General features: G+C 43.9%; 4 protein-coding genes across 6 annotated transcripts; 1 reads left to right on the forward strand and 3 right to left on the reverse strand.

Annotated features, from left to right (window-relative positions):
• Positions 1-2513: 2513 nt before the first annotated feature.
• On the reverse strand, positions 2514-2926 carry LOC147421256 (uncharacterized). The gene has a single exon (XM_086503953.1). The coding sequence runs from the start codon at positions 2787-2789 to the stop codon at positions 2514-2516; it is 276 nt and encodes a 91-aa protein (XP_086360079.1). The 5' UTR covers positions 2790-2926.
• A 1-nt stretch (position 2927) lies between these two features.
• On the reverse strand, positions 2928-3296 carry LOC147421257 (uncharacterized). The gene is made up of 2 exons (XM_086503954.1): positions 3243-3296; positions 2928-3143 (listed from the first exon to the last, which is right to left on the reverse strand). Exons 1-2 carry the CDS (start codon positions 3294-3296, stop codon positions 2928-2930), a joined length of 270 nt encoding a protein of 89 aa, XP_086360080.1.
• A 3799-nt stretch (positions 3297-7095) lies between these two features.
• Positions 7096-13278, forward strand: LOC147421258 (uncharacterized). 2 transcript variants are annotated; one of them, XM_086504071.1, is made up of 12 exons: positions 7096-7371; positions 8726-8820; positions 9366-9423; positions 9986-10180; positions 10767-10843; positions 10928-11010; positions 11525-11576; positions 11720-11788; positions 11874-11960; positions 12039-12103; positions 12344-12460; positions 12594-13278. In XM_086504071.1, exons 1-12 carry the CDS (start codon positions 7185-7187, stop codon positions 12778-12780), a joined length of 1272 nt encoding a protein of 423 aa, XP_086360197.1. In that variant the 5' UTR covers positions 7096-7184; the 3' UTR covers positions 12781-13278. The 2 variants fall into 2 exon arrangements, with proteins under 2 accessions (XP_086360197.1, XP_086360198.1); XM_086504072.1 differs by lacking the exon at positions 12344-12460 and having other exon boundaries at positions 7099-7371.
• A 3193-nt stretch (positions 13279-16471) lies between these two features.
• On the reverse strand, positions 16472-35817 carry LOC147421259 (cytochrome C oxidase subunit). 2 transcript variants are annotated; one of them, XM_086504069.1, is made up of 6 exons: positions 34775-35814; positions 24457-24609; positions 24273-24365; positions 17199-17257; positions 16990-17083; positions 16472-16910 (listed from the first exon to the last, which is right to left on the reverse strand). In XM_086504069.1, the coding sequence occupies exons 1-6, from the start codon at positions 35555-35557 to the stop codon at positions 16692-16694; spliced, it is 1401 nt and encodes a 466-aa protein (XP_086360195.1). In that variant the 5' UTR covers positions 35558-35814; the 3' UTR covers positions 16472-16691. The 2 variants fall into 2 exon arrangements, with proteins under 2 accessions (XP_086360195.1, XP_086360196.1); XM_086504070.1 differs by lacking the exons at positions 24273-24365; positions 24457-24609 and having other exon boundaries at positions 34775-35817.
• Positions 35818-71496: the final 35679 nt, after the last annotated feature.

The following is a 71496-nucleotide window of genomic DNA, read 5'->3' on the forward strand; positions in this document are numbered from 1 at the left end:
CGATCCTGTTGATGTCACTCTTTACCAAACTGTTGTTGGCTGCCTCATTTATGTATGCAACACGAGGCCGGATATTCAGTTTGCAATCTCACAGGTCAGCAGATTTATGCATAGCCCAGGGTCTAAGCATTGGCAGGCTGTCAAGAGGATTTTCCGCTACCTTAGTGGCACTTTACATCTTGTCTTGTTTTATCCCAAGGGGGGATCATTGCCGCTAGACTTACATGCTTTTTCGGACTCAGATTAGGCTGGTTGTTTTGACACGCGAGTGTCCACAAGTGGTTTTTGTTTCATGCTTGGCAGTTCATGTATATCATGGTTGAGCAAGAAGCAACCTACTGTGGCCACTTCGAGTTGTGAGGCTGAGTACAGGGCAGTTTTCACAGCTACTGTTGAGTGTGTATGGCTCAGACGCCTTATGGCTGATTTGGGTGTTGGACAGGACACTGCCAACACTATCTACACTGACAGTCAGAGCGCATTGGTAGTTGCGAGGAACCCAGTTTTTCATGCTCGCACAAAGCACATTGAGGTGCATTACCACTATGTCAGGGAGAGGCTCTCAGCAGGAGAGATCAGCTTGGCTTATGTGCCAACACAGGACAACCTTGCAGATCTTTTCACAAAGGCATTGTCTCGAGAGAAGCTTGAAGCTTTCCGCAAAGCTTTGGGCTTACTCCCCTTTGTGGACTAATCCTGTCCTCAGGGCATGGAACTTCCTTTTACTCATGTGCCAGCTCTCGTTCATCGCATCACTCCAGGGGGGATTTGTTACCATATACATGTGGTAGTGATGTGTGTGAACACATTAGGACCACTGGGGCATTTTTTCCCTCTTTAGGAGGTTTTTTCCCCCGTGCATTGTATATACGCCTATCACTCTAGGGCTATCTATCATTCCATTGCACACTAAGTAACACACTCTCTATTGTGTGCCTTGAGCTTCCTTCGTCTTCTCGAAGCTGTGTGTGTTTCTCTGCAACCCTAATTCCAACAGGCTAAGCAAGAGAAAGTACTGATCTACCGTGTATTCATCATCAACATCCAACTACATTCCCAAAAACAGTAGTACGACTACAAGAAGACTGCAAACTGCGTTACATCCAAAAAGTGCTACACGCCATGTGACCATTTGGGTATTTCCAACTACCTAGGCATAAAGGCCTTGTGTAAACATGCTCCTAAGGTTTAAAGTTAAGACCTTAGTTAAAAGTCCAAAAAGATAAATGTCCTGACACATCAGGCACTAACACCTGGCACACCTGGTGGGCAATGTTTCTCAAACATCGCGAGGACCCACAATTCTTTGATTAGAAACTTCAACATCAAGATGATCTTTATCTCAGGCTGCTTTGAACTTTCCCCTTCTGTTGGAGTTTCCTTACCATCTTTACCAAATCCTGCATCCACTTTAGCTTCAGGTTCTTTCATTGCAACCTCAACATCTTTTCTAGTGAGTATCTCATCCACAATAAACAATACTGGATCTTTAAACTACTGATGTCCATCTGCAACACCTACTTCTTCGTCTACAACTGCAATTGGAATTGTGATTGCACCTTCAGTTAATTGTTCATGAACTTCAGTTTCAGTTTTATCCAACATTACAGTATCACTCTGAGTATACAGTTGTTCAAGTTGATGGTGTTTTTGCTGCTCCAACTGCTTCTGCAATTCCTTATACTACCGGTTCAGTTCATCATACTGCTTCTGCAATAACAAATTCTCCTCCTTTGCTTCTTCCTATGCGTCAATACTTACTTCCATCTCAGTTGCAACCTCATCCATTGTATGTTCTTCAATGTTCTTAGCCAACACTTCATCGATAGTGTTTTGTAATTCCTTCCCAACATGCAGATGCTCTGCCTCATTCTCCTATCATGTGAGACTGGAACTATATCTTCAATTAAGTACTGCTCTTGAACTTCTTGATCTCCATTATCCATGAGTAGCACTTCACATTCAACACCCTCTGGTTCAGGTTGGTCATGAACCTGTTGTTTCCCCTTATACTTCAACTATATAAAATGATCTTTTTATTCAGTGAACTTCTTTTGCAACAACAAATTTTCTTCCTTAGCCTCTTCTTCAGCAAAGGCCTGGTATGGCTTACTGAACACATTAGCAGGTTCATGTTCAGGGTCAGGTTCAGCTTTCTCTTCAAAAAGATTGAAGAAAGAATCAAGGTAGGATGAAAACTTTGCAACCATTAGACACTGCCTCCTAAACATATCCAATATCTTTGTATGTAGTGAAACATTGGGAGACCTGATTAGACTCCGTATGCCAAAACAACATATTATCCTGAAATTTGGGATTCAGGTTACACACTCAAGGCTTAAAAATAACAAGTTGAGCTCTCCTTCACACATAAAAAACACCACCAAGATGGCTTACTCACATCCCCTCTCAAAAACATAAAGAAATCCACTTTGTAGCTACAAATCTCTCGAATCAGAGCTATCTCCCTAAAACTGAAAACTTTTGACTTGAAGAATCCTGCATCATCAAGCTCACCGCTTGCTTATTTCCCCTGGAACTTCAACTTCTTTTGGAATTTCAATTGTCTCTGCAACCTTCATATCTTCTAAAACTTGAACAACTTCATTTGTACTTTTGACATTATCTGCAGGTGGTATATCATCTTCAATAATAAAAATCTGATTTGAAGTTGACTGATGTGTTCCTACTTCCTCAGGATCTGTCATTGCAATTGCATCCTGCACTACATCTTGAACTTGATTCTTTTGAACTTCATCTTGTATCTGCTCTTCCATAATAGTATCCATCTGCACTTGTACTTGACTTGAGCTAAGCTGCACTTGCTGATTTAGTTGATCATATTCTTGTTTTAAGTCATCATACTGCTTCGTCAGCTTCCTCTCATCTCCTTGTTCCTAAATATCCATCTTTGAATATTGTTCATCCTATATTAACTGCAATAGCTGATTTTTTTGGCCCTTCACCATCACAAATTGAGGCTTCAAGTCTTCATATAGTTCCCGATTCATGTATACAATCTCCTGTAAATATTCAGTTTCTTGCATCTGTTTGGTTCCTTGTAAGTACACTGTAGTGTTGTTTCCTTGCAAGTACAATGTAGTCCCCTGTAAATATTCATACTTCACCACACACTTAGTCTCCTGCACATAAACAATATTCTGTAATTGTTCAGTTGCCTCTTGCAAGTATTCAGTATCCTATGAAGATGAAGCTTCTTGCACTTCAAAAATCTCCTACACCTGAATCTCAATTTGAAATTTCTTGATTTCATACTCTTCCACAACATCCTTCATGCTTCTTTCATCCAAACCCTTTTTCCACTTGATCCATTTCCAAAAGAAAATAATCAACAAATTCCAAGAACACACCATTGAACACAAGTAGAAATTTGTTGCAAACACCCCATGTTGGACTTCTCTAGATAAAAAGTCGCTTCAGTCACTTGACTCTTGCATCCTTTAATTATAGAAATCAAAGATTAAACTCCATTCTTCACCTTTGAGAACCTGTAGTTTGCTTCTTCTTTGTCAAAAACTGCTTCTTGAATATCTTTGACAAGATACTGATCCTGTAAACACTTCTTGATTAATGATTGCTTCTCTTCTTGAGATCGATCGATCATAAAAATGGCTTGATTTGTCACCACCTAATTTGAATATCTCTCATTCTTCAAATCAAATGAGAGATTGTTGATGATCATTGCTTGAGCAACAATAAGACTTTGAAATTCATGAAATTTAGGAACAAAATCTCTTTGCAAATCAATAAGTTTTTGTTCAGGGACCTGGATTATGGAATTTTGTAAATCACGGACATTCGGCATTGAAACTTGCAATTCAGGGACTTGAAATTGGAGATCATTATCTTCACAACCTGAATAACTCATATCCATGTTTGGAAATTGGATTTCAGTCTTCAAGGCTCCAAAAAACGCTTCTCCATCAACACACTCCTGAATGTCACTTGCAGGATACTCCTCATCAAGATACATCAAAAACTGATTCATCACATCATCCTCCTCATCATCACACATTATGTCTTCAACTATATTCGTCTCTTCCCGTTTAGTACACTGTAATATGATCTCTTCTTGAATTTCAACCTCTTCAAAATTGATGTCCAAGGTTGGTATATGGGTTGGTATGTGGTATTGGTGGCTTCTTTGGCTCAATCCCACTTGCATTCCCTTCTTCTTGATCGCCTTCTTTCAGGTAGCTCTCTTTTTCTTCTTGCAAAGATACAAGTCTCTTTGATGTGAGGTTTGGGGATAGTTGGCAATCCTCTTGGCTCTTGAGTTGCTCTTGACTTCTTCCTTCTTCCTTCTTCCTCCAATATCTTTTGGACTCTGTCTAGCTTGCATTGAACTTCAACATCTCCATGTTTGACTAACCCATTCTCAACCTTTCTTTTAGTCTCTTGCAAATGTAAAGTCTTTACAGCATGAACAATAACCAAGTCTTTCACAAATTCAATTTCTTGCAATTTTTTAGGAACAAGCATGCCTTTAGAACCTTCCATGCCCTTAGAAATTTTCATACCTTCTACTAGAATCTGCATGTCTCGTTCAGGACCGTGCCTACTTTTAGGCCCACTTTTGTCTTCAATTTCTTGATCTGATTGCAAATACCTCTCTATTGTTGATTCAAGTTCTTCAACATCCTGCAAACCCTTGAGTCTATTTGGAGTGTGGTTTTGGGATACTAAGTGCTCCTTTTGGCTTCTTTGGCTCTTAGGATGCTCCTTTTCTTCTCCCCTTTCCAACATCACCTTCTTGACTTCTTCAGGTTGGCTTTGTGCTTGAACTTCTTTCATTGATTTGGGACTTACATCAAGTGCATTTGGAGAAGTTAAACATGATTGTACCTGTTTTTTCCCAACCAAGGGGAACATTTGTGTTGTAACTCCCCACTCATCATCACTTTCGTCTTCCTCTTGAAACTGATCTTCATACTTCTCTGTCAAGCCTTCAATTGCTTCTTGTAACATATGTATCCTGCGCATACTAGAGCATGACTTTCTTTATTTTCTTTCACGACCTTCATGCTAGCCTTCTGCTTTATCAAGAAGGTTAGAAAAATCATGCAAATCCTCTTGTGCATCACATAGTTCCTCACGATCTGATGCATCTCGAAAAGATATGACAATCCGATACAACTTCTTGCACATTTTATGCATACAATATTTGACACATACATCTTCCTTTTGACAAGGCTTGCAGATGTACGGACATTCCTTTGTGCGGTGCTCATACTTTTGACATATTGCACACTTTGTTTCTTCTTCTTTGTCATTAATCACACATCAAAAGAATAGAGAGCATTCGTACCTCTTTAAACCTTGAAACTGCTTAACTGCATTGCAAACTGAAATACCTGAAACTGCATTCTGCAAACTGGAATACCTGAAACTGTATTCTGTAAACTGAAAAACTGAAATTGTATTCTGCAAACTGAAATGCTATAATCTGCAATATGTAAACAGTTGAACTGCAAATTGCAAAATGCAAATTGCAGACTGCATATTGCCTAAACTAAACTGCAATTGACTGCACAGAAACTGCCTACACAGAAAGTGCACAGAAAATGTCAAGAACTTGCAAACACCTGCAACTTGTCAGCAATTGTAATTTTGATTTTCCTTGCGAGATTCGGGAAGAAATCCTCCAAGAATTTTGTTGCATACTCCTCAAACTCTTCCTGTTGGGTTACCCAATTCAAGAATTCCCTCAAGTGGTCGAGGTCGACTAGCATGTCAAGAACTTGTTGAATTCTTGACCATATGGTTCAGGCTGAATTCGAACCAATTGCAGGAACCGCTTCAGAGAGAAGGTGGTGGTTAGAGCACGAGAAAGAAACTTTGCATCATAACCGACTCACCATTCGCTTTGAGATTACTGGAGTTCGCACCCATGTCCATTAGGACACGCACAACAGGATCACCAAAGTGTTAGGGGCTCACAACCCTAACAGGTAATCAATACAAGAATCATGCAGTGTAGAGATAAACAAGGCAGGAGACTACACATTGCACCATGAAAATTGCAGACTGTATGAGCACAAGAGACCATGGCTAAGCAAGAGAAAGTACTAATCTACTCTGTATTCATCATCAACATCCAACTACATTCCCGGAAATAGCAGTACGACTGTAGGAAGACTGCAAACTGCCTATTGGTTACATCCAAAAATTGCTACACGCCATGTGACCATTTGGGTATTTCCAACTACCTATGCATAAAGACCTTGTGTAAACATGCTCCTAAGGTTTAAAGTTAAGACCTTAGTTAAAAGTTCAAAAAGATAAATGCCTTGACACATCAGGCACTAACAGCGTGCGCGCGCGCTTAGGCTGGTTCATATGAGTGTGGAGGAAGAAAAGCTTGCTTCAGGTTTGATGTTGCCTCGTCTAAACGATGTTGGAGGAGGAAGAGTGAAAACGAGGGAGAGGTTGAGAGGCGTGTAGCTCTTCCGGAGGGGGGGGGGGGGGGGGGGGGGGGGGGGGGTTTGAAAGAACTATGGCGGGCTTGGAGGAAGAGAAACTATAGTTGCAAAACGAACCAAGCCTAGCAATTTTGACCCCTGTGGACAAGATTTCCACTGTTTCGTTTCACCCAGCCTTAGGTTTTGATCATGTTAGAGCTTGCTTTCCCCACATTTTCAGCCATGATCTCTCCCTACATATATATCTCTCCCAACCACAATGTGGACTCGGTTGTAACGCTCCTTTCCAAAATGCTTGAGCATCAAGAGTCACTTATCAACTCCACACACATCCCCACATTATATGTTTCTTATGGTCCCATAGGTCAACTATCTACCTCCCTCTCTCTCTCACTCTCATTTTCGGACCCACAAAAACATTGGCGCCCGGCTCCAACTGCTAAAAGAAAAGCATTACTACTCCTTTTCGACGAGGTTACAGATCCTGCAGATCGAACTCCATCCAATGGCTACATGCTACGGAGCTCTTTGAATACGCTTCTGCCTCCACTTCTAGCGAACGAAGCCTTAGCCCCTCGTGTCTTTTGCAAAGGCATTACAAATTTACACACGCTGTAAGAATGTTTTCAAGTGCTATACGCTTCTCTTTTTTGAGGGAAAGGAGAGGCGGAGAGTTTGATGGCTACATGCCCATCACTGTGCTCTGGTTGACCTCCTTTTTAAGCAGCAGCAGCGGGCAACATGAGCTGGGGGAATGACCCGCGCAGCAGCAGAAGGCTCAAGAAGACGAGGGTGGAGATGATGAAGTGGAGGAGGCCTGTACAGGGCGCAGAACTCTACCGCTTGCTTGGGGCTCTCGCGCTTGGCCAGTTTGCTTCCCTGCTCATCACCTTCACGGGCCTCACTTCCAGCATTCTTGCGCGCCAAGGTACTCTCTCTCTCTCTCTCTCTCTCTCTGGCCCTCTTTCCCCCACAGTTTTATAACTTCCTCTGAAAGGGCTGAGCCCTTCTCGTAAGCATATGTGCTGTGTTTAATTCTTTTGCAATTGCAGGTTTCTAGACCGATGCATAAAGTCTCTTCCCCTCTTCAAATATGCTGAAGTGTGTTTTAGCTGTATGAAGAAATGGGGCTCCGTTTAGTGTGGAATTGCCATGCCTGGAATGTGTGTGCGGGCTCGCTTGTGTGTTCGCAAATATTATACTTTTACTTTTGTTCTTATAGGCTTTTTTTTTTCAATTTTTGGAAAGCCATGAGAACACCATCCATTGCATTGAGCTGATCAATTTGAGTCTCTTCCAAACTGTGTTGCACGAAACGTTTCTGAACTAGAAACGTCCACCTGCCAAAAGAACATGAAACGGAATTCTCCAGGACAAGGAAATGGGTAGGGGTACACCCAATTGAGAGTAGCCAAACACAGAGTTCACGCACACATGGAAGAATCGTCGCTTGCAATCATGCCAAGAAGAGAATTCTGTAAACTTATGGAGCTCTCTTTGTGTTGTGCAGAGGACTCCACTCTTTGTAAAGCTTGTCAGGGAGGCTTAATTTAGCCTGACTTTTTTTTTTAATAAATTAACGCAAGCTTGACTTTTTTCAAAGAGAAAAGTGGATGGAGCGCTGTTTCGACGCGTTTTGAGGCAGCTGGAAACGTGCAGCCCCACCAGAAACGCAGAAACGCGTTTCCAGAGGCTGGGGGGCCGTTTCCTGCAACACAGCTTCCAAAACAATTTCATCAACTTACGCATAGAGATTTTTTTTTTGGTTTTATTTTGTGATGACCAATTGCATGTCATCAAATACTCTGTCCTGCTATCTGAGGCTATGAGTCCCAAAAGAAAAACAATCAACCAACTACATCCTTTATACACTGGGCAAATTTTCAGCTGGCAAGATTATTATCGCAGATTGAAAAGCATAACTTATTTAAGGCTTTAAATGTAATTATGGCTACTGTCAAGGGCTGTGGCATCGGTATCATGTCAGGTTGGTTGAAAGAGTTCAACCATAGAAGCCATTGAAATAGCGTTGCATGAGCTGGTTTCCTTGGAATTGCACACTAGTTCTTCCTCGAGGATAGTTTCTAAAGGATCCTTGGAAGGTCCTGCCAGCACATTGTGCATTGATTATTTCTATAAAGTCATATTCACAATTACATTTTTAAGGGACATTATATTAGAACTTTGTTTTCTGCATGCAATTCTTGACGTCCAAAGAGGTCATAGATGTCCTGAACGTAAGTAGTATCATGGATGGATCTTGATATTTATGTGCTGGGCAGGAATCAACGCTCCGACCTCCCAATCACTTTGCAATTATCTTCTTGCTGCCTTTTTTTATGGGGGCATATTTATCAGCAGAAAGAAGCCACTGCAGGTAAGTTTCTGCTCTTTACAGGGTAATTTACACTTTGCATGTGGACTATGCATAGACATATTCCGAGCTTTGCCAACCTGGCCTCTCTTTCCTATAAAAGATAGAAGAATGAAGGGATGAGTGTGCTGCTATATGTAATGGGTCTTGAATGTTTTGAAAACATCTCTGCCTAAGTTCTTGTGCATGTGTTGAAAGCGCAGTTTTAATGGTTGTGCGCTTATAATAAAGTTCCTGCTGATTGTGTGGCAGCAGCTTCGTGTGTTTTTGGGTTGCTTGGTTCTTTGTATGGCAGTAATTATAATTTAGCTAATCCATCAACATCATAAGGCGATTGGTTGATTAGTCCTTCATATCGACATGTTTATGCCTGACTATGTGATACATCTTACTTGTTTATCTTTTAACTTTTTTTTATCTCTAAGGCTGTGTGCGCTTTTGCACAGAAGCTTTTGTGCATTAGAGTTAAGCTTGAAGGCAGTCTAAGCTCTAAGCACCCCATACACCTAGCGGGTTAATTTTGAGCTCAAGATTATTTTTTTCTGTAGGTGCGCTGGTATTACTATCTTGTTTTAGCTCTTATGGATGTGGAGGGCAATTATTTTGGTAAGTCCCAGGTGCTTCATTCTGTTCACTTTTCATGAAAGGGTCGCTTTAGTTTCTAAACTTGAATGCAAGTGACAGACTAGTGAAGGTTTCCGAACATGAAAACTTGGCAGGAAAAGGTTTTCCTTGATTGAAAAGGAGTATGACATTTACTTTGTTTTCCTTCTGATCTGTGTCGATGCTGTATCTCACCAAAGTAATAAGTCTTCCAGACACTCTGACTTGTGGCTCCTCTCTTTGCTCATCTCTTGTTTTTTGTTTCTCCATATGTGGAATATTTATCAAATCAGTTGTTTTTTGGATAATGCGTAGAGACTGGATCTGGCTAGACCTGAAATAGAAAAGGGTAGTAATACACTTGTACAGCTGACGAAACTGGGCGTCCTCAAAGGCATGTGACTCAGTTCACACATTGTTATTGCTAGGGTCTAAAGTTATTCTGTGCGAGATGAATGGGAGATATAGTGGGGGATTTTGGAAACCAAGGCATTAAAGATTTGAGAGCTGATAATCAATGCAGGAAGATTTCAATGCATAATGTGTAGTTGGTTTTTTATTACAGTTGTCAAAGCATATCAGTACACATCTCTTACAAGTGTGATGCTGCTAGACTGTTGGACCATTCCATGTGTTCTCCTATTGACTTGGCTATTTATAAAGACCAAATACAATGCCGGCCAGCTTATTGGGGTCTGTGCTTGTGTTTTGGGACTCGTGCTCGTCATCCTATCTGATGTACATGCCAATGATAGAGCAGGTAAGCCTACCCTTCTTCTGAAGATCCTTGTCATATATATGGATGGTTACATGCATAGTTTTTTCAAATGCCAATCAAACGTCAAATGCAGATGACTTTGAAAGTATGAAATGAGTTTGATTCAGACCCTCGGGCCATTTCAATCACGACCCTAATTTGTGAGATTTTAGAAACATTCTGTAGCACTCTAAGTCCATATAACCATTGAGTACTGAAATAGAGCATTTGCAAGCAAGTAGCATTTTCATGACAATATAACGTTATGCACTAAATGAATTGTGAATCAATCACCATAGCAAAAGAAATCCAATGTTTAAAACCCAATTGCAGTCAAGTTTGAAACTTGATTTTGAACTTCAATTTTTAAACTTTTTCAAATGTGCGATAACCATTTCAAACAGTTTTGAATGCAACTATGGTCACATGTTTCCTCTTGGAACCTCTTATGTTTTGACATGCCATAACGGTGACAACAGATACAAGCATTCAATTAACTGAACTATAGCATTTGCAAGCTGGTGGATTTTATGAAAATAAAAAATTGGTCAGACAACAAGTCCATATCTTTTTTGTCATGTTCACACAGGAGGCAGTAATGCTGTTTTGGGTGATGCTCTGGTTATCATCGGTGCCACGTTGTATGCTCTTACTAATGTTTCTGAGGTGACGTCTCTACTTCAGCAACTTTTTCTGGCAGGATGAAATTTGGAGTAAGTCTGAATGAGAAAGTTGTTGCCTTCCTTGCAGGAGTTTCTGATCAAGAAAGTTGATTTTGTGGAGCTGATGACATTTTTGGGCTTGTTTGGCTCTATAATAAGTGGATGTCAAGTGTATCCTCTGACTGCAAATTATCATAACTAATGCATAGATATATGCATACTCGTCATTCTAAGAGCTGGGTACATTAACTTGGTATGTCCAGAAACATGAATTCGACAATGATATGATTAATGCATCGCTTTGTCACATGCATCCAAACTTTTGGTATGTATGCCTCTTGGGGTGTGTATGCAAGCACGTGCATGTGCGTCCACATCAAGAGTTTGTTTGCGTATGATATGCCTGCATCACCCAGTCCCTTGCTGTTCTATTCCCAAGAGCACATACAAATTCTGTTCTGCCACTTGAGTACTATTTTCTTTTGCACTGGGTCCGTTTATATCTGAATCTGATAATGAGCTATCTCTGGATGCATTTGATGAAGGATTGCAAGTGAAGCATCAAGTCAGTAAGTTTAGTCCAATTTCTTAAATTAAACATGTGTGCATATTGGCGTTACAACCCTGTTATATGTGGCGCCGGTGTTTTGCACCTATTTGAAAACCTTAATAATTGAAACCTCAGTGCTATTCTAGAGCGGACAGAATTGGCCAATATCAACTGGACCAGACATGCTGTAAGTAAAACCAATCTGATGCTTATACCCGTGATTGCCGAATGAATTACCATGCATGGGTGCTGTATATCGACACAGAAGGTTTCATGTTTAGCCTTTTCTATTTGTTTATCATTGACATTGTTTCTTCATGTGCAGTGCAGATTCTTCCTTTTGTAGGCTATTCTGCATCTCTTTTCCTCTTCTATTCAACTGTACCTTTTATTCTAAGGGTAGGTCAACATCTTCATAGAATTATGCTCCATCACATTTTAGGTACTCCTTTGTTGCTCTCATTACTGTGCTTTGTTTGGATAGCTGAGTGGGTCGGCTTTGCTCAATCTCTCCTTGCTTACCTCGGACATGTGGGCAGTGGCTATTCGTATCTTTGCTTACCATCAAGATGTATGTGCCTAGGAGATACAGAAGTAGACATCTATTTTGGGGTGTGAGGGTCATCTTCTTAAACTTGTTTTTCGGCAGGTTGATTGGCTGTTCTACGTTGCATTTGCAACAGTTACAATTGGCATAGTGATATACAGTGCAAGGTACAAGTCTGCTCGCTCTGTGAATGCATGAGCGCGTGTGTTTTTCATTATAATACGAGAATCGGTCGGCATTTATGTTTATTCTGAATTTTGCATTTTTTGATTTTGATGTGCATTGGTCTTCTTAACGTCCATAACTCAAACCACTGACGTAAGGATTCAGTCCTCTCTAACCAACTGAGCTACCTAAACTAACTAAGAGTCACTATCTACTATTACCTTTGGTTTTCCTGTCGTCAGGACCCATAACCATCCTTGCCCCACGTATCAATTGCGGATAACAGTAATCGAACTGGCTTGGAAGGCAGATCGTTTACTGTTAATCAATATCTGCCCTAGTTCCATTCCTGATAGGAGGTTTGCTATGTTAATAGAGAGATTTATTTCTATAATACAAATCAATCGGCGGATCATTGGTGTGGGCTTGGGGTGTACTTGTGTCTGTAGGGGCATTGATAAATTTTATCCTTTTTTCTGCTCAATCGTGCAGTGGGGGCAGCAGCAGTAGTGGCTCTCCTCAGCCAGAAACAGTAGCAGCTGAAGAGATTGTATACAAGAGGGTTGAGACTATTATGGACGAGCATGGGAACAGCAAGGAAGAAGCTGAAATATCATCCTCTGTCCCAACCTCCAGAGACACCGCTGGTGCGTCTACTTCAGTTGTGTCTGAAGTATGATGTCTTCAAGCAACTACAAGAAGATGCATACATGCAGCTGAAGATGGTCATTTCGTATTTTTTTCATTCGATTCACCTGTTCATATATACAGCAGAATAAAGTGGCATCCAGGTCGCTTCTGACACAGAGAAAAAGGTTTCTAGTTGTTAGCAATGAGGTGCTTAGTGCATTCTTACGCCACGAGAGTGGCTTCAAAACCTGAAGGTACGAGTACCTCTTTTGTATATGCATATGAGTATACAGGAAAACAGTCAGCTGATAAGAAGTATTGAATCTAACTTGATGCATTCTGTAAGCCCTTGTCATGGAGAGTATACATTGAAGATTATAGAGTTTATTAATTTTTTGTCCCTTCCCAAATGAAGCTACCTTCCTTGTGGTACATTTACCTACAATATCTTATCCGATTAATTATCCATGAACACCATGGCTTTTGTAATTTGGTCTCTTTGGAGCTTGATTTGAGGCATAATGGAATAGACTTCATCAATTGGAAAGGGAATAATCCAAATTCATCCTGATACAGATACTCCAGTGGTGAGTTGCTAGACACCAGCTTCAATTGTTTTGCTCGTTGACGTTAGTAAACAAAGATCTGAGCTCTTCTGGTGTGTATTTTCTTTGAATATATTTTGTAAGTGATGAGTGTCTAGCGGTTTTTGGCTTGTAAAACAAGCCTTTTGAAGAAAGGAGTTAGGCATACAATTGACTTCTGCATGTAAAAGCATTGAAATCTTCAATGGTATTTTGATTCGAAAATGAATCCTTTCATGTAAGAGCCTCATATGGGTCCTTTTAAATGCCAACGTGACCCTCCCATCTTATCTCTTTCTGGCTTCATAGCATAAGCTCAATGTTCCTACAAGTTGCTTGAAGTCTATACATCAATGCCCCCGTCTATGTACAAACTTAAAGAGCCTTGACTGGTAATAGATGGGTTTTCATCCTGATGCCTCTCTCTTTTGATCAATGCGATCCACTAGAAGATTAAAGTGCTCTACTCTTGTTCACCTAAGCATGGTATATAGAAAGCTCTTGATAGAGTCAAGGAAATCATGAGAAGTCTATGGGTGTTGAGAGAGAGAGAGAGAGAGATAATTACTGATTGTGTGTAGGAAGGGCTAAGCTAAATTGGGTTGGAATAGATGCCATTCATGTTTTCCTCTGCATAATCGTTGGCATTTCCTGTGGTGTGATGGTTATTGAGGTAGCTTAGACTAAGAACGTTGCTTCAACCTTTAACTGACCCCTTTTTGACATTCCGCATTAATTTGTCGGCATGGTCAGCTAGCTTGTGTAGGCCGATCAACAAAACATTCACAGTTCTTCTCACAATTAATTCCTCTGCATCAAAACTCAAAAATTGTAAGAAGGATTATATCATTCAAAACACCTTGTGCATTAATAAAAAGATTTCCGAGTTTAAAAAGTACACATGCCATGCATGATTTGTACTTTTATCAGTGAAGATAGAGTAGTGTGCATAAGCAATAATATGGATGACAGGCTCAATCATGGAACAAATTCAATATGGTTTTTTCATGACTTGGTTAATAGGCTTGGTGCTCTGATGTTTCCTCCATAGCCATCTAGACACCAACATATTTTTATTCCTTTGGCAAGGCCTCTCCTCACACACATCACAGGAATGATGCAAAGCTCTTGGAAAATGATGCAAACATCACAAGGATGGTCAAGATGCTAGAAGAAATGGGCAACAAGTGAAGATATCCGTTAACACAAGCAACAACTTCTTCTGCAAAGCGACAAGCACAAATAGCTGCTATGAAGGATGAAACACAAGAATTCAGAGAGAATGGATGAGCTTGATGTGACATTGTGTCTAAAGAGAGACCTAGTGGCCCATCTCTATATGCAAAAACAAGAACAAAAATAGTCCATTGTAGAGTTGAAGCCAAGATTGTTGTCATCACAAGTGGAAGATGCACCATGAGCAACTAGAGATTAATTGACGAGGAGGCAGCTATGATCATAGCAAATCAATTCCAATGGCCACTGGATGAAAAGGACAAGCTCAAAGAAGACCTAGCAACTGCCATTGATAGGGATACATGGATTTGCAAGAGCTGATAGGTGGATGCGATGAGCTTGATGCTCATCTTTCCAACCTATCCACTATAAAAGATATGGTGAACCCTTTCACCATGGACTCTTGAGACGCCCAAAGTAAGCAAAGATGCACAATCCTTATAGATCCCTAGAGAGTGATCATATGCCAAAATCAACAATAGAAACTCTTGGAGTACCTCACCTAAGCAAAGATTAAAAGAGAGTTGGTTAATTGAAAAGCAAACAAATTAGAGCATATGCATGCGGGTTTTGAACTTACTCATACATGTCGAGGATAATGACGAGATTTTGTGGAATTGCAGCCAGATTGGAGGAAAGATTGGCTTAGGAAGCATCATAATTCCAAGTACAGCTATCATGATTTTTCTAAGCACTTGCGTATCGCTTTTACTTTTGTGGGAATATTTTCAAGTCAGACCTCAAAGCCAGTCCATAAGTTATTTACAACTATACGAGAATACACCAAGGATGATAGGGGATCAACCAACAAATGTAGCATGAATGCTTGAGCAATGCCCAAACTATTAGAGAAATTTAGTAGAGGCCCCATCTTTACAAGTGTAGCTATTGCTCAAATTCTTACAGCTGTATAAGCTCTACTCACAAACTTTGACAACACTAAATATTGCATCCTTCCATGACTTTGATTGATACAACCTAGGTTTGGGGTGAGTTCTGACCTACTCAAAGATTGTAGGATAGCGATTGTCTCTAGACATGTTTAGAATTCCTAAAACTACTTAGATGGATAGAACTGTGAAAAAATACCAATACATCTTATGGAAGCACATCCACTTGTTCTATACCATTTTCTAGTAGTAGTTTCAAGGACCCTAATTTTTGGCACAACCTAACACCTCCTACTGTTCTGGATTTATAACATCGAAACAACCAAATTGTGAGAATCACTTGTTACATTATATCATTTTGTGAGAGAATGCGATGCTTTCTTGACAGGACCTAACAATCTTTAAGGGGATCATAGTCATAATTGCAACTTTGAAGTTGGTTGCTTGTGGCCTGTCAAAAAAAAAGGCTCTTAGCAAGAACGCCACTTCATCCAATGTCTGCTTTCAAAAGGTGCTCCTTGAAACTCTTTCCTGACCATTATGCCATAAAAGGAAACCTTTTTTTTTTCTTAAAGGCACAACTGAAAAAGACGCCACTACTTATCAAACTTTCTTCTCAACAAAAGAAGACAGATGCCACCTACGTATCAAACTTTCTCAACTTGTTAGTAAGGATTTTTTTGGCATGCTAAAACATGTCTTGGAGGAGAAGGGAAAAGGGCACACAGATATGTTGGTTCCACCTTCTTCGCGTTGAATGGGTCTCTCTTCCAAGCCATACATGACTTCCTTTTCAATTTTTCTTAAAGAATGCCGGCTTCACCTTGTTTTAGCTGTTCACTGCACAAATTTTTGGATCCCTTATTTTAGCTGGTGATGAGGTCCCTCTCTTCAAGGCCTCATGTGACTTCCTTTTCAATTTTTATTTTAGAATGCCCAAAGTAAGCCTTCACCTTGATTTAGCTATTAACCGGTAACACATTACCATTGACTGCTTGCAAGAGTAAGGCAGTGATCAATAAAAAACATAGGACAGAAGATTGGCCTGCATTGTAGTCTCTTGGTTTCAATTTGGACAAACCGCGTGATCACAGATTGCGTGCGTAGGCACGCTATGTAACCAAGAGAGGTTATATTTACAGCAAGGAGATCGGTGCAAGCATTGCCAACCCACAAACATGTTAAAATGAGGAAGCGATACATTTAAGGCCCAGCCCTTTACACAGCCTTAGAACATGGAGTGAGGACAGCTACCTTCCTTTCAAAGCTATAACAAGGAATAAAAGAACCAAAGGAAACAAGAGGACCCCAATATATACGGCGGCTTGGTTTTCCAGGCGTCCCTCATCCAGCTCCTGTTCACTTGGCTTGTACATGGTGTTGTAACCGTCCGAAAACGCACCGAAATACTTACTATACATTGAAGTGTCCCAACGGGATCCAATTGAGACCTTAAGATTGTCCATGGCCTAGAAGCAAGCACACAAAACTCAGAATCCCACTCCACACTCTCTCCAGAAAGCACAATGAAATAAAATACTCTGCTACCTTAAATCCATAAAGAAGCTGTTTTGCCTTCTTCCGAACGGTAAAATTGGGATGCGAAGCTATCTTCTCATACAAAGCCCTTGCCTCTTCGAACCTTACCAACAAACCCAATTAGATGTCAGTAGTGCAAAATCTTCGCGAGCAGACACATCGAAACACAAAAATGAGGAGAAAATGACACTAATGCTGCATCTGCAGATGAGGCTAACCTGTTAGAAGAATCCAAACAAACTGCCCTTTGCAAAGCCGCTAATCCATGAAGTTCGCTCTGTGTTCACATGAAACTCTCTTCTTCTTCTCCTCTCTCTCTCTCTCTCTCTCACACACACACACACACACACACATGAATCCAGGAGTGTAGAGAGACCAGCGCCCGACTTCAGAGGGAGGTACTTCTGGGAGACATCACTCACAGGCAGTCACGGATTGCTTCGCGGCGTTTGGTGTGACGGAAGAACAGGGCTTTTCTAGCTGGATTGGAGCAAGATTTATACCAGCCATTTTTGAGCCAGGATTCAGGCTAGGCATGGCGACTCTTCCATGAGCATTCTCCCCCACCAGTCATCACTTCTACGGAGGTATGACCTGGTCAGTATGCGTCATCTCTCTACACAGTCTCGGGGCAGCCATCTCTTCTGGATCCGCCAGAGCCATGCCCACAGACATGTGCTTTCTTTACCGCTGAGATGGTAAAGAAGGCTATTGACAGGATGAGGACTACGAGAGCATATTATCACGTTGGCCTAGTAGCATAGCATTTTATACATGCTAGAGATCTGCTTGAAGAGCTTCTAGCAGTGATGTTCAGCCGTGCAATGTGTGAGGGCCTACCTGATCCTTGGATTTGTCTACTATCGTACATATCTTCAAGTCAAGGGACCCTATGGAGCCTGCGAACTACCACACACATTGGCACAGTTGTACGCATCCATCCTTGAGCAACAATTGAGTAGATGGGCACAGAGAGAGGGTGTACGGGCAGCAGGACGCGCGGGTTTCAAGAGAGGTTTCTCTACTCTTGATCATATTCTGACACTCAGAGCCATTATTGAGGAAGGAAGATCACATGGGAGATGGCTCTATTGTTGCTTTGTGGATTTCTACAAAGCCTTCGATATAGTGCCCAGAGCTAGATTTATGCGCAGACTGCAGGAGATGGGCGTACCCACACAGTTGATTTGGGGGATCATGGCTCTATACAGGTCGGTAGTGGGGCATGTACGCACTCCAAAGGGGATTTCCAATTTGGTTCACTCCACTATCAAGGTGAAACAGGGCTGCCCGCTATCTCCTACACTATTTGGCATGTATGTGGATGAGGTTGTTGACTACATTGAGAGGGATGGTGATAGAGGAGCACAGTTGTCAGGGACATGGATCCCACTATTGTTATATGCTGATGATATCGTTTTGATTTCTGACTCCTTGGAGGGGATGCAACGTCATTTAGATGCTTTGTACACATTTAAACACGACAGTGGATTGTCTGTTAACATGGGGAAAACCAAGGTTATGGTGTTATTCTGTTGATTTCTGACTCCCCGGAGGAGATGCAACGTCATTTAGATGCTTTGTACACATTTGAACCGACAGTGGATTGTCTGTTAAACTGGGGAAGACCAAGGTTATGGTTTTAACACCACACCAGAATGGGTCAGGAGGTGAGCACCATTTCGGTGGAGTATACAAATGCATACACCTATCTTGGGGTGGTCTTCAGTGGACCGGTGTTTTCTATGAGGAGAGCAACAGAGGCTAGATTGACGAGAGCTTATGCAGCCCTGGGAAGATTGGAGAAGACGTGTTCGCAGATTCAGTTTCAGGAACCTCGAATATAGCTGTGGCTTTTTGACACTCTAGTGGCTTCAGCTATGCTTTACGGGGTTCAGATTTGGGGACCCTCAGTAGACCACCATGGCAGATCTGGTAGCACTGATGGATGGAGATGTATAGAGAGGCCTCTAGTCTCTATGATCTCTCGGATGATTCGGGCTAAGGCCGCAGTACCACATGAGATTATTCAAGCTGGGCTAGTCCCCCCTCTCATGGTCGAGGCACTTACTAGATCAGTATCCTTCATGCATAATTTATGGGACATCCCCAGAGACAGATATGCTCGGCTAGCCCTTGAGTCATCCCCACAGCTATCGCTACAGGGGGACACCACATGCTGGTATGGGCAGATGACATCATGGTTTCAATCACATGGCTTCAGCATGGATAGACTGCCTCCGTTTCAGTACTCCTTGGATGCACCCTCCCTATCTCTCACACAGACAAAGATCAGTAAACGTATATGTCAGGATTTGATTCAGCTTGATACCTGGAGCACATGGATACAGCCGATACAGGAGTTGAGCATGAAAATGGCTTTCAATAAAGAGCATCTTCTCCAAATAGCAGAGGATAAATATGTGATCAGACCAGCCTATATGGACACTCATTAATCCTATGGGATACGATCTGCTATTGGTCAGATGCGCACATCATCGCATCAGCTAGAGATTGAGACTGGCAGATGTAGGAGAGTACCAGCAGAGGCCAAGACATGCCAGTTGTGTCATATAGAGCCCGAGACAGTTACATCACATTTGACATTGTCCGATATACTATGAGATACGAGGCCGCTTTTATTGTCTATTCAGAGAGGGCTTTGGATCGTTGGCTATAGTCATGAGATATCACGATAAGAGAAGCCTCGAGTTGTTTTTACTAGAGCTGCACAGACACAGGGAGAGCCTCTTGAGGAGATCAGGCAGTGGGAGACATTCACATAGGGACATCACTCACTTCTTTAGAGCAGGGACTCAACAGCCAGATGAGCATGCTTCACAACAGACTTCAAAGTCCACTTATACTAGAGGTATATTAGCAAACAGAACCATTGAGCTCAGGAGAGCTAGACGCTCACGTCTATGAGGGCGATCACGACATCAACGGAGGCTCCATCAAAGGATCAAGACTATTCTAGCACGACATGGGAAACGCCCAATACGACTATTTACATTGACAAAGCTCTTCACCAACTGATGCAATACTTACTCGGACAACATCCGATGCCGGGTATCCTCGGGCATTGATGATGATTTTAGTATCTCACTTTACTTCTTTTTTTTTTTGTACCTAGACATTGGATTAGATCCACCAAGATTGTATCAATTTGCTCTCATAGGTCATTTTGGCCTTTTGAAGACGTTTAATATAACATTTCCTTTCATTTCCCCCCCCCCCCCCCTCTCTCTCTCTCTCTCTCTCTCTCTCTCTCTCTCTCTCTCTCTCTCTCTCTCTCTGCAGCCACTGATACATATAGCCCGCAGGGACGAGCAGGCTAGGTACATGTGGGTGAGACTGAAAGCAGAGACAGGTAGATACCTCTATCTAGCTATTTGTTACTTTCCCCCGAGTACATCAGTGTATGCACCACCCAAAGGACAATCCCCTTTCTCTATTTTGGATGATGACATATGAGAGTTCTCTAGGGACGGTGACATTATCATCCTCGGGGACTTCAATGCTAGAACTGCCCATCACCAGGCAGTGTTTTATGATACTTCAGAGGAGATGCTAAGAGAGATAGATGTGGCAGAGACGGGCCTTTCCAGACTATCACACGATATGGAATATACTGAGTATGGGCGACACCTCATAGACATGGGCACTGCACATGGATTGGCCATCTTGAACGGCCTACAGAGATTTCCTGTTGCGAGAGGCTTTACATGCTTCCCACACAGACATGGAGCCAGCACGGTGGACTATGTCATGGCACAACTGAATCTCATCTCTAGTATCGAGGATCTCACAGTTGGACCCAGACCGGTCGGGGTGGCGGTGGATCATGCTCTGGTGTCAATGACCATCTCCTTCCATTTCAGTGCAGCACACAGGCCACGAGTAGCAGTCCCTACTCGCTACACATTCACAAGGGAGACGGACTCTGTAAACATGGACGGAATCTACAGACGCCTATGCACTGAGGACCCGGGGCGACCTCTGGAGGAGCTAACTACTATACTGACACAGATATTACATGAGGCAGCAGCTGAAGCATACCCACACACCCAGCCTGAGCAGAGCCACCGATTTGAGCATTCCTCAGAACAGCTGGTACGATGAGGAGTGCCGGAGACTAGAGCCAGACTTCAGAGGGAGGTGCTGTTGGGGGACGACACTCACAGACAATCACAGATGGACTTCTGACACCTGGTACGGCGGAAGAAGAGGGCTTTTTTGGCTAGACTCGAGCAGGATCTATATCAGCTATTCTTGAGTCGAGACTCGCATGAGGCGTGGCAGCTCTTTCATGAGCAGTCCCCCCCCCGCTATTTCCTCCACAGAGACCTGGGGTCAGTACGCATCATCTCTGTACACAGTACCTGGACAGCCGCCCCTCCCCAACCCCCCCGACCCATGCCCACATACATGTGTCTTTTTCACTGCTGAGATGGTGAAGAAAGCCATTGACAGGATGAAGACTGGGAGAGCATATGATCACGAGGGCCTAGTAGCTGAGCATTTCATGCATGCCAAAGACCTATTAGCAGAGCTTCTAGCAGTTATGTTTAACCGTGCCATGTGTGAGGGCCTACCAAACACTTGGATCCTATCTACAATCATACCTATCTTCAAATCAGGAGACCCCATGGAGCCTGGGAATTATCACACTATTATGATTGGGCACACACTGGCACGTCTATATGCATCCATTCTTGAGCAACAGCTGAGTAGATGGGCAGAGAGGGAAGGAATACGTGCAACTGGGCAGGCAGGATTCACGAGAGGCTTCTCTACTCTTGACCATATCCTAACACTCATGGCCATCATCGAGGAAGGCAACTCTCATGGGAGACGGATCTATTGTAGCTTTGTGGACTTCCGCAAAGCTTTCGACACGGTACCCAGAGCTAGACTGATGCGCAGATTACAGGAAATGGGAGTACCCACAGAACTCATTTGGGGGATCATGGCATTGTACAGATCAGTTGTAGGGCATGTACGCACCCCGGAGGGACTTTCTACACCGGTTCACTCCACTATTGGGGTGAAGCAGGGCTGCCCGCTCTCTCCCACTCTTTTCGATATGTATGTGGATGAGATTTCTGACTACATTGACAGCGATGGGGATAAAGGTGCTCAGTTGGCAGGGACATGGATTCCACTTTTGTTATATGCTGATGACATAGTGTTGATCTCCGAATCCCTAGAGGGAATGCAACGTCAATTGGATGCTCTGCATACGTTTGCCCACGAAAGTGGTTTGTCTGTCAACCTGGGTAAAACCAAGGTTATGGTGTTTAATACCACCCCACAGTGGATCAGGAGGTCAACACCTACACTCACATACGGCCAGGAGACTGTGGAGTACACAGACGCTTACACTTACCTTGGAGTGGTTTTTAGCGGACCTACATTCTCACTCAGAAGAGCAGCAGAAACCAGACTTACTAGAGCCCACGCAGCATTGGGTAGATTGGAGAGGATGTGTTCGCAGGTTTAGTTTTAGGAGCCCCGGACGAAGCTCTGGCTCTTTGACACCTTGGTGGCTTCAGCATTGCTCTATGGAACCGAGATATGGGGACCTTCACTGGATCACCACGGGAGGATGGGTCGCTCAGACGGATGGGGGAACATGGAGAAACCTCTCGTCTCTATGATCTCGCGGCTCATTAGAGCCAAGGCATCAGTACCACGAGCCATTATCCGAGTAGAGCTAGCGGCCCCCCCACTTGTGGTGGAGGCGCTCACCAGATCAGTCTCCTTCATAAACCGCACATGGGCACTTCCTAGAGACAGATATGCTCGCATAGCACTTGAAGCCTCTCGACAGTTAGCCATACAAGGAGATACAACATGCTGGTATGGGGAGATGACATCATGGTTTCAGGCACACGGGTTCAGCATAGACCGGCTGCCACCATTCCATTACTCATTGGATGCACCATCTCTCACCCTTACACAGTCAGAGATCACCAAGCTCATACGCCAAGACCTGACCCAGCTAGACACCAGAAGGACATGGATACAACCAGCACAGGAATTGGGCACGAAGATGGCTTTTTACAAAGACCACCATCTCCAGCTTACGGAAGATGGTTTTGTGGCGAGACCTAGATACATGGATACCCACTTGTCTCATGGGATAAGATGTGCTATTGGCCAGTTACGCACATCTTCTCACCAGTTGCGGATTGAGACGGGGAGATACAGTGGAGTACCAACAGAGGATAGGACATGCCCCTTGTGTAACATGGAACCTGAGACAGAGCTACACTATACATGTCGCTGCCCAGTCTACTACGAGATACGAGGCCGCTTCCATTGCTTGTTCAGAGAAGGTTTTGGACCACTCTCAAGAGTCATGGGATACGAAGATCAGAGATGTCTGGGTTTGTTCTTGCTCGAGCTGCGCAGACACAGAGATAGCCTGATGAATGGCGAGGCTAGCCAGTCTCAAAGACGGATCACAGACTTCTTCAGTGCAGACAAGGGACAGCCGAAAGAGCCACTCCCACAGCAGAGCTCCCCCTCGTCTCATACCAGAGGCACACTGATTGACCGAGCGATTGAACTGGGGAAATCCAGGCGCCCGCGACTGCGAAGAACTACACAGCATCGACGGAGGCTACGACAAAAAATTCGGAGCACGCTGGCCAGGCATGCATGACGCCCGATCAGACTACTAACCATGGAGGAAATTGATGAGATTCGCCAACGACCAATGCTAGATCTCTTGTGATTCAGCTATCCCAACAAGCCGCCCATTTTTTGCTTGGTCTTTTGCTTGGTTCACATCGATCAACTTAGGACCCCATAGTATATATCTTTGTTTTGTACTGTTGTTAGGTTATTTTGTTACTCTGACTTTGTATCAGATCCACCACTTTGTAACTTTCGGGTCTCATAGGTCATTATGGCCTTTTGAAGACGTTAATATAACATTTCATTTCTCTCTCTCTCTCTCTCTCCATATATAGACACACACACACACACTTATTCCGTACATACATACTTATATATAGTATACATGTATTATGTATGTACATATATATGCATCAGGTTGTGTGTGTGTGAGTGGTAATAAAAGGTAAAATGTACGTCCACAAATTCCAGTAGGATAGTTTATATGAGATGCATTCATGGGTATACTGCTTAATCGAATGTGAAAGAGATTCCTATCAGGCTTCTGAAGGACCAACCTTATGCAAGTAATAAGATGTTATAAGCAATGCAGCTTGAAAGCTTAATGGAGCATAGTGACCATAAGAAGCACCTAACAGCTTTACCTGATATGGCATTTGCTGCATTACTTTCTCAAACTGGTCAATTGCGCTTTGCAGATATCCTTTCTCAAATAATTCACTGCCTTGCTTCAGAGCCTGAATGGGCATGTCAAATGAGAACCCCTGACTTCCAAAGAGAAGTGAACGTTGTCGAATGCTATCGAGTGTAGACTAGAAATAAGCTTACCTTGGTGCACTCTGCTTTGATCGTTGGATCAACGTCAAGACCCACCTTCTTGTAGTATGCTGCAAGAATCTCCTTTGTTCGAGCATTACGAGCCCGTTTTTCCTCTTCTGTCTCAAGTTGCTCACCTGGCTTGATAGTTCGACCACCTCCATACTGCCATTATTGGGTGTGTAGAGTTAAAACTTCTGAGTCTAGGATGAGAAGTCTGAAGAAACGACAAAAAATGTGGCTATCATTGCATGAAAGAAACTTAGAGAAGCAGGAAAAACAACGCAACAATCAAGCCTCTATTGAAAGAAAAAAGCGAACCATAAGGACAGACAGAAACCAGCAATGCTATTAAAAGAATTCATGACCACAAATAAATTACTCTTCCGTTTAAAAGACATTAGTGCAAATGCAGCTTCATTTGCTTGCAATTTTTTTGTGACTGCCCCACAACCATAAAAAATGCCCAAATTCCACAGCATGCCTCATTTACTGCGTGTGAGGCGTGCGCCAGGACATGCATAAGATTGACAAGTTTGAAGCATGAAAGACTTGTAATGCAATAATGCCCAAACCTTGTTTCATGTGGACCTCGTGTGCCTTTACTTCTTTGTTTCATCTCCGTCAGGTCTATCAGGTGGTTCAGTGCCAATTTCATAAACTGCTGATTAGCACCATGACTCTTGGTTAAGACAGTTCAGCACGTCAGTGACACATCCTTCAGTAGTGCCCACTGCCTTATATTTGTGCATTTTCAATTCATGACCAATTCTATAAATTTAATTTCTACTCTCTTATTATTGTTAGGAATTGCATCAACAAATCACCAATTTACAGAATCTGGTGAGTTACATCCAGTTGCTTTCAGGTTAAAATGTGTGATAACTTGAGTAATGCCCTCCTACACCATAGGATTCTAATGATTGTCAAAAACATAGTTGCCTCTCCAATACTTATACTTTCTCTGTGACATGCGTAGCATTTCGTGCTATTGTTAAATCTCGAGTTAACCTTCAACATGTAGACTTAAATTCTTTCTCCTTTTTGTTCCTCCTCTACTTTGTCTCAATGACAGAGAATCCAGCAGATGAACCTGTTAAAATTAGAGCATCTCAAGTGAATAGCCCAATGTGATCCCAATATTTATTTTGGCTATAGGTATTTATTATTCTTATTTTGTCAAATCTTGGGTAGGGAAATTTGCTTAGGGGCACACATACTTAAGGCCCCCAAGGCTAATATATAAGCACCCCACGCCCCCATGGTATATCAATCAATTCATTGCCAAGGTTGGTTGGTTCAGAGGTCTCTCTCTCTGACATGGATGCAGCCAGCACAAGAGCTGGGCACGAAGATGGCTTTCTACAGAGAGCATCTTCTCCAGCTTTTAGAGGACGGTTTTGTGACGAGGCCCAGATACATGGACACCCACTTGTCTCATGGGATACGATGTGCTATTGGCCAATACGCACATCTTCACACCAGCTGAAGATCAAGACTGGGAGATACAGCGGAGTACCAGCAGAGGCCAAGACATGCCCCCTGTGTGACATGGAGCCTGAGACAGAGTTGCACTACACATGCCACTATCCCGTCTACTACGAGATACGAGGCCGCTTCCACCACTTGTTCAAAGAGGGCTTTGGACCACTCTCCAAAGTCATGAGGTACGAGGATCAGAGATGCCTGGGTTTGTTTCTGCTCGAGCTGCGCAGACACAAAGAGAGCCTGATGAGAGGAGAGGCTAGCCAGTCTTAGAGACACATCACACACGTCTTTAGAGCAGACACTGAACACCAGGAGGAGCTACTACCACAGCAGAGCTTGTCACCTCACACCAGAGGCACATTAATCGACCGAGTGACTGAGCTGGGGAGATCCAGACGCTCACGGCTGCGGAGGACTACAAAGCATCAACGGAGGCTACATCAGAGGATTCGGATCACTTTGGCCCAACATGCACGACGCCCGGTCAGACTAATGACCATGGAGGAGATTGATGAGATCCGCCAACGACCAACGCTGGATCTCTTGTGATTTAGCTATCCCACCTAGTTGCTTAGTTCACACCTACCAGTTTAGGATTCCATAGTATTTTTATTTTTTCATTTTGTTACTCTCACTTTGTATCCGATCCACCACATTGTAACGTTCTGGTCTCATAGATCACTTTGGCCTTTTGAAGACGTTAATATAACAATTCATTTCATCTCACACGCATGTGCACTAAGGAGCCATGGCGACCTCTAGAGGAGCTTACTACTGTACTGACACAGACTTTGCATGATGCAACAGCAACAAAGGCATACCCACACACCCAGCCTGAGTAGAGACGACGTTCTGGGAGCATGCCCAAGAACAGCTGGTATGATGAGGAGTGCCGCGAGATGAGAGACAAACTTCAGAGGGAGGTGCTTTTAGGGGACATCACTCACAGACAGTCTCGGATTGCCTTTCGACGCCTAGTGAGGCGGAAGAAGAGGGCTTTTCTGGCTTGAGAGCAGGATCTATATCAGCTATTCTTGAGTCAAGACTGAAGTGAGGCATGGCGACTCTTTCATGAGCACTCCCCCCCTCCTGTCATTACGTCTATAGAGGCCTGGCCAGTATGCATCATCTTTGTACACAATTCCTGGATAGCGGCCTCTTCCTGAACCCCCCGAGCCATGCCCACACACGTGTGCTTATTTCGCCGCTGAGATGGTGAAGAAGGCCATTGATAGGATGATGATTGGGAGAGCATGTCATCATGATGACTTAGTGGTTGAGCATTTTATACATGCCGGGATCTGCTCACAGAGCTTCTAGCAGTGATGTTCAACCGTGCCATGTGTGAGGGCCTGCCCGATACTCACAGTTTAACTACTATTGTACCCATCTTCAAGTCGAGACCCTATGGAGCTTGGGAACTATCGCATTATCATGATTGGACACACATTGGCATGGTTGTATGCATCCATCCTCAGCTGAGTAGATGGGCAGAGAGGGAGCCGGGCAAGCAAGGTTCAGGAGAGGTTTCTCTACTCTTGACCACATTCTGACACTCGGAGCAATTATTGAGGAGGGCAGATCACATGGAGAGACGGATCTACTGTAGCTTTGTCGTTTTCCGCAAAGCATTTGACACAATGCCCAAAGCTAGATTGATGCGCAGTCTACAGAAGATGGGAGTACCCAACAACTGATTTGGGGAATCATGGCATTATATAGGTCAGTAGTGGGGCATGTACGCACTCCAGAGGGGCTATCTACATTGGTTCACTCCACTATCAGGGTGAAGCAGGGCTGCCCGTTCTCTTCTACTCTATTTGGTATGTATGTAGATGGGGTTTCTGATTATATTGAGAGAGATGGTGATAGAGGGGCACAGCTGGCAAGGACATGGATCCACTATTGTTACATGTTGATGATATTGTGTTGATCTCCGACTCTCCAGAGGGGATGCAGTGTCACTTGGATGCATTGCATAGGTTTGCCCACGACAGTGGTTTGTCTGTCAATCTTGGTTATGGTGTTTAACACCACACACAGTGGATCAGGAGAGCAGCACCCGTATTCACATATGGCAATGAGACACTGGAGTATACAAATGCTTAAACCTACCTTGGGGTGGTCTTTAGCGGACCAGCATTTTCATTGAGGAGAGCAGCAGAGACTAGATTGACCAGAGCCTATGCAGCATTGGGGGGATTGGAAAAGATGTGTTCAAAGATTCAGTTTCACGAGCCTCGGACGAAGCTCTGGCTTTTTGACACTCTGGTGGCTTCCATTTTGCTCTATGGAGTTCAGCTATGGGAGCCCTCTTTGGACCATCATGGGAGGTCAGGTCGCATTGATGGATGGAGAGGCATGGAGGAGCCTTTGGTCTCTATGATCTCGCGGCTTATTAGAGCCAAGGCTTCAGTACCACATGACATTATTCGAGCAGAGCTAGGTGCCTCCCCACTAGTGGTTGAGGCGCTCACCAGATCAGTCTCCTTTATACATCACTTATGGGGCCTGCCCCACAGATAGATATGCCCGCCTAGCACTTGAGTCCCGTCAACAGTTAGCTATGCAGGGAGATACAACATGCTGGTATTGGGAGATGACATCATGGTTTCACGGACATGGGTTCAGCATGGCCAGATTGCCCCCTTTCCAGTACTGATTGAATGCACCCTCTCTGACTCTTACACAGTCCGAGATCACCAAGCTCATCCACCCCTAACTCAGCTAGATACCAGGAGGACTTGGATACAGCCGGAGCAAGAACTGGGCACGAAGATGGCTCTCTATAGAGAGCATCTTCTCCCTCTTACTGAGGATGGTTTTGTAACTAGGCCCAGATACATGGACACCCACTTATCTCATGGGATACGATGCGCTATTGGCCAGATACGCACATCTTCACACCAACTTCAGGTCGAGACAAGTAGATACAGGGGAGTACCAACAGAGGCCAGGATATGTCCCCTATGTCACATGGAGCCGCAGACATAGTTGCACTACACGTGCCATTCCCCAATTTACTATGAGATACGAGGCCACTTTCACCACCTGTTGAGAGAGGGCTTTGGACCACTCTCTAGAGTCATGAGGTATGAGGACCAGAGATGTCTAGGACTCTTTTTGCTTGAGCTACGCAGACACAGAGAGAGCTTGATGAGAGGAGAGGCTAGCCAGTCTCAGAGACAAATCGCGGACTTCTTTAGAGCGGACATTGAGAAGCGGAAGGAGCAGCTACCACAACATAGCTCACACTCTCCTTATACCAAAGGCACACTGATCGATTGAGCGACCGAGCTAGGAAGATCCAGACGCCTACGACTGTGGAGGACTACACAACACCGCCGGAGACTACAGCAGAGGATTCGGATCACTTTGGCCCGACATGCACGCCGCCCGTTCAGACTACTGACCATGGAGGAGATTGATAAGATCCGCCAGCGACCGATGATGGGTCTCCTGTGATTTAGCTCTTTTGAGGAATGTACACCCTGCTCATCTTGTACCACACACACATACCCACATTGTGTTACATTAGCCCTCATTCACTACTTTCACCCCCCTGCTCATATCCTACACAGTTCCATTTCAGTACCTTTCCTTTCATTTCTGGTACTCAGACATTGTATCAAATTCACCACGTTGTAACGTTTTGGTCTCATAGATCATTTTGGCCTTTTGAAGACGTCAATTTAGCATTTCATCTCTCCAGAGAGGGATTTGGACCACTCTCCAGAATCATGCGGTACGAGGATCAAAGATGCCTGAGTTTTTTCTTTGCTCGAGCTGCGCAGACACAGAGAGCCTAACGAGAGGACAGGCTAGGCAATCTCAGAGACAGATCACAGACTTCTTTAGAGCAAACAATGGACACCCGGAGGAGCTACCAGCACAGAGGAGCTCGTCGCCTTACACCAGAGGCACACTGATCGATCGAGCGACTGAGATGGGGAGATCCAGACACCCACGACTGTGGAGGACTACACAGCGTCGACGGAGGCTGCATTAGAGGATCCGGATCACTTTGGCCCGACATGCACGACGCCCGGTTAGACTACTCACTATAGAGGAGATTGATGAGATCTCTCTCTCTCTCTCTCTCTCTCTCAAATAGCAAATAGCAAATAGCAAAATAGAGGTATCTGCGAGTCTTTGCCTTCAGTCTCACCCACATGTACCTAGCATGCTCATCCCTCCGAGCTATATGTATCAGAGGCTGTAGCTCCTCCCTGAATAAATTGCGACTCCTCCTGAACCTCATCCTTTGTGCTCTGATCGAGTCTCCTGTTTGCAAGCTGTTCCCATTTGTATCCGGGGCCTGATGCGTCTCAGAGTAGAAAATGATGTCTCCCCCTGTGAAACTATCCTCAAAGGCCCCTACAAGGAGCAAAGATCCATTACAATTCCATGTAGCCACTCTTGAGTGTGGTGCCACACGTCTCGCGCTGTCATGCGGGGCGCCTTTCCAGAATAACCACTTGCCATCTTTGTAGAAGGCCACTTTCCCCTTCTCTCGAGCTGTCATTATCTCGGGCATAACTTCTTTCATATGAGCAAGTTGTGAGTGTGAGGTCATCTCCAAGAAATATGCATGTTTTCTTTAGTGTAGGATGCTTCTTCAAGAAGTCCTTCTTTGCATCACCTAGAGGACAGTCCCCCTTCTCTATTTTGGATGATGATATAACGGAGTTTTCCAGGGATGGTGACATTATTATCTTGGGGGACTTCAATGCTAGGACTGCCCATCACCAGTCAGCATTCTATGATACCTCAAAGGAGTTGATGCGGAAGCTTGATATTACAGAAATGGACCTTCCTTTCAAGATTTCATGGTGGGAACTAGGCCGGTTGGGATAGCAGCCCATCATGCTATCTTGTCTTTTACTCTATCGTTCCAGTCAGCACAACTTCATTGAGAGAGGTCTCCACATACTCGGTATACCTTCACGGGGGAGACGGATCCCGTGTACATTGATGAGATATACAGGCAGCTATGCGCACAGGAGCCAGGACGGCCACTAGATGAGCTCACCCAAATTCTAACAGAGACGCTCCATGATGCAGCATCAGAGGCATATCTCCACAGCCAGCCTACACGCAGACGATCTGGGAGCATGCCTCAGAATAGTTGGTATGACGAGGAGTGTAGAGAGACGACGATCAGATTATAGAGAGAGGTGCTCATGGCTACTACTAACATAGACAGTCATGGATTATCTTTCGCCGCCTAGAGCGACGAAAGAAGAGGGCTTACCTGTCTCAATTAGAGCGTGATCTGTATCAGTTGTTTATGAGTCAGGACTCTAGTGAGGCATGGAGGCTTTTCTATGAGCACTCTCCACCGCCAGCCATCACTTCCACGGAGATATGGGGAAAATATGCTACATCTTTCTATACAGCATCGGGACAGCCACCTTTGCCTAACCCTCCAGAGGCATGCCCAGAGACATGGACTTTCTTTACTGCTGAGAGGGTAAGGAAAGCCATTGATAGGATGAAGACAGGAAGAGCACAGGATCATGATGGTCTGGTAGCAGAGCACTTCATCCATGCCAGAGATATGCTTGCAAAGCCTCTAGCTATGATGTTTAATAGAGCCATGTATGAGGGTTTTCCTGAGACTTGAAGTATGTCCACGATTGTGCCTATCTTCAAGTCGAGAGATCCTATGCTTCCTGGGAATTACCCCACCATCATGGTTGGTCACACCCTGGCTAGGTTATATGCATCAATTCTTGAGCATGAGTTGAGTGGATGGGCACAGAGAGAGGGCAGGTTCAGGAAAAAGGTTTCTCCACTCTTGACCAGATTTTGACACTCAAAGCCATTATTGAGGAGGGTAGACACCATGGCACGAGGATTTATTGTAGCTTTGTGGATTTCCACAAAGCCTTTGATACAGTGGCACGAGCCAAACTCATACACAGATTGCAAAACATGGGGGTGCCCACAAAGCTGATTTGGGGGATCTTAGCTTTATACAGGACAGTGGTAGGGCAGGTACACACTACTCAGGGCATGTCCGACATGGTTCACTCCACCATTGGAATGAAGCAGGGTTGTCCCCTATCTCTGACTCCTTTTGGGATATATGTAGATGAGTTTTCAGATTATGCACAGAGAAAGGGTGATCGAGGTGCTCAGCTTGCAGGGAAGTGGATTCCCATGCTATTATATGTTGATGATATTGTGTTGATCTCAGATTCTCTAGAGGAGATGCAACGTCATTTGGATGCATGGCATGTATTTGCATGGGACAGTAGATTGTCTGTGAACCTTGGTAAGACCAAGGTAATGGTGTTTAACACTACCGCACAGTGGGTAAGGAGGTACGCCCCCACTTTTACATATGGTCAAGAGACTGTGGAGTATGCAGATACATATACTTATCTTGGGGCGGTTTCAGTGGTCCAGTATTTTCCCTGAGGCGCGCAGCAAATACGAGATTGACCAGAGTATGCAGCACTGGAGAGACTTTAGAGGATATGTTCGCACGTTCAGTTCCAAGAACCTCGGACAAAGCTTTGGCTCTTTGACACTTTGGTCACTTAGGCCATGCTGTACGGAGTGGAGATATGGGGCCCCTCAATCGATCATCATAGCAGAGCTGGCAATACTCATAGATGAAGATGTATGGAGAGGCCCTTGGTGTCCATGATTTCTCGGATGATTAGGGCCAAGGCCTCAATACCACATGACATTGTTAGGGCGGAGCTCGCTGCTCCTCCATGGTAGTGGAGGCACTCACTTGATTAGTTTCATATATGCATAGCACTTGGGCTCTCCCTAGACCCAGATATGCTTGATTAGCACTAGAGTCTTCGCGACAGCTGGAATTGCAAGGAGATAGACCATGTCGGTATGCGGAGATGGCATCTTGGTTTTAGTTACATGGCTCTAGTATGAATCGGCTACCCCCACTTCACTACTCTCTGGATGCACCAACCATCTCCCTCACTAGGGCACAGATTACCAGGCTCATCAGACAGGACTTGATTCAGTTGGATACGAAGAGGACATGGATATAGCCTATTCATGAGTTGGGTACGAAGATGGCTTTATATAGAGAGCATCTTCTCCAACTTACGGAGGATGGTTTTGTGATCACACCAGGATACATGGATACTCATCTATCCCACGGGATACGATGTGCTATTGGTCAGATACGCACATCCTCACATCAGCTAGAGATCGAGACTGGGAGATTCAAAGGAATACCCGCCGAGTCCAAGATTTGTCAGGTGTGCCAGATAAAGCCCAAGATAGAGCTACATTACATATGTCACTCCCCAATATACTATGAGATACGAGGCCGCTATCACTGTCTATTCAGAGAGGGTTTTGGACCACTTTCTAGAGTCATGAGATACGAAGATCAAAGATCCCTCGAATTTTACTTACTGGAGATTTGCAGACACAGAGAGGACCTCTTGAAGAGGGGCACAATGAGAGAGATCCAGTGACAACGGCATATTACATATTTCTTTCAGTCACAAATAGAGGAGTTCGAGCAGCCTAGAAGCATCAGAGGCATATTGCTTGATCGGGTGATAGAGTTGGGGCGGTCCCGTCGCCCACGGATGAGGGGGCCCTCTCGACATCGACGCAGACTGCGACAGAGGATCCATACCATCCTGGCGCAACATAGGAGCCGTCTCGATAGAGTGCCTGCCTTGGAGGACATTGAACCTCTATAGCCTGTTGGATATTGATGTATATGTATATGATGCCTCTACGATCATGGTTCTATAAGCAACCTTGTTCCTTTTCTCGCTTGAAAATGGCACTTTGGTGCTGTTTGGAACAAATTCACCTAAGCAGGTAAGGTACGCTCATAGCTATGAGTTTCAAATTCGAGGTCCTAAACGACCATTCCATTAGGAGAGAGACAACTGCAAGATAGGACAACCCACCAGATATAACTCTTTCCAATTTGACCCTAGAAGAACCATAATGAGGTTGTTGTCTAATGCTTTGCTTTTGCAAAGATTGTAATGACTGTGTTGGCCGTCACCTTTCTTGTGTTGAGCATACAACATTGTATCAACAATTGAATGAAAGAACAAATTATTGCTAAAAAATGTGTGCGACCTTACTGGAGACAAGCATGTGACGTTCCCAAAGCATCCATGAAAGGAACACAAACGCCTTAAGCATAAAACCACAGCTAGGTCTTCCACATAAATTAAGAGAAATGAAGCTATTGATGATAACCTCAGCTTCTACCCAGCACTCAAGAAGTGGCTTGTGTAGAACCTCTACATTTAACTAAAATGTCTACTTGCTGAAACCCCGTCTTCGAAGCACTCGTCGTAAACTCATGCTCTGTTGTGTGTGTTGGAGCACCTATAAACTTTTTCACAATGTGCATAAATGCATCCACAATGATGTTGGGACTTGTGCTATCATAACCACACGACAATCTCGCCATGAGTTGTCTCTTTAGTAATACAGAAGTACACAATGGCAATAGGACTTGCGTCATCAAAACAACAAGACAATCTCTTCACTAGTTGTCTCTTTTATACTACAGAGATGCGACACACATCATCTATTGTTGGGCGAAATGCAAGCACCCTGTAATTGACTTCGAAAACCGAAAGGTTTCCTTTGAACTACACATTGTAATCTTCAGAGGTGCTTACGATGCAACAAGCTGTTTCTCCTTTAAGCCTATCACCATCTCGCATGCATAGCTACAATGAAGAAGTGTAGCTCCTCTAGTTCAAGTGTTAGCCAGGTTGCAAAATAAAGTACACAGAGGCTAATGTGCAATAAAGTATTTTTGCAGAGTGCAGAAAAGGCAACATGAACAAGAAAACAAAAGTTTAGAGGAGCATACAGTTCGCGAGATGTCTGCAGGACGTTCAAAAACACCCCAAGTGACAACCTTGGGTTTGTAAAGGCCATCCTTGCTTGATTGCTGGGTCGTTCCATCTCTAGTGATAATCTCGACTTCAGGCAAAGAACCTGGAGGAGGAGATTCAAAGCCTGCAGTGAGGCCTGCAGGCCGTGCACTCTTACTAGTAGATTTCTTCTCCGAGAAATCCAACCCCATGAAGTCTGAACTGCTGATTCCTATTCGCTTTGGTCCTTTGAACTTGGAGAAGGACTCTCCCGGCTTACTAACCTTCCTCCGAATGACTCCATCGCGCGTTATTATCTCCACTTCAATGCCCTGTGAATTAGAATCGTCTTGGACACCCCCTGGTTTGCGGGCCTCTGCCTGCGCTGCTGCAAGAGCAGACGCCATTTCTGATTCTTGCTTGCTCTTCAGAGCCTTGAAGTCCAGCAAGACATTGTCTGCCTCTGAGGGCTGTTGATCATTGGAATCGGAAGAGGGCTTGCCCTCAACAGGGCTATCTTGATCTGTAGAGGAGGGCTTGGACTTGTCTAAGCTTTTCTTATAAGCTGCGGCACGTTCTAATGCGCTCATCAGAGCAGGAGGCTTCTTGGGTTGCTCATTGCTGCTGCTACTGCCGCCGCCATCGCCTTCTTGGGTCTGTGCACGTGCCGAGAGTAGCCGAGGGACAGGGACCTCCGGAGAAGGCCATGGCGATGAGCGGTATTGATGATGAGTGCGCGCTAACAGAGGAGAACGACACGGGGTGGCGCAGAGGAACATCAGCCCGATATGCGTTCCTTGGGTTGAGCTGCTTCCAATGTCGATAATGTTCTATATGTTTGCGCAATAGCCTAAATAATAATTGGATTATAGATAAGAAATAGAGGGCCTCTCTTAAAATGTGTGAGAGAGAGCTTGGCGAGTGGGGACTCAGCGTGACGGTTTGGGTTGAGGCGAGTGGAGGTTCTTGTGTGCTCCTTCTGCTTACCTACTTTGCCATAGCACGGCGACTAGATCTTGCTCTCCTTGAGTGCCCCGACAGGTTCTCTCCCTTGCTTCGGATAATTTCGCGATTATTGTCTTGCCTCGACCTTTCTAGCTATTGGCAGCTTGAGATTATTATCGCTGTTTAAAAAGATTCTTAGTTTTCCTAAAGCTCCAAAGTATAGTTGATATCGAGGCTTGGTACAAACTTGATGGATCTTGACTTTCTTCGGGCGCGTGAGCGCCAGAGGGAGGAGCCTCTCGACATGAGATCGGACTTTGTTTTTATGTCGAAGGGCCGAAAATGAGGCTTCGACCAATGCACTTACGCAAAGTTTCATGAGAAAGATTTCCAGCCAGCCCCGTTTGGCGAGCGCATACTAAATGAAGAGCTTTTGTACGGTGTGAATGTATTCAGAAAATGTAAAGGTGTTGATGGCACTACTCTGCAAGTCGACTTTAACCTCGACGTTGTTCTCCAGAGCTTGAAGTCTTCTTATACAAAAGTGGCAGTGCTATATATCATGGGCAAACGGATGATAACTCAAGGGTTATGGGATCGGATAGCTGTAGTGCTCAATAAGAGAAATGAGGTGCAACACCCAACTGATCCTGGGCTCTCCTCTATAACAACTCAACCTGGAGAGCTCCTTGTTGCTAAACCTGGAGTTTTTGGCCAGATGGAGTTGGCATCACTCCAACCTCCCCTGGAGGTGAATTGTTGCCTTGGTTGTGCGAAGGGGCTATTGTTTGATAGGGAGGGGCTCATTTCCTTGGTGGCAGAGAGGCCTAGCCTCGGTGGCTCTCCTAGATCGACAATAGCAAGAGGAATGATGGGAATGGCTCCCTTTCAAAGCCACTAAAATCCTTCCACATGATGGTGACTCTATGTGTATGAGTAACAAGAATGTATGTGTCATTCAAATACTCTACCAAGTAGTCCTCATAAGCTTCTTGAACACAGACTAAAGCTATATGTCCCCATCTCAATCCCTCCCATTAACGCGAATCTCAGTGGATCCCCCCCGCCAAAAAAAAAGGCGCAAAATGCCCCCTCTCTCTTCCCGCTATGCTCGAAAGCTCGCGTTTGCTTCAACGCAGTCCATCGTCGCGACCCTCCTGTTGGTCCCGTCCGCACTGTCGCACGCGCTCCAGTCGGGTGGATCCTCTCGCTGTGACGATCACCTCGAGCAAGGCGAGGTCTCACAGCAAAAAAATGAGAGAGACAGACAGAACTCTGCCTCCTCCGTCTCTGCCAGACAGAACGCTGCCTCGCAAAGATGTCTGTCTTCGCGCGCACCCCCCGGCCCCCTCTCCTCCTTGCACTGATTCCGGTGTTGAGCTTCATGCACTTCACTCTGCTCAAAAGCCGCTGACCTCGACGTTGTGTGAGAAGCGACAACGAAAATCTCTCTCTCTCTCTCTCTCTCTCTCTCTCTCTCTCTCTCTCTCTCTCTGTCTCTCTCTAAAAAATCAGCGACTGGTATTTCAGTCCCGCATATTACTACTCCTACTGGGTCTACTCACGTATTCGTTAATTAATTAGCCCCGTAGATACCCTTCCCCTAGCTTTTCGGATGGTCATCTGCGTTCCCACGAACCCCTCGCACCCTCCCGCCTTCAGCCCGCCATGCTCTGGGCTACCATCCCCTTGCTCTCCTCCCTGCTCTGGCCTACCATCCCCTGCGCCCCATCTCCTTGCACCACTATGCAGTGCGCAACAACACCCCTCCTCACATTCTGCCAACCTGCTCGTGGGCACCATCAGCGTTAGATTCCCACCTCCCCATTGCCCTTCTGCCTGTGCCATTACCTTCTTTGACGACTAGCCCTTGCTCTTCTCTCGGGACATTCCCTACGATATCTCTCCACAACAAGGCAAGGGAATTCTTGCCATCACAATTGTTGCCGGAAGCACAGAAAGACAGAGAGCAACGGCAACACACACACACACACACAGAGCAGCACGATCAAAGCGAGGAAGTGTTGCCATGCACGGGGCTCTCTTTCTGTCTCGTCCTAGCCAGGCAGAGGATGCGCACGAAGACACAGAGAAGAAGAGACACAAAGAGAGAGGCCTCTCGGGACAGTTTCGTACAACGTTAAAACTCTCTTCTCATTCTTCTTCTCTCTCTCTCTCTCCACGTGCCCCCCCCTCCCCCCTTTTCCACAAAAAAAAGGATCTTCTGAGATTCTATATAAAACAAATGAAAAACAACGTTTTGCGGACCTACTCCCTCTTGCAACCTATTTATACTATTGACCTCCTACTGGGTCTATACTCCAAACTGAATTAATTTGCCTTCAAGATTCTAAACGAATCTTGCAAATTTAAAAGCAAAAGACTTGTTGCCTCGATTCAAGAGCACCATCCCTTTCGGACCCTGCACGCCTTCTCTCGCAACCTCCCTTTGGTCATGTCCTCCCATTGATAGCCTGCTCTGTTCACAACAACACGCATACAAGGTTTTCATTGCCTTGACCATTGCTTCATCTACACACACACACACACACACACACACACACACACACACACACTCTGGCCCTCTATGCCCTAGCGACAGTGCCATATTATGCATCTCTCTCTCTCTCTCTCTCTCTCTCTCTCTCTCTCTCTCTCACACACACACACACACACAATCTCTGCAAACACGTGTGTCCTCTCGGAAATGCACCCAAGGTCCAAGCCGTAGATGAGCTCGCAACAAGCTCTGCGCTCTGTTGTGTCTCTGCACAATGCATCATCCCCCTCTCTGAGTTCTCCCACCACATCAGGTCATCCCCATCAGGCTCACACACACACGCATCCTCCAGAACCACCTGCTATATTGGGCACACCTACTCGCACAACGAGAGCTTAGAGGACAAGCATCAGGAAAACGACCAAACAACTCAATAGACGGGCGTCTGTGTGTGTGTGTGTGTGTGTGTGTGTGTGTGTGTGCCTTCGGCTCGTAGCGACAAAAAACCAGCGAAAAAATTCCCCATGCTGCTCGTCGCTCGTCCCACCTACTCGGTCTATCTCAAAGTCGCCATGAGCTGCGACGTTGAAGTTCAGCTTGGCAAGGCTCTCCACTTGTACCTGCCCGAAACGACGATCACTTGCTCGTAGCAAAGGAAGATTCGGACCCTCGTCTACAAATGAGAATGCACATCGATGCACATGGCACTTCGGCTCCATCCAATCATCAAAAAATCTAATGCGCTCTGTCTCATTTGGGCCTTCACCATATGTGTGTGCTCTTTTCCATACTTTTTAAAAAAGAAAGCATCTCCTAAGCTGAGAGAACGAAAACAATCTCCCTCCCCTCGACTTTTCATTTCAAAACCATTGAAAGCATCTCCCAAGATTCTTTTTAAAAACAAATTCAAAAAGTCGTTTTGGGCACACACTCCCTCTTTGCCATCCATTAATTATTTGATTGACAAATCAAACAAACGGAGCTCTTGGAATACAAAAAGTTACTTTATTTTGCTCTTTTCTTATTTTGCTAAGTACACCTACACTCACATCTTCATTCAGCTCTAAATCAAAGTCTTTGTAGATGATTGAATGGAGTCTTTTGGTCGATTCAATCTCTTTGTGGTGTGCTTTGTTCTAGCCATAAGTTTTTTTTTTTAAATGAAACAATAAATTTAGCTTTTCTGCACTATTATTTTTTGTTAGTCATATACTTTATATAGGGACTTTTAAACTTCTCCAAAATCATGATAAAATATATACCTTTGATATCGGAGTAGAGTTTATTCGATTAATAATAATCACATACACTAGGTTTGCCAAAGTGTCTATTAAAGAGAATCAACAAAGATCCCTTGGCGTGGGGCTCAAAAGGAACAAGGGAAGGGAAAAAAAAAAAAAAAACTTCTTGCTCAGTGAGGGATATATTTAAGGTCTCTTGAGATGGTTTCCTGCGACATTAAAACTCTCAAAACTCTCTTCTTCTTCTTCTTGTATTTTCTTGGGAAAATTATCGAAATACTCCTTTAATTTATGAAAATTCCTAAAATACCCGTCAAATTTCAAAAATTCCCAAAATACTCTATGGATGGTATCATGCTAGGTGTATTTTCTTAGGAAAATCACCAAAATATCCCTCTAATCTCTGGAAGATGCCATGCGTCGCGATTCGGGAAAGTAGGTATAGCAAATGTTTGAAAAGAAAACGAAACGGGTCGAATCAGTTGGATTAGAAGAAGATCACGAAGAAAATAAAAGGGGACGCACGTGGTAAGAGTGTAGAGAGGATGATGGATGGGGGCCTGATAGGCAGCGCAGGAGGGAGGGTGTTGAGCCATGCATCAGGGCGAAGAGTACTACATGCCTTTTTTTCTATTGCAGAGGCGGCTCAGGCCTCAACGACATAGGTGGGGTGATGCAGAGCCAGAGGGCAGAGCAAGAGGGTGGCGGAAAGGGGTCGTGACTGTGTCTCTTCTGTGATGTCATCCGAGATGTGTGCTCATCGGTGTTTCCACAAGAGGTGGTATGTGTGTTTGTGCATGTGTGCAAGCGAGTGAGAGATAGAGGCGGGCGTTGCAAGGCAAAAGTAGCAACAAACGAAGGGGCTCGAAACAATCACAAGGGACTATGAGCCTAAATGGACGGGGTGGACGATGCTGGGATGGCTACTCCTACAGCAGTTGCAGCAGGCGCGATGGGCATAAACTCAAGGTCGATCATGCGGTTCTGGAGCGAGCATGAGCTAGTAGGTAGATGACACAGATATGGTCGTGAGGAGGACAAAAGGTGAGGAGCGTGGGTACAATCGCGAGGAACAGGTTAGAAGACGAGTTAGAAACTTAACATTGAATGGAATTTGTAAAGATTCCATCTAAAGAAAAGGGAATAGACCCATGCCCATACAAATGCTACAATGATCTTTTTGGAATGAATGCAAGATAGCTAACTTCAATTTAATTGAAAACTCTTTTTGACACAACATGTATATTTGAAATCTTTTAAGTTATACAAAGAGGTTTACTTCGTTATGACTATATATTAATTAAGCAAAAAATAAGTGTTTTAATGTCTCTCTTCAGTGAATGCATCTATTTTGCAAAAAACCTGAGACTGTGTATTAATGTTGAAAATGCTTTTGGGCATATGGGTATAGTTTAAGTCCTTTAAGTTTGTTAAATCCCCTCCCCCTCCCCCCTCCAAAAAAAAAAACCCTTTTGGCATAATAAGTATAGTTAAATTCTTTTAAAGACGTTCCTTCCTTCTCCTCCTTTTCCTTCTCCTTCTACCCTCTCAAACCTCAAGTTTTCTTGCTCTATGTGTGCGTGTGCATATGTGTGTGTACGTACGCGCACACGCATGCACATTTAGTACTTGAAAGTCTTGGGGCTTGCCAGAAACCAAAGCGAAAAAGGGCATGCCTAAAATCCTCTCCATTTTTAGGTCAAACCTTGTGAAATTTTAGCAGTTTCTTGAAGGAAAGCTATAAATCTAATCGATATTGTGCAATTGTAGCCAATTAAAAATACATTAAATGGTGATTTTTTGTGAACTTTGGGTTGGTGGGTGCGTGTCTGCATGGATTATGAAACAACATCAACTTAATTGTTGATTATCCAAGTTCATTAATGTGCTTGTACGCATGGCTATTTTTGAAGAAATCTTCCATGCTTTTGGACCTACCACAACCGGCAAGATCTAAGACTAGGGCTTCTCTGTGTGTGTGTGTGTGTGTGTGTGTGTGTGTGTGTGTGTGTGTGTGTGTGTGTGTGTGTGTGTGTGCGCGTGTTGTGTGTGCATTGTCTCTCAAACCTTAGTGCCGCCTCCACAGTCCCCCCCTGGGAGAGGGGCACCTCTGTGGGGGGTTGTTAAGCCCTAAACTCATTCCCTCCCTCCAACCCAAGCCCATTAGGTCCCCTCAAACCTTGTTTGCCTTTGTTGGCGCCCTTTCAGGTGTGCCTGTTTGCCTCTGTTGGCCTGTCGATGCCTTGTCAGGTGTGCTCCTCCTCTGTCGACAAACGTGTTCTTTCAACCTCATAAGAAGCGGCGTTGTTACCATATACCTGTGGTAGTGATGTGTGTGAACACACTTAGGACTGTCAGGGCATTTTTTCCCTCACTAGGAGGTTTTTGCCCCATGCATTGTATATAAACCCATCACTCTAGGGCTAACTCATCTTTCCATTGCACACTAAGTAATACACTCTCTGTTGTGTGCCTTGAGCTTCCTTCGTCTTCTCCAAGTTGCTTGTGTTCTCTTGCAACCCTAATTCCAACAATTGGTATCAAAGCAGGTTGCGTCCTCCCGAGCTTAGTCGCCAGCAGCTCCAGCACACGCTTGCTCACTTTCTCCAATTTCTGAGAGCTTTGGCGAGTGTTCGTTGGTTGATGAGAGGACTCAAAGAGATTAGTCTGCTCAGATTTTTGATTCGGGCTCACTTCGGTCTCCGTTTCCACTACAGGTAGTATTGCGCAGGCCATTTCATCATTTTGTGCAAAAATTCTGTCAGTGCCGTTTTTTGCATAAAAGGTCCATTCCAGTCTTCTATAGTTGAGGACATATTGGATGGGGAAAATTACCCTAGGTGGACTTATATGATGCAACATGTTCTTGTAAATTGAAGGGCGTTTGAAACATTGTGCGGGGCATTGATGTACGTCTTGGTTCTGAGGATACATGCAATGTTGAGAATGTTGCACGTCTTGCTGCAAGGATGACTGCTGTTGGAGTTGTTTCACCTACAGCTGAGCAAGCTCGTTGGGATGTAAAAGTTGCATAGGCTCATGTATTGGTTGCGTTGTCTGTGAAGCACACTATTACTCCCCACATTTGTTCGATGAAATCAACATAGTAGACTTGGAATATTCTAGCTGTTCTTTATGCAAGTCGCAATGAGGCAAAAATTGCATTGTTGCATAAAGAGCTAGAGTCAAAGATTTTGCATGAGGAAGATGATATGGACACTTTCCTTGACAGTGTCAAGGATATGAATGAGCAACTTATTTCTGTAGGTGAAGTCGTTTCAGGCAGTTCCCTTGTGCAGACTGTTCTTGATGCCTTGCCAGATTCTTACAAGACTTTTGCTAGTACTTGCAGACTTATGACCCAAGGAAATCCTGAAGTTGTCATGTTTGATGCATTGTGCACATTGTTGTTGCAAGAGTCACTTTCTAGGAAAAATAGGACTAGACAACGTGCATTTGAACAGGCTTTTATTGCTGCTCAAAGAAAAGGTTGTAACAACAATGCAACCACTTCTCATGGTTCTTCTACAAGTGGAAAATCACCTATTTCTAATGCTTTTGCTGGTAGCAATTCATCTGGAAATTCTGGTGATAAGGGCAAAAAGAAGATGCGTTACCATTATTGTAAAGCTAATGATCACTTGATCAAGCAATGTCCTAAGTTGAAGGCCAAAGAGGCTAAGAAGAAAGAGGTTGGTTCCACTACAAATGCAGCTATTGTTGAGTCTTTTATGAAAGGAGGTTGTGATGTTGATGTTGATGCAGAATGGGCTTTTAGTGCAAAATGTACCTATAATCCTGATGTCAATGATGCATGCATGTCAATTACTACATATTCACATGCATGGTATTTTGATAGCGGTGCTACAAAGCACATTACCTCACATCATGATTTGTTCACCTCTCTTGAGTCTGTCGCTCATGGGAATTCATTTACTTGTGCCAACAATGCCTCTTATCTGGTTCAAGGAGTTGGAAAGATTGTGCTTAGTGCTGCAAATGGTAGTTCTTTCATAGTTGTTGATGCACTTTATGTACCTGGGATCAAGAAGAATCTTTTGTTTGTATTTGCACTTGCTAGACTTGGACTTGTGGTCAAGTTGGTGGATGACAGATGTATTGTACATGATCTCAATTTTGGTGATGAAATTGTTGCATCTAGCATTTTATGTCATGGGCTGTATAACCTCACTTTGTTGACAAATCTGGGAAGACTTTTGCAAATACAGTTGTGGATTCTAAGGCTATTTCACATACAAAACTTTGACATGTATGTTTTGGACATCTGAATTTTGCCAATTTGCTGCGTTTGCATAAATCTGATATGGTTGCTTCTTTGTCGCCTCTTGAAGCACCTGTCAAACATGTTGTGAAGGCTGTATTTTGGGTAAGATGCAACGTTCAAAGTTTTCAAAGGATGGTTCAGTTAGGACCACATGCAGGTTGCAGCGTGTGCATATTGATGTTTGTGGGCCCATGCAAACTCCGTCCTTGGGCAATTACATTTACTTTGTGACTTTAATTGATGATTACTCCAGGCAGTCATGGGTATATCCGCTTAAAGAAAAGTCCGAAGTATTTATGTGCTTCAAACAATTTCTGGCTATGGCTAAAAATGTCTCAAACTATACTATGGGCACCCTCCGTTCCGATCGAGGGGGGAAGTATATGTCTTATGAGTTTAATGCATTTTTGGCTAGTTGTGGGATAAAACATCAACATACAGTGCCTTATACGCTCAACAAAATGGTGTTGATGAGAGGAAAAATAGGTCACTTACGGAAATCGCACGATGTATGGTCAAGTGTCAAACTTTACCGCATTCGTTTTGGCTTGAGGCCATCATGTGTGCCAGTTATGTACTAAACAAGTGTCCTATAGAAGCTTTGCAATCTATGACTCCATATGAAACATGGCATGATAGAAAGCCTTCTATTGAGCACATGCGTTGTCAGGAGTTTTTTGGAGCAAGGGATTGTGCATATGTACATATACATGCATGGTGCATCAAATAAAGAATTGCCCATTTTTCAGAGTCAGGTGGTTACGTGGGGCCCACATGTGTACAGGTAGGACAGGGTGTACATAGTGCATCGATTTTCACTATTACCAGTACCACTGTGTTTTTTCTACAATAAGGAGGAGTTGGTAGCGCGTAAAACTTCTCGAGGAACCTATCCGCGGGCCGACGACATGAGGTAAGCAGGTGCATCAGATGGCATCTAGTGGCGCCAGGAGGTCGAATGGGGTCAATACTTGCACGTGGATGAGTACAGACACGACGTGGGTGTTTTCTTGTGATACTTATGCAGAAAGGTCATCATGAGGACCACTTTTTGGGGCTACTTCACGTGGTTGCGGGATGCATTATTGGGAAAAGCTAAGTGTCAGGTGTGTGGATGATGCAAAAAGGTGACAAATATGCACTGCGAGGTCAGTTTTTGGCTTGTTTGGGGTCCGTTTGAGGTCATCTAAAAGGCCAAGGGTGCCCAAGTAATAAAGCTAAGTGTGGGAACTGAAAAAACTGAGAGAAGACCAGAAAAAACGTGGAGAAGAGAGGAGGAACAGCCGCAACTGTGTTTTTGGGGTTTTGGGAGCCTGTTTTGGCCGTAAACTGCTCATCCGAGGTCAGATTTGAGCACTTTGACATTGTAGACTGGGGTTTTGGGCCGTTCCGGACGCGATAGTGTTGTCCATTTTTCCAAATTCCTCACTCTTTTTTTGCTGTTTTGGTTGTGTAAGTTTCTCCTATGAGCGAAGCTTCTGCTCCAATTTGTGATTGTATCTCGTATATTTTACCCATTTTGTGTGAACTATTTGCCTCTTGGTGTTGGCCCAAGCTCATTTGTATCTAATTATCAGAAGTTTCCCTCTTTTGAGCTAAGTTTTTTGGGTGTGTGTGTGTGTGTGTGTGTGTGTGTATCTCTGTGTGGAGTGGGCAAGTGGATAGTCTCTCTCCTCTCACTCCATAGGTGTGTTCCCTGTTTCGGCCAGGTGTGTTGTGTAAGCCGAGTGGTGCCCCATAGTGTGTGTGTGTGTATCTTCCCAAGAGTGTGTGTTGGGTCATTATAGAGGCGTTCTGTGTGTTTCCATCCCACTCACATTCTTTTGGCGCCCCCACTGAGGATCTTCTTCGAGTACCTTCTGCTTCGAGCTTCAAGCTTCGAGATTCGGGGCTACAGGTTACAGGTTACAGGTTACAGGGGCAGGGACAAGTACAGGTACAGGTACAGGTACAGGTGATTTACACAGGTACAGGTAGCTGGAGTACAGTGATATACTAGCAGTGATGTCACTTGCAGTTGTTGTGGGTATGCATCACTTGGTGCCTGTTTGAGCGCATTGTCTGCTGGATTGTACGTTACTTGTGGAAACTGCCATTGTACGCATTTGTGGAGCCATACTTGGTTGTATTTGGCAGTCCTAGCCATTTCTAAGACTTGGTCTGGAAGATAGTCATTTCTGAGACTTGACTATACGCGATTTGCATTAGCCTTCGTGTGAGGGTCGATAGAGTGAGGTTTTTATTGAGCTGGGGGATTCTCAAATGTGGAGATCCTTTCGGTGATACAGGTAGCTGGAGCACCCTTTTCGTGATCGCGCCATAGGCTATGTACTAGTGATTCCTTCTTGATGCTCGAGTTCTATTGTTGGCAGTCTATGCTTACACATACAGTCTATATTTTGGGTTCTTACTGCTCTACTTCTGGGGAAACTCTGTCGAAATCTTCCCAAGTTATGATAGCTGGTTTTTTGGTCCATTTATGTTGTTATGCTGTTGAAATTTTGGCAAAATCAGAGGTTAAGTCAGGTGTGCCTTCTTGGGAGCTTCATGGTTGGCTTTAATGGATGATCAAAATGGCCCTCAATTCACTCCATTTCATTTAACTCAAAGAATCCAGATAAATGTTCATGTGTCCAGGAAGATTTTTTTCCAGCAGCGCATAGTCTTTATGTTCGGGCCAAGAAGATTACGAGAGATCTTGGAATGTCCTTTGCTTGTTGTAATTCCGACGATCAACTATGAAACCTCATTTGATGTGCATGTGTTTGTCCTTATCTAAAGTTGAGCTCCATTGAAGTTTCTGGGGATTGGGTAGTCAAAAGTTTTGGGTTCTTGCACGTGTGTTCAAAGGGGTTCTCAAAGCATTGTAACTTGGGTAGCCATGGCTTTCTCTTATCCGGAGTTTCATGGAAGAAGTGATGAAGATGTGGAAGATTTTATGGAAAAGATGGAGGTTGCCTGCATTAGCAACCAGATTCATGACCCTGCGCAGATATTACGTCTTCTCCAAATTTGTTCGAAGAGTGATGCACGAGTCTGGTCCAAAACATTTGAAGAGGAGTTGCGTGCAGCAGATCCACCTGTAAGATTGAGTTGGGACAATCTAAGGCATGGGTTGGAAGTGGAGTTTGTGAAGATAGAAGATCTTGACAAAGTGTGGCAAGAAGTACAAGGTTTGGTGCAAAAGGAAGGTGAGCCAGTAGATGTGTACATACATAAGTTCTCATTGGCATGGGAGCAGATGTGCAAGGCCTTAGCACCACAGGTACCCCCGCCTGACATGATGAAGAAGGACAGGTTCTTGGCTGGTCTTTGGGAGAATATACGTTGGAGAGTGGAGCTAAAGAAGCCTAGGACATATGAAGATGCACTAGAGGTATCAAGGAACAAAGAGTGGAAGTTGAGGAAAATGAGCCAGTTAGGGGTGAGTCTTTGACCATGAGGTCTGAATTTCAGCCTATAGAGTCTTTACAAGGTCGCATGTCAGGGGTTCATCATGAACCAGTGGTTCCTGTTACTACTCAAGTTATGCCAGTAGTGGTCACTACATCGGTGCAAGATGATGGGCTAAGGCAAGACATGAGGCAAGTGGTAGATTTGATGAAGAATCTCAGCCTAAACATGCTAGGTCAAGTGGGAAATAATCGAGGTCGAGGGAGGTTTGGACATCAGCTAGGAGGTGAAGAAAGGCCTAGGAATGGTGTTGGACAAAGCAATGGTAGGTTTTGGAGGCAGACGCCCACATGTTATAATTGTGGAGAGTTGGGTCACATCAGCCCGCAATGTGATAAGCCACCAAGGATGGGGGGAGACATGTATCCATTGCCAAGACAGGTGCTAACTAGGTCAAATGATTATGGCATCGAAATTAAGGGAGACGAAGGAACCAGTGGACTGACCCAGGAGGAAAAGGGAAAGACAAAAGTGCTAAGTGTAGTCACCTTGGAGAAGGCATCAAAGCTAGAGAATACATTAGTGATGCCTATTGGGAAGAGGACCACAGAGGACAAGGAAGGAAGAAGTGCCCCAGGTCCTAGTAAGAAGAAAGGAAAGAGCCATGAAGGCGAGGATGTCAAGGCCAAGAGGAAAAGGAGAGCTCGTCGAAAGTTTCATGTTTCAGATTTTCCACTAGGGGATGGGCAATTAAGCTATGACTTGAAGGAGGATCCGACGAGCAGGAAGGCAGATGTTACTTTTGGGCAGCTTATAGAGATGGTGCCTAAGCTAAAGCGACAGTGGAAGAGGATGGTTAACCCAATGGAGAAAGAGCCAGAGAGAGGTTCAGTAAAGGTGTTGGCAATGGATGAGCTACCAGACATTTGTCCAATAGTAGATGTGTGGCATAAAAGGAAAAATTTGGGACAAGGTTATGTGGATGGCGGAGCCCAAATATGCGTCATAACACACTCATCCGTTGAGAAGATGGTTCTCACAGTGGCTGGGGTGTCAAGTTTTCGGATCAGATTGGCAAACCATCAAAAAGTAAAATGCTTGGGTGTTGTAAAGAGCTTAGAAGTGGAGGCATATGATGCAAAGGTAGTGGTTGATTTTCATGTGATGCCAGCAGGGTTGGGAGCATATCCTATTATACTGGGTAGACCATGGTTACGTGCAGTGGGAGCTGTTCAAGATTGGCGACATGGTACGATTAGCCTCTATGGAAAGACAGGTACCAAGAAGCTTTATAATATGGACACAAGGAAACGATTAGAGGAGATTTATGAAGATGAGGATGAGTCTAGTGATGAAGACTCTTCCACGGTGACAGATGAGGACAGTGATAGCACTACCAGCAGTGATGAGGATGCTGATGTTGCATTTCTTTTGATGGACAAAGAAATCCAGGAGTTTGGTTTAGTTGCATTTGCGAATGAGGTTGAAGATGAAAGTGAAGGGCCTTATGAAGTGATTGAAGGGCTGATGCAAACCAAGGTTGAGTTGTCAAAGAAGCAGGAATTGATGACACAAATGATCAGTGGAGACCTCTCAGCTATGGAGAAGGATATATATTTGCACATGCTGGCTAGTTTTCCTGATTTTTTCATTACTTCATATGAAGAGATCAGAGGGTTCAAGGGTGAAGAGATGCATATAGAGCTAAAAGAAGGTGCTAAGCCAGTGCGGCAAAGGCTAAGAAGGATGGGTCAAGAGCAAATGGAAGCCTTGCGAGAAGAGGTGGACAAGTTATTGAAGGCAGGGTTCATAGTCCCTGTGGAGACAACAGAATGGGTGAGTCAAGTTGTAGTCAGTCCAAAGAAGGATGGGAAGTGGAGAATTTGTGTAGATTTTAAACCCTTAAACGCAGCCACTAAGAAGAACCCATATCCTCTTCCGTTCATCGATCAGATCTTGGATTCAGTGGCAGGTTATGAGAGGTACAGTGTGTGTGATGGTTTTTCAGGCTATTTTCAATTGAAGATTGCTCTTAAAGACCGCACAAAGACCACTTTTATTACGCCATGGGGCTGCTATTGCTACACAGTATTGCCATTTGGGTTGTCAAATGGACCTTCCTTCTATCAAGAGAGAGCAAATTGGGTATTGGAACCATTCATTGGTAGTTGTTGTTAAAGCTTTCATGGATGACTTCTGTGTCTACAGCAGTAGGGTTGAACACCATGAGAAGCTGCAGATGGTATTGGCTCGATATGATGAATGTGGAGGACAACTAAATCCAAAGAAATGTCATCTAGAACAGCCAAGGGTGAAGTTATTGGGCCATATGGTGTCAAAAAATGGCATTGAGGCTGATCCAGAAAAGGTTAAGTCTATTATTCTTCTTCCATCACCTACGAGTACGAAGCAATTGGCAACTTTTATACACAAAGTGAAGTACATGGCACGGTTTATTCCATTGTCTTCGCAGATTCTTTATCCATTACAGCAAGTGGCAAAGCATGATCCATTGCAATGGGATGACAAGTGTGAAGAAGTGTTTCAAGAGGTGAAAGAGGTGTTAGGGGGGTTGTCAGCCATGCAGGCTCCTGATTGGGAGAAAGTGTTTTATGTAAATCCATCAGTAGGGGATGATGCCATTGGAGCCATGCTATTGAAAAAGGGGAAGGGCAGCCATTATATGAGGCCAGTGTATTGTGCAAGCCGAGTGAAGCTGGTAGCAGAGAGAAAATTCTCGGAAGTAGAGCTAGTGATGGCCAGTGTAATATTTGCTTGTCGACGATTTCGTCATTACTTGCTACCACGACCTTTTGTTTTCTTGACGAGTTATGCCTTTTTGCCACATTTAATTAATGGCACTAACATGTCAAATGTGGTCAAGAAATGGGTAATTGAGCTGCAAGAATTTGAGTTCTCTTTTCTAGTGGAAGATAGTACAAGGGCTACCCTAGCTGATTTGTTGACCTACAAGGAGAATCCCCTTATTGTTAAGGAAGAGGTGGTGAGAAAGGTAGTTGAAGAAGTGCCACAGATCAGCAATGCACATGTGTTGTTCTTTGATGGTTCATACAGAAAGAGCCATGATGCGGCTTCAGGGGGTATAACACTTTATGATCCAGAGGGGAAGCTAGTATGCAAGAGAGGGTTCAAATTGGATGCTCATAGTAACAATGAGGCTGAATATGCTACTCTAGAAGCCGGATTACACATTTGTTTGAAGCATGGGGTTCGAAGGTTGAGCATAAAAGGTGATGCCTTGTTAGTGGTGAAGCAAGTGCTGGGTGTGTGGAAGAGCAAGAACACCTCATTGAAGGAAATGTGCTTCAGAATTAAAGGCCTGTTAAAAAATTTCGAAGCATGGAGCATCAGACACATTGAACGTGCTCTAAATGGAGAGGCACATGAAGCAACTCAAGGTATGATAGGGGAGCTATTTGTGTTGAGGACCACTTTACCTCTTTATCATGGCCGGGAAAGTTTGGCTCAAGAAGAGGAGTTTTTGCTAACAGGAATCATTCCAAAGGAGATTCAGAAGTCTAAGAAGTATGGCTTTGTGCGTAGAGCATACAGGTACAAATTGATTGGTGATGTCTTATACATGAAAGGGGCTGATCTCGTGTTGAGACGTGTACCTTGGTGGGAGGAGCTTTACAGAGTGTTGGAAGAGAATCATGAAGGCGCATGTGGTGGCCATTTTGCTCTAAAGATCACCTTGCATAAGATTTTGCAAGAGGGGTATGTATGGCCTAGTTTGCACAAGGATGTTCACCATTGGTGTAGGTCTTGAAATAGGTGTCAAGCATTTGGGAAGAGAGTGTTGAAGCCAGAGCTACGAAAAACCATTATGGCATTTGATGTGTTTGAAAAGTGGGGGATTGATGCAATAGGCCCGTTACCTATCACAAGCAGGGGCAAAAGCTATATCTTGACGGCAGTGGACTATCTCTCTAGATGGGCAGAGGCTATAGCAGTAAAACAGATCACTGCAAAGGATGTGGCAAAATTTGTGTATGATGAAATATGTTGCAAGTTTGGGGTGCCATTAGAGCTACTTTCAGATAAGGGGCCAGGATTTAGAGCTAAACTGTTAGACTTCTTATGCACGAAGATGAAGATTAGGCACCAGCATACCACTCCTTATTACCCGCAATGTAATGGCTTAAATGAAAGATTCAATGGTGAGTTGGTACAAATCCTTTCTAAAGTGACAGAGCACCAAGGAAAGAATTGGGATTTGGAATTGCCTAGTGCATTATGGGCTTACCGTACTTCGGTGAAGACAGGTACAGGATTTACTCCATTTCATTTGGTGTATGGAAAGGAAGCACTATTGCCTGTGGAGGTAGAGTTGCCTGCGGTCAAGATGTTAGAGAAGTTGCTTGGGCCGCCTAGTGATGCATTCAAAGAGAGGCTCTTGTAGTTACAAGAGGTCCAGTTGGATAGGATGAGCGCATTGGAGCATTATGGGCAGATGCAGGATAAGGCTTTGGCAAAGATAAATGAAAAGGTCAAAAGTAAGGGTATCAAGAAACATGACTTGGTTTTGTGCTACAACAGTAAGCTGGACAACACCTTCCAAAAGAAGTTTCAAATTAAGTGGGAAGGCCCTTTCAAGGTAGTGGAGTATTTTCCAAATGGCACATATCAGCTGGCTAACCTGGATTGTGTTCTACATAAGTCAAGGGTAAATGGATTGCGTCTTAAATTGTATCATGCTAGATTGATGATGGTGGAGCAAGATGAGCTGTCTGTGGATCAAGCAGTGTTGGTGAGGGATGAGGAGACCTGTGATGGAGCGAGTCTCATATCTCTCTTTGCTGCTGCTGATCATGAATGATCTAGCAGGCTAGGGGATGGGCAAATTATGTCAGCAGTTTTTTGGAGCAAGGGATTGTGCACATGTACATATACATGCATGGTGCATCAAATAAAGAATTGCCCATTTTTCAGAGCCAGGTGGTTACGTGGGGCCCACATGTGTACAGGTAGGACAGGGTGTACATAGTGCATCGATTTTCACTATTACCAGTACCACTGTGTTTTTTCTACAATAAGGAGGAGTTGGTAGTGCATAAAACTTCTCGAGGAAGCTATCCACGGGCCGACGACATGAGGTAAGCAGGTGCGTCAGATGGCATCTAGTGGCGCCAGGAGGTCGAATGGGGTCAATACTTGCACGTGGATGAGTACAGACACGACGTGGGTGTTTTCTTGTGATACTTATGCAGAAAGGTCATCATGAGGACCACTTTTTGGGGCTACTTCATGTGGTTGCGGGATGCATTATTGGGAAAAGCTGAGTGCCAGGTGTGTGGATGATGCAAAAAGGTGACAACTATGCACTGCGAGGTCAGTTTTTGGCCTGTTCGGGGTCCGTTTGAGGTCATCTAAAAGGCCAAGGGTGCCCAAGTAATAAATCTAAGTGTGGGAACTGAAAAAACTGAGAGAAGACCAGAAAAAACGTGGAGAAGAGAGGAGGAACAGCCGCAATTGTGTTTTTGGGGTTTTTGGAGCCTGTTTTGGCCGTAAACTGCTCATCCGAGGTCGGATTTTAGCACTTTGACATTGTAGACTGGGGTTTTGGGCCGTTCCGGATGCGATTGCGCTGTCCATTTTGCCAAATTCCTCACTCTTTTTTTGCTGTTTGGCTGTGTAAGTTTCTCCTATGAGCGAAGCTTCTGCTCCAATTTGTGATTGTATCTGGTATATTTTACCCATTTTGTGTGAGCTATTTGCCCCTTGCTCTTGGCCCAAGCTCATTTGTATCTAATTATCAGAAGTTCCCCTCTTTTGAGCTAAGTTTTTTGTGTGTGTGTGTGTGTGTGTGTGTGTGTCTCTGTGTGGAGTGGGCAAGTGGATAGTCTCTCTCCTCTCACTCCATAGGTGTGTTCCCTGTCTCGGCCAGGTGTGTTGTGTAAGCCGAGTGGTGCCCCATAGTGTGTGTGTGTGTGTATCTTCCCAAGAGTGTGTTTCGGGTCATTATAGAGGCGTTCTGTGTGTTTCCATCCCGCTCACAACGTGTTTTTGGTTGTTTGGCATATGCTTAGATGTCGCAAACACAGCGCAGGAAATTGGATGATAAGGTTGTCAAATGTATTTTTGTTGGTTATAGTGCTGAAAGCAAAGGTTATAGGTTGTACCATCCGCAAACAAATTGGTCTCACGGGATGTTGTGTTTGTGGAACATTCTATTCAGCCCTTACTGTCATGTACTAGAGACAATAATGTAAGCTCACGTGACATTTATGACACTTTGTTGCCTCTTTTCGGTGGTGGAAGTTTGTGCGCTTTGCCGCACGTGTCGGAGGCTAGTAACTTGCCAAAACACCGTGTGCGATCCACGAATGGCTGCAAGCACACAACTAGAAGATCCTAGCAAGCTCAAAGGGGTAGGGGTGTGTCACTTATCGCTCAATGCTTCCGTCGTGAAGGATCCTGTGCAACGAAGAAGAAGGAGCCACCGTCGTCGTCGTGCTCAACTGCCTCACCGTCACCGATGCCTCCACAATGCTCGATCGCTCTCTCTCTCTCTCTCTCTCTCTCTCTCTCTCTCTCTCTCTCTTTCTTAAGCGCGCGCGCACACACACACACACACACACACACTCGTGAGCACCCAAAGGAGAAGGAGTCAGAGATGGAGCAAGAGCACTTCTTAGCTTGCACCTCCATACATAAGGACTTTATCCCCAACCTTGATATCTTTGTTCTTTAGATGACGGTCAAACCATTTCTTTCTCCACAAGTGCATTTTGCACCACCAATTGCATTTCTTCCTTTAACCTCTCAAGGATATATAAGCGCTTAACTAAAGGGTTACCATCCCAACCTTCTTGTGAAGCTACCCGCAGACTAGGAATTACAAACTCCCATGGCATAACTGCTTCTTGGCCATATATCATTTTAAATGGTGTACAATTAATAGCCCCTTTGTAAGAAGTACGATGAGCCCATAGAGCTGATATCAGCTTCAAATTCCAATTTTTGCGATGAGCTTCCACTGTCTTGGTCAAGCTAGAAATTAAGGTCTTGTTAGTGCTCTTAGCTTGGCCATTTGCTTGTGGATAATAAGGTGTGGACTTATGGTGGGCTATCATGAAGTTTGTTGTGAGTTCTTTTATCACTCCATTTATAAAATGAGTACCATTGTCACTCACAATCTCAAACGGACAACCAAATCTTGTAATAATGTAAAGTTCACAATCTTCTCACTCCATTCAGGCATGGTCTCGACTAGGAACAGGGAAGTATCGAGCAATTCATCATCGATTCCAGTAGGGGCTTCACCAAGAAGAATTAACAGCCATCGTGTAATTCTTCTCGTGGAACACGGTTTATTTACTAGATACAACAATACTTGATGATCAGCATAAAAAACAAACTTGTTGGCAAGGAGGTAGCATTGAAATTTCTTTACTGCATAAATCATAGCTAAACCTTCCCGCTCTGTAGTGGCGTAGTTCCTCTCAGCATCATTCAATTGACGACTTGCAAAGCTAATGGGGTAGTCCAATTTATGTTCTCTCGATTGAGCTAGAACAGATCCAATAGCAAAGTTTGATGCATCAATATGCACATGGAAAATTACATTCCAATCGGGCACCGATAAAGTGGGAGCACTTGTTAAGGTCTTTTTTAATAACTCATAAGCATGGTCACACTCCATTGTCTAGTGGAACTCAATAAGAAGCTTGTACAATGGGCGAGCTATCTCAACAAAGTTTAAAATAAACCTTCGGTAATAACCAAAATGGCCCATGAACCTTTGAACTCCTTTATAGTTTGTAGGTGGTGACAAATCAGCAATGGCTTTAATTTTTCTTTCATCTGTGGAAATCCCATTTTTGGACACTATCTGCCCTAAAATGATTCCATGTTTAACCCAAAATTGGCATTTGAAAGTGTTGACGCGGCTCGGTCAACAACACGGCATAACTCAACAAAGCCTTATTCTCTGAGAGTTATGGAATGTTGTGGATTATGGTTATAAACATCATTTGTAATAAGTAGGTAGTCTAGCAGTAGAAGTCGGGTGCAATGGCACTTCCAGATTGTAAATACCAAGCCATTTGACCCCTCAAACTCTATTTTTGGTTAACCTAAGGTATCCTTAGTATATAAGGTACCTAGGTCATTTTTGTAAGGACAACTTTTATCATAATCAAGTTTTAAGCTGCTGTCGACTATGTGTGAGAGAGGAAGAGAGAGAGCGTGAGCTTCATCCTTGCCCTACTCCTCGCTCGCTCATCGCATTGTAGATCTGACTGCACCATTGTGCTAGCCTCGACAAGAACTACTCAACAACACCAAGCATTCCTCGTAGAATGGAGCATACATGCTCGTGCATCTACGAGCTACTCGTGGTCGTGAGTATATCAAACAATGTTTGTTTTCTGCCTGCAAGTAGTCGCTAGAATCGTAGCGACATAAGCTACGCATAGGTACTCATACATTTCATTTTCGGGCACTTTCATAATCCGGCTCTGTCTTTATATGCGTTTTCTATAGATGGATTTAGAGCTAGGGATTTTAAGTGTAGAGGCTTAGGGACAGATGTATCCTATTGAGGGGATGGTGTTCCTTAAGTTTCATATGATTCTGACATGATTTATTAGTGAGTTTCCTTCCGTTTGTGTGTATGTGGCTAGTTGGTGTAGTTGAGAGCAGTGAGATTCTAGGTTGTGGTTTAGTTGGCCTTCTAGAGTGTTGTATGTGTAGGATGGTCTCAATGTGACAAGCTAAAGAGATTTCCTCCTTGTGCCTATTGTGTCATCTGTGTCCTCAATTGACATTATGTTGATCTAGGTTGTGCTTCATGCGCTTTATGGGTGGTGTGATTCGCTCTCGCAACATTGGCGCCGCTGTCAAGGATACAAGGACTTAGGTAGGTATTCCTACTAACACTTGTGTGATGGTTGCTTGCTTTGATTTTGGCTAAAGAAAGCATTTTTCTTATGTGGATCCGGAAGAGGTTATTCTGAGATCAATGGATAGCTAGGAAGCGTGTGTTTTGTCGAGGGTTTGTGACTAGGTAGATTTAGTTATGATTTGTGGATTAGAGTAGTTGTCGGTGGTCGAGTGGTTTGTGAGGTGATAAAAGTGTTTGCTAGTTTGTGTGTGGCATTGAAGCGTTTTTCTACTCATAGATGCAAAAACCCATATTATTTGTAGGAGTAGCTTTAGGTAAGTGATTTGATTATGATCTAGAGCTATTCATCATTGATTTATTTGCTAAGTGCTTGTTTGCATTTAAACTCACTGGAAAGTTTTCTTTTGAGAGTAAAAATGCAAAAAACAGCTTTCTATGGGGATAGTTTTTCATGATTGATTGGTGTTGAGCATATAAGAGAGCATGTGCAAGAGTTCTGTGTAGAAAAACTGCAATTCTGTAAACTTGGACTTTATACGCGTATAAAGTCTCAAGGGGCAGCTGGAGACCAAATTTGAAAAATCTGACTGCACCAATGTGTTTAGAAGGGGGGTTTTACCTTAAGTATAAATTGAAACTAGAGTTTTTACCAACTCGTGACACCCAAAAAATAGAAAAACTTGTGATTCTGAGCATAGTTTTGCACGAAAATTGGTAGAAGTGCTTGAAAACTAGTGCTAGACATTGCCGATGCTTGTGAATGAGTTCTGTCTAAAAATTCATCAGCAGACATCATACGCGTATGAAGTCTCACGGGTGAATTTGACAGCAATTTTGAACTTTTGACATTATACCCATCTTTTGCATGTTCTGTTGAGCACACCCACCAAATCTCATATCATTTCGACATATAGATTGAGAGTTAAGGGGATTTTACTCTTTCAGAGGATTTCCTTGTGAAAACTGATGATTTTGAGCAATTTTGACATCCAAAAATTGTTGTGAGCACATATTCTTGATCTACATACTAAGGGGCACCTCTGGTAGAAACAGAACTCTGGTAGAAACAGAACTCTGGTAGAAACAGAACCAAAATCTGAGCTATAGACTTTATCCGCGTATGAAGTCTCATAGGCCAGATCAGAGGTCAAAAGTTACATCTGAGTGCACCCTTGTGATCTACAGCATTTAGGAAGCATCTAGGCCAAATTTTATCAAATTTGGATAACATTTGGGTTTGTAAAGACCAAAAGACGCATCTAGGCAAGTGAATGCTTGTATTGGCCATAATTTGCTCAAAAAGTGTCAAAATTCAATTCTGAAACTTGCTGTGAGTTGCCAGTGTTGTGAGGAACTTGTGGAGTAAAACTCACTTCATTCTAACAAGGTAAACTTTATACGCGTATGAAGTCTAAAGGGTACTTTTAGAGATCAAATAAATCTGAGCTTACCACGGTGTTAAGCACCACAAGACAAGCTGACATACCAAATTTTGTCAAAATCTGAGCACATAGACTTTATACGCGTATGATGTCTCAAGGCCAGATTTGAAAGTCAAATTTCATTTTTGACTACATAAGGGGTCGTGAAATGATGAGTTAAGATTGCTTGCAAAATTTCAACTCATTTGGATACCTACTTTTGCATGTACAGAGACTTTGCATATACAAGATTGTAAAGGTGAAAAAGAGGTGATTCTGTGCAATTTTGACATCCAAAATTTGCGGTAATCACATATTCTTGTTGTATGCATCAAGGAGTACCTTGGGTAGAAATCTAAGTGAATTCTGAGCAAAAAGACTTTGGCCAGATTTTGGTCAAATCAGACATTTGAGCATACCTCAGTGTCCCAGAGCATAAAAGAAGTCCCTAGCCAAAAGTTCATAGAATTTGGAGCTCATTTGGGCTTGCAAAGAGCAAAAGACAAAAATTGTAGATTCAAGCTTGTATTGGTCTTAACTTGCTCAAAAAATGTCCAAATTGAATTTTGAAACTTGCTGAGAGTTGCTTGACTGATAAGGAATCAGTGGAACAAAAGTCACCTCATTCTTCCACAAAAGAATTTATACACGTATAATGTCTCAATTGTCAAAATAAAGGTCAACATCATAAACTGAGCATACCAGTGGGTAGAGGACATCAAGGAGAGCTCACATACCAAATTTTGTCAAAATTTGAGCACATTGACTTTATACGCGTATGATGTCTCTAGCCCTATTTTGGAGGTGAAAACTCACATTGAGCTTCTAGAAGTGTTAAACATTGTAAAGTAAGCCTAGTGACCAAGTTTCAACAAATTTGGGCCACATTTGGTCAAGATACAAGGTAAAATCCTTGATCCTGAAACTGTTTTTAGTGCTGTTTCAAGTGCAGTTCACCAAAACTGCTCCAACTTTTGATAAACAACTCCAAATTGAGTCAGGTATAGCCAGGAGAAAAGCTTGCGGGTAATAGGACACACTTAGATGTGGTTTTGGTTTTAGATCTGAATTTTCCTAGGTTTCCTAAATCCAAACTTTTAGGGTACCCAGAAACCAGCTTCCAGAGGTCTTAAGACCACCCAAACTTGACTTTTAGGGACATGACGAAGGGCCAAAGGTTCTTACTAAGGACTATCAAAGTAGAGAGTGGGCCCTGATAGTAAGAAAGCTAGGATCATCAGGATGGAAATCCAATCTACCAATCCTTTTGTAGATATGACCAGAGGTATGGCAAGCCAAGCTAGAAGTGCTGAAATGCCAATCTATCCACGTTTTGACACAAGCCCACACAATGCACTAGAAAGAGGTGGACATTTGGTCAATGAAGGACCACAAATATCTCTACCAAGCATGAGAATTTCTATGAGAATTCCAGAAAGGGAGCCACCTGGATTCCCTTCTAGAGTGATAATGAGAGACGAAATGATCATAGAGATGGCAGACATGCCTCCTCAAGTGAATCTGCCTAATGGACCATGGCTGTACCCAGATGTAGCCATAGAACATGACTTTTATGGAGGTGGAATTGCTGCCACAATAGAAACATATGTACCATCACCACCCCCTATAACTTACTCCTATCCAAATCAGAGTAGAACCTTGAGAAGATATGAGAGTGAAAGTGACACATCTTCTCAAAGGAGTGATTCACCAAGAATCCAACCCACATTAAAGCCAGAGGTATCTAGTGAGCAAATGAAACTTATAGAAGGATTAGCTCAGAGAATTGCTCATCTAGTCAAATCTAACCTCCAAGAACCTCTATGGTGCGAAATTGAGAGAAAATGGACAAACCATACAAGAGAAGAGTGTTACTATGGCATGGAATATGCTAAGGAGATGCATATACAACCTACTCCAGTAGCACCTTCTCCACCTAGATACGCTATGGGGAATAAGCAAGGACCAGTAGGAGTTGCAAGACGACAGCTTGTCTTAGGACAACAACCTATGTCATCGGGTGTTAGAATGCCTATAGACATGAGATATACGCAGATGATGGAAGCATCCAGCAAACAAGCGCTAGTACCAGCTACAATGTATTATAACAACCAAAGCGGGTACATCCCTTCAAAGCGACATAAAATGAGAGAAACACGTGGACTGGTGAGGCCAGTACAACCTCCACCTCTTGCGTTTCGACCTGAAGAAAGAAGATATGAAAGGACATTGCGGTTCATTGCAAATAGAGGATTAGCAAGGTCAAAGCTTGTTTACAACCAAGACAAATTAGAAGAAGAAGCTCTTCAACCAAAGATGGATTGTCATAAAAGCTGTGGCAACCACTTGGTCAAACAATGTCCTCAGATGGAGATCACACAAGTGAATGCCTATTGTCTTCACTGTGGTATCACTCACTTGATTCCCAACTGTCCAAAAAATCCAAACCAAGTCAAAAAGCTGACAACAAATGGCTCAAGAATTGTTCAGCTAGCCAGTAGCTCGGAAAATGAAAACGTCGTACCAGTTCAGGTAGTTACGAGAGCACAAGCTCAAAAGGAAGCCGTTGAGAATCTAGAGGCAGAAAAAATGGAAATTGACCAAATTGACGTGAGTCAAGAGATGGGTGAGCCAAAGACCGCGACGCACCTAGTCAAAAAACCAAGAGCAAACAGAATAGCTGGAAAGCTATAAAGGCTTGGATGAAAGCACATAGGGAACGAGAGCAGAAATCCCTAGCTGAGAAGCTTACCCAAGCTGAAGAGAAGATAAGACAACATGAGGAAAGGGTTGCATCTTCTCTTGTGGAGGCATCTCAACCTCCAACAGAACCATCAATGAAAAGTGAGCCAAAAAGTGCTAGTTCGGGAGGATCAGTGTTGGTTGAGAAGGTTAATGAGCATTTAGATGACCTCCTAAAAGACTATGAAACACGGCTCAAAAACAACCAAACCCAAGAATAGAGGTGGATGACATATCCATATGCAGAACAAGAAAAGGATATGCTTGAAATGTGCAAGAAAATGATTCAAAAATCCCAAGCTTTACTAGAACCGCAAATTGGAAAACCTGAAGGTGTGATCCGTGTCTCACCTACACCAATTATCCCACCAAAGTAGGAACAAAAAGAGCCAGATTCGAGTCACGAAGGACTCCGCATTAGAGCCAAGGATAGTGTTGAATACCACGGATAATTCTTCCGAGGGATTTCACATAACTATACCTGACAGTTGTAAAGAAATAGATGGTCTTGACGAATTGTGGAAACAAGTCAAAGAGGCCAATGAAGCAAGTGCCCTAAGTAGACAAGTAAACCAATCGGGTGATGGAAGAGGAGTGTCTCTTCCACGAATAGAGGAGATTGAGATTGGATCTCAAATGAACCTAGAAGTGGAATCGTATTGGGGAGACAAAGGATCTATACAATCTATGGACAGTCAACCCCATTCCCTAAGAACACTACCATCCTATACGGGAGAGTACGAGGCTAAGTCAGATGTTGTTGCAGTCCCATCACAGAGACTGTCTCCCAACAAGGTCATCGATTCAAAAGGACTGATAGACATTTTGTCTACACAGTCACCTATACAATAATGTTAGCCGAATTGCTTAGAATACGACCAAACATGTGGGCCACTATGGGAAAATGCCTAGAGAAATTTGGTGTTAAAAAAACAATGACTTAAATAGAGGAAGGGATCAAAGAGCTAGAAATGCCTTAGCTAAACACTAGGCTAGTGCCTTTAAATAAGGTCGGAGAGTATTATGAAGGAGAAAATGGGAACACCACCCTTCCTGTGGAATTTCAAGGTGTAAAAACCATGGCAATCCTTGACAGTGGAGCCAGTGTTTCCATCGCAGCAAAAGAGGTCTGAAAAAAATGGGGAAAACTAGCAGTGAGAGCTATAAGGATTAAATTGCAGCTTGCAGATGGACACATGGAAAGGCCCATAGGACTGCTAAAAAAGGCAATTGTTACTTCTTGTGGCATTGAATATGAGCAAACCTTTTCTATTGTTGACTTTGGCAAGAAGAACAACTATGATATCATTCTAGGAAGACCATTCATGTGACAGTTGAAAATGGTCCAAGATTGGGGTTATGACCATATCTACTTGAGACATATGAAAACCACCACAAAGATAAACTTGAAAGACCATAGTTACAGGGCTGTGACGAGAACACCGGTTGAAGAGTTTGATTCCGCTACTGTAGCAGGATCAGAACTTCCAGCATGGTTGGGTAAGCCTAAAGAGCTGTGGATGTGTGGAGCTTCGCAATGCGGAAGCTTAACGCGAGAGGAAGGCATCCTAGAAAGGGTAATTTTTTTATGATACGGATTACATCCTAGAACCCTTTCCTGAGGAAGAGCTAGAGCCACTTGAATGGGAACACATCTTGGCCATTGTAGATGTGTGCGATATTCAAGACGATCCAACAACGAAGTTTTGTGATGAAAATGGCTATGATGTTGTGCCTTATTTTGCAGTGAGTGTAATCTAGGAAAACAAAGACGAGTTTTATGACTCTATAGAACACTTGGAGCTTCAAGAAGATGCAAACAATGGAGATCTGGACGACTCAATAGGTGACAAAAACAAGACTTTAACTAATGCACGGTTTTCTGATCATTGCTTAGAATAGGAAGCTTCGCCAGAAAATGCCAATAACTAAATTGCTTATACCCACATCCTGCACAACATACATTTTTTCCATGCATTGACTGTGTATGCATAATAGGGCTACATTACAAGGCCTGCATAGGCACAATGTTTGATTGCCCAAGCACAATACATACCCTTGGTGATACCCTTTCGTCAAAAGGAGGACTCCAAGGGGGGGGGGGGGGGGGGGGGGGAGGCATTCTGAATGCGGACCTAATATTATGAATATAAGTGGGCAATGTTTTGTGAGTTGTATTGAATTTTTGCATTTGATTGTGACTTTTTTGACAAAATTCAGAGTATATGCCCTCATAATTGCGTTACAAGAGGATTACGGGGACAAAAGCCATATATGAGCCCCTAAGGACATTGTACAATGTACATAGTGTTTAGAATTCTATTAGAATGATTTTGCTTTTTGAGTTGAGTTGATTTTTGGTTTTATTTTGTTATTTTTGAGTTTTATTTTTAAAAAAGGCATTAAAAAACCATAATCCAGATGAAGAAAAGACTGAAGAGATGTCGAGCAGTACAAAGAGAAGTAGGTACAGGAAAATGACAAAACTTCATGAGGTATGCCTCAAAAGTCATCTGGACAAGGCTGTAAAGTCAGAGGTAAGAACAGAATGATGATCAGTCTTTGAGAGCAACATGAGGCCACACATGATTGAGATTGGTCATAAAACTCTGGGATGGACTACAAGGACAAAGAAAGTTGGTGATTGACTAAACAAAAGCAACCATCAAGTGTAAAGTTTTTATCAAACACTTCACACGACTACAAAGCCGTTTACAGGAAGTAGATCATTATACTGTAAATCTTCTATCTTGTACGTGAGTTAATGAAGCCTAACAAACAGAAGGGACTAACAGTACTGACAAACGAAATAAGGGCGATAAAAAAGACAATTTAGTCATCTATCGTGATAGATGTCTACAAGAGCAACCAAGGATCAAGCCCAATTTTGATCATCATCATTGGCTCTTGTGCGCGTATGTCGCACGTGTCAATGCAAGGAACTTGCCGATACACCGCGTGCGAGCCACAAATGGCTCCAAGCACACAACAAGCCTAAACTAGTAAGCTCAAAGATGACGATGGTGTCTCACTCACCGCTCTACACTTGCTTCGTGGAGGATTCCTCGCCACGAAGAAGAGGGAGACGACGCTACGCCGCGCTCAACCGCCTCACCGCCGTCGTGCCGCCGCAATGCTCGATCGCACACTCTCTCTCTCTCTCTCTCTCTCTCTCTCTCTCTCTCTCACGCATACACACACACACAAGGAGATGAAGAAGAAGAAGATGGAGATGGAGCAAGAGCACTCTTCAATTGCACAAATGAGAGAATGAGTGAATTTTAGGTTTAGTTGACTTTTATATGAGCTCACCCCATTCACACTTGGGCGCCCATGCTTAGCCAACTAATCCCTTGAATGTTCTTGTTAGAGTGCGCCTCTCATCGGCGATCACTCTTACCCTTTTCCTATTGGACCGACAAGCCCGGTACTTGACTCTACCAAGTAAATAATACAACGTCTGTCGTAGGTGATAGGGTGTCCGTGAGCCGTGAGGGTTAACATGCCCCCCTTCCTGATGTAGATTCCGTCCTCGGAAGCTATTGAGTTGCAGCGCGTTCGTCGAGGTGGAAGAGCATTTGAGATGAATGTCCTTAGCCTTCTTTAGTCACTGCAAAATCAAACAACATTGGCACAGTAATTGCATTCTCATATAGAATTCAAAAGCATATGCAGTTGTAGGCTGACAATGTGATTGGTAACAGAATTTTAAACCATTTGTCAGCAATAAAGATTAAATTGCAATATAATCAAATGCATAAACAAATGTAAAGGTAAAAATTAAACAAGTATGGGGTGGCTAATTTAACGGTCGAAAGGCACAAGAGATCGACTATTAATACCATGGGCAAGCTTCTTAATTTTCTCTGGTCAATTAAGTTGTTTAAGCGCGAGAGCCAAGTATTTCATGTTCGAGGGCTGGCTAGAGGCTATACCTAGAAGACCTTGTAGTTAAGCTACGATAAAAGGAATTTCTCATGAAATCATCGCCTGACTGATTACCTTTTCTTTTACCCCCAAAGTCTTTTCACAGTGATTCCATTTTGATGTGTGTGCTTATTTTGTATGCCTTGGGTTTTTTGCTTTTCAAGGAAAAGCGCCCACACTGAGAACCTCTAGGGCTCTAGTACCATACGCGATACATGTGAGTGAAGTACCAAATCAAGCTGAGATTTCTCTTCCAGCTTAAGATTTTACATTGTGGCACTTTGATTTTTTGTTTGTTCGTTTTCAGCATTTTAATTTTGTAACTTTGGGGGGTCATATGACACTGTTACACCTCCCAAGGCTCATCACACTAGTAAACTCCCTTTATAATACTTAAGCTAAATGTCAATAGGGACTAAGCGCACTAGAAAGCCCTAGTACATTTCACACAATGCTGCCTAAATCGGATTAAGAACCTAAGTAACCATTAATTATTAGGAAGGCATTCCCCATGGTATTAAGAGAAGATCTCTAACACCTAGCTTGGTCAAACTAGCTTAGTCGGACTGCTTGATTTTTAAACCTAGACAAGTGATTATAACAAAAAATTACATTGAATTTAATGTTTGATACTAAGCAAATGCGTTGAATAGTATGCTACCAATTACAATTAAAGCAGACAAACAATGATGCAAAAAGATAAGGGGCAATGCTAATAGACAAGAAACCCCTGTTTGTTTTGATGGTCGCGCTTGATTTGAAGTGTGAACGAGAGAAAGATTCCATGAAGGTCCAAATCCTAACCACAGCAAGACGTTCCTGTACACACGAGGAAACACAAGGAATACCTCTAGGAGGCACATCAGTGGGAAGAAAGAACTTTGCTAATCACTCAACTCTAAAACAGAAACACTCCTATCGTACTAATCCTACCTACCCTCCATCACTCGAGTGATGAGGATCAAAGGTGTTTTATGGCATAGGTTTCTGTTTCAGTGTACCGGAAGCGAATGTGTAGGTCTGAGTCAATGTTTTGACTTTTATTGTGCATACTCGTTTGCTAATTGCTCTTGCTCTTTATTATTTTTGTTTTTTGTGAGTATAAGTCTTTATATATACATTCCCTAAGATTGGGAGATTGAGAGGTCAAGGAGGAAGGTTGAGAGGGAAGCAAGTTAATGATGACTATCAGCAAACACTCTTCCCTTCCTTAGGTAGATCATACCATTTGAAATGAGCTTTTCACCCTTTGAAACCAATTGTTCCAGTTGGTAATAAGTGAGGATTTTTGCCAGTAGTTTTCCATTACCTTAAGTGCCTCGTCGAGTTGCAAGGGTGGTAAGGTACTTTCCCAGGATCAAACTTGAAGTGGTTCATCAGGTGATTCTTGAATACTGGGAGCTGTGGATTCCTTTATAGCTTTATGGAGGTCCACTATTGTAGGTGGAGGCTGTGGAGAAGCTTTTACCTCTATGGATGCATTACATGAGGAGCTAGAAGCTTCATGGGACCCCCCCCCCCCCCCCCCTTCCTGAGCTAGGTGGAACAAATCATTCTTTCTTCGGTACCCAAACTAGTTCTGGAGCGGGTGTGTAGCACTCTGTAATTTTTTTCTTTTCGTGATTGTCGATTCATTTTGGAGCTACGGGATTGGGCTCACATAAGTCAGGTGACAGGTAAGAACACAATCTATGTTTTGGCACCCATATTTGATCATTTTCTTGATGTTAGCCTTGGGCTTCCAATAGTCGTTTAGGAATCCATTGCAACATTTCCTTACTTTTCTTGGAGCGAGTGGTATGTTTCTTACAAGGCTTCTGTTTTTTAGCATTAGCCATGGTCGCTAAAGAAGCTTTAGGGACCCACTTGCATGTTTTCTTCGTTATATTAGGATGAGTTTTGTCAGAAGCTATATGCATTGATTGTAGCATATTTAAGGGTACGGGCATTTCATCCCCCTCAGGTGTTACCCAGGTTGTCCCCCTATTTCCCCAAGTGTCTATGGTTGCTGCTAGGTGGACCCAATCCACATTGTCCGACTCAGTCATCCCAAGTAGTACATCCATATAAGGAGAATCTTCCCTAATATCAGTGTCCGCTTTACACGTGTAACAATACTGTAATGGGGCCGAGTGAACTGTGGTGTCAGATCTATGATCAATTATAAACCTATTTCCTGAAGGGGATCAGGGAGCACCACAGACAGAGAGTGAGAGAGAGAGAGAGAGAAGGAGACACACACTATGTGGGTGGGGAGACTCAAAGAGTGAGCAGCCCCCTATACACTTATGCTATGTATAAGGTATACAAGTCAGTGGGCGCCCAGACTCTGGGCGGCCGGGCAAGGCACAGGCGCCTATACCCCAACAACCTCCCACTTAAAGGCGATTGTGCCTTTAAGCAAGGGAACCTAGTCTAAAGACTAAAAAAGGTGAGAGAAAACCGCTCTCAACCGATGCCCACTGGCTGGCTGTGATCGTGTGCATCCGGCTGTCCTGCTCCCGTGTAAGTCCATACACCACCAGACGTACCGCACACGTACTGCAAGTATGTACGCAATACCTGCAAACCTCCCCTATGCTCTATGCCAAGATCAGTCATCGAACGACTGATCAACCCTGCTGCAAATGCTCCCACTGCAGCTGCTATGTCGGGCCTCGAGATCAGCATCTCGTACATGAGACCACCGAATGCCGATGCAATGCTAGCGGGCCCTGCTAGCTCTACGGAGCATGCATCAACATATATATCCCTGGCAATAGGCATCTCTGACTGACAAGGCGTGTCAGCCACATGCATCTCCTGACTATCCGCAAAAGACGCATCAACCTGTCGTGCAACCTCAGAGCAAACCAGCTGCTCTAGGTGTCTGCTGGAAGACATATCCTGCACAACTATATCCCCATGCTCACTGTCGAGCATAGAAAGGAATGACTGCATAATTGCTGACATCTCAGCCTCCTCTGCAATCATCCACTGCAAACATGACCACTCAATCTGCTGTGACTCACTAGAGCTCTCATGCTCTAACTCCGTATGCATAGACTCTTGCACAACGTCCTCCTGTCGTGACTCACTAGAGCAAGACCGCTCTACCTGTCTATCCTGCATAGAAGTATCTAGCACAACTGAGTCTCTGCTTTGCTCAGTCACTAGCAAAGCATGCATGTCTGACTCTGTCACCTCTCTATGTGACTGCTCAAGTCGTGCCCCAACCGTGTGCACAACGATCTCACTACTCTGCACTCCATGCAAAGCATCCTGCAACCCACAAGCAAAAGAGACTCGCCTGCTCTCTCGCTCTCTACCTGGCTGCATGATCACAGAGACAACACCGTCTCTCGCGTGATCCACATGCAATGGGTAACCTGTACCACTCCTGGCACCTCTCGCAATCACTAGCGAACCCAAATGCATCACAAAATCTCGCTCTCGTAGCGAAATCTGACATCCACAATCTCTTAGCTGACCAATCGAGATCAAACTCACTGTCAAATCTGGTACATAGCGCACATGTCGTAACAAGTAAGATGCACCACTCGGTAATGACAGTCTCACATCTCCTGCACCTGCTATCGCATGCACCGATCCATCGGTCAAACGTACACTGCCAAGCATCCCGCTAGAATAGCTACAAAACCATGCACGATGCGGCGTGACATGAAACATAGCATCTGCGTCTAGCAACCACTGCGAAGGGAGTGCACTATCCACATGTATAGCATCTCGTGCATAGCTCGAGGTAAAAGTGACATCCCCGTCACTAGTATACTCCGACACTACATGTGCCTCAACTGTCAAAGCAACTGAGTCCATGGCATCACTACATACATCTCTGAGACTGCCATGTCTCCTACGATGTCGCATACGACGAAAACAGCGCCGTCTAACGTGTCCAGAATGACCACAATACCAACATGTCATCTGTCGGCGTGCTCGTGAATGTACATGTCTCACACGAGTCCGTGATGACTCAGATCTATCATACATATCATGTAATCTGCGCCAAAGTGCTCTCGAAGTAGTCTCATACATAACAAGAGCATATACAGATTCCGCAAGGTGCAAAGAGAGTGTAGATAGTGCCATCTCCTCTAGCTCCTGCCACTGATCATCAGACATGTTTGAAGGTCTACCTACATCACCACTCAATGGTCGATGCAACCCTCGCTGTGTCAATGCATCAAGCATACACTCTCTCCATGCCGCAAAGTCTGACCCATCAAACACGCGCATCTGTGAGAGGTCACAATCTAATCGATCACCTGTCTCTGCCATGAGCACAATGTAGCAAACTAGAAAGCAAAACCACCTCACCAACAACACCTGGAAACTGTCTACAAATATGGCCAGAAACACAATGTAAAACCTGTGAGACACACTCCAAAATAGAGCTCCCGCAATGTCAATACAAGCCTCGCCTGCTCTAGTATCACACTGCAATCTGTGAGCTAATCACCAAGCCCACACTGTGCGGTATCGATGCATATACACGCACAAATCTCCCACATGCAGAGAACACCGCACGCAAATGTTGAGTGCAACCCGCAATCTCTACCTAGATCGCATAAATGATGCGCATAAAACTCCTGGAAAAATTTCGCCAGAGTTTCGTCAGTAAAACGGCCACAAAACCAGTAACCAAACTGACTGCACGCTCAAAACCATGAGCAACCAAAGCGCATCAAACCGTACTCCAAATGCATGCACCAATCTCCACACTTTGCATACATCATTGCAAACACCTGCAAATCTAGTACACAAATATCTGCTCTACCTGTGACTGCCAAAAAACATGCTCGAGGCATACATTGCCGAGCTCAAAATGCAATCACATTAGTCTCCCTGAGCATCAAACCACATAAGGCATACATCGTATCCTCCCACCTGTGAGGAAACTTGCAGCAAATATCACTCTCACATCTGAGAGCAAACCATGTGTGGAATCCTCGACACACAATAAACAACTGCTGCTGCAGAAAATTCAGCATTCAGAATTTTACAATTCTGATATGACGAGTGCGTCCGGAGAGTGCCAAAACCCCAAGGTAGACTCCTGGATCATATGTATCCGAGTCCGGGTGTGAAAGCTATGCCAAAAACAGTGTTTTTGGGACCCGAAAGTGCACAAATAAACTTGCTGCTGTACCTGCTGTAATTCAAAGCATAATTTCAGCAAATAGACATCACCATCGCGTCCGGAGCGTGCCAAAACCCTGACCTAGACTCCTGGATCATGTAGATCTGACTCTGTATGACGGAGCTACGCGAAAAACTGCGTTTTAGAGCCCAAAAATGGCAAAAACGAGCTGCACACAGTCTTGAACCTGCTCCTGCTCCACTCTGCGTGATGCAATGTCCTCTCAATGCAAGCTCCAACACAAGAGCTCTGCCACAACAGCATCCAAGCACTCGAATGTCAAGCTCTCCTCCGCCGGGCACTTCTCTAACGAGCTCCACTGAGCTCAAAAGCTCCTCTCACCAAGGAAGCCGCAACCGCCTCCTCGACCAAGCTTGACCACACCAAGCTCCTAAGCTCCAAAGACAATGCTCCTCAAGCTAAAATCGCTCTTCGTGAAACTCCGCGATCGAACTCCACCGTCGAGAGCGAGCGAGCTATCGCCTCGAAGCTCTCAAAGCCGTCGTGCTCTCCGCGGTCACCATAGCTCTGATACCAATAGAAGGGGATCAGGGAGCACCACAGACAGAGAGTGAGAGAGAGAGAGAGAGAAGGAGACACACACTATGTGGGTGGGGAGACTCAAAGAGTGAGCAGCCCCCTATACACTTATGCTATGTATAAGGTATACAAGTCAGTGGGCGCCCAGACTCTGGGCGGCCGGGCAAGGCACAGGCGCCTATACCCCAACATTTCCTACAGGATGTCGTCGACCCGTCACAAGATCCACTCGAATGACAGAATCTTGGAACTGCAGGTAGACATGGTTCTTAGACCAGTCATGCACCATTTTTGCTTCCCTAATGAAAGGACATCCTAAGATCATCTCCGATGCCATAGTGTGCTTGGAGAAATCCATAACAATGAAGGTAACTCTTATTTTATGTCCAAAGACCTTGATCTTGAGATATTCTAGCATCCCAATAGGTTTAACAATAGACCCATTGGCCATCTTCACTACTATGGTTGTGGTCGCAAGGTGAGGTCTTCCCATAGTTTCCCAGCAATTTTTAGTCACAATGCTAACCCTAGCGCCACCATCAAGGATTCCCTTCACAGTTAATCCCTTAGTAGTGATTGGTATGGTCGCATTGGATTCATCACCCTCAAAGTATCGTCCCAACTTGTTAACAGGTATTTCTATAACAAGGTTCTTATCTAGGTTGGGTTGTGGATCTAAGTGGTCCTCCTCCATCTGTGCAAATTGTGGTAGCCCAAACTTCAGTTCTCCATTGAGAAAGGCTCGAAGAACTGAGACTAGCTCAGGGTCTTTATATAGTTTGGACATGATGGTGGTTCTAACTTCTGAAGACATGAAATCCATCATTTTGGCAGTGTTTAACGACACCTTTTGGCCTTGAGTCCCTTTACATGGGGAAGATGGGATCTCCATTTCTTCGATAGGATCAAGTAGTCCCTCTGTAAACATTCTTTCCATCAAGAAGTGAGTACGCCCACTTTCCCATGACTTTAAGTCACTTTCTTCTTGGATGACACTAGGTATGGCTAAGGGTCTATGGACTTGGTGAGGTTGTTGTTGCGTAGGGAACACGGTGTCTGTAATCTGGATCTGCCTAGGTGCTGGTTCTAGATCCCTTTGAGTATCTTCTACCAAACTCCTTAATTGCTTAACTCGCTCAATCTCCTCCGTAGGGTTTGGATAAGTTCCTATCTTCTTCTTGGATCCTTGCCATTGTGGCTCATAAAGATCTTCCTTGTTGGTTTCTATCTTAGTGGACATTCTGGTCTCCATGGTTTCTCCTGAATCAGAATCCTCTTCAGCGTCATTCATATATACTGGGTCGTCATCAGGCCCTATGTTGGTCTTTGAATTGGGGTCTGACTTCGCTGCTTTTTGCGATCTCTTTCTTCGTGTTTTCTTCTTTTTCTGAGATTGGGCAATTGATGCCGTGTCTCTTTCCTCAAGAATATAATCATGTTTTTGGAGCATCGATCGTGTGAGTACGTTTATTGGTACCACAGGTGTACTTTGTGATGGCTCCTCGGTAACTTCAATCAAGTTTAATGGTGTGATCTTCGGTGCATTTGGATTATTTGGACATTGGGCAATCAAATGATCTATGCCACATCTATTACACATGAGTATCGACATTTTAGAAGTGCTTGCTTGATTGGTTTGCATTAGTGTGGCATTCTTTTGTAGCCTAATAGGACACTCGGCTACACGATGTGGGCCTCCACACTCATAGCATTGA

This window comes from Adiantum capillus-veneris, chromosome 28 (assembly GCF_014529385.1).
Source record: "Adiantum capillus-veneris isolate H3 chromosome 28, ASM1452938v2, whole genome shotgun sequence".
Taxonomy (NCBI): Eukaryota; Viridiplantae; Streptophyta; class Polypodiopsida; order Polypodiales; family Pteridaceae; genus Adiantum; species Adiantum capillus-veneris.

Bases quoted from the DNA above. Each gene is read 5' to 3' on its own strand.
- LOC147421256 (XM_086503953.1), bottom strand. From the start codon at position 2,789: ATGGATACTATTATGGAAGAGCAGATACAAGATGAAGTTCAAAAGAAT.
- LOC147421257 (XM_086503954.1), bottom strand. From the start codon at position 3,296: ATGAAGGATGTTGTGGAAGAGTATGAAATCAAGAAATTTCAAATTGAG. The intron at 3,144-3,242 runs GTGTAGGAGATT...GTTTATGTGCAG, and splicing joins AATTTCAAATTGAGATTCAG to GAGACTAAGTGTGTGGTGAA.
- LOC147421258 (XM_086504071.1), top strand. From the start codon at position 7,185: ATGAGCTGGGGGAATGACCCGCGCAGCAGCAGAAGGCTCAAGAAGACG. The intron at 11,011-11,524 runs GTATCCTCTGAC...TTGAAACCTCAG, and splicing joins ATAATAAGTGGATGTCAAGT to TGCTATTCTAGAGCGGACAG. The intron at 11,961-12,038 runs GTATGTGCCTAG...GTTTTTCGGCAG, and splicing joins TCTTTGCTTACCATCAAGAT to GTTGATTGGCTGTTCTACGT.
- LOC147421259 (XM_086504069.1), bottom strand. From the start codon at position 35,557: ATGTTCCTCTGCGCCACCCCGTGTCGTTCTCCTCTGTTAGCGCGCACT. The intron at 24,366-24,456 runs GTAAGCTTATTT...ATGCCCATTCAG, and splicing joins TCAAAGCAGAGTGCACCAAG to GCTCTGAAGCAAGGCAGTGA. The intron at 17,258-24,272 runs GTAAAGCTGTTA...ATGTGAACACAG, and splicing joins TGCAGCAAATGCCATATCAG to AGCGAACTTCATGGATTAGC.